This window comes from Salvia splendens, chromosome 5 (genome assembly GCF_004379255.2).
Source record: "Salvia splendens isolate huo1 chromosome 5, SspV2, whole genome shotgun sequence".
Taxonomy (NCBI): Eukaryota; Viridiplantae; Streptophyta; class Magnoliopsida; order Lamiales; family Lamiaceae; genus Salvia; species Salvia splendens.
In genome coordinates, this window is record NC_056036.1 from 37,158,458 (window position 1) to 37,230,546 (window position 72,089).

The window sequence follows — 72,089 nt, forward strand, 5'->3', positions numbered from 1 at the left end:
TTCAGAGGCCAAACAAATAAATATGGGATATTAGACTATCTCCATCTGTGACACTCACCCAACCCAACCTCAATCAACTTTTTAATAAAATATTCATTTCTCTATCCTCCACATACACAACTCTTCCTCAATTCAACCCCCATCAACTTTTTTACTTCCATCAGTACCGCAACCCAACCCAATTAAATATTTTCTTTTTCATGTATTTTATATTAATATTTTAATTTATAGTTAATTTAGATATATTAAATAATGTCTAACAATTATAATAAAAAAAATACATGATTCAAATTTAAAATAATAAAAAATAAAAAATTAAATTAAAATAATAAAAAATGAAGTAGTTCACGTCATTTTATGGAAGAGTGGCTCACATGATTTTTTTGGAAGAATAATTCACATATATTTGAAAAGATATATAGAGATAAATGTAATAATCATTGAAATTTTTTTTAATAATTAATAAAACAATCAAAATTTAATGTAGTGCAAAATTTTCGAGATTGAAAATGTGATGTAGAATTATATTGTTATTGTGCAAATTTATTACAACATACATGTACTCCAATAATCAAGTAATAAAAATAAATCAATAATAAAAAGTGAAAAAACAAAAAAAAATCAATATTCAGCCAATAATATGAAGACATGTGGCATGTGCCCCTCCCTTTTTCTAGTGGCGGCAGGCTGCTCTCGAGAGATGAGGGGCGATTGCCTGAAATTATTTTACAATTACTTTTATTTATACTTATTTTGTCTTTTATGTGTGACATTGTCTAGAATGGCACCGTTGGAGGTAGTCTTATGAAATTTTTGTATTTATTTTTTTTGAAAATTAATTTTAAAATATAAAAATTTATTTTTATAAATAATAAATATTTTTTAATTTTTATTTGAACTCCGGTTTCTGAAAATCGTGAACCTGAACCGAACCGTCCGGCGGTTCGAACCGCCGCCGCCGGTTCCGGGTTATGAACCGACGGTTAACAGCCGATTCGGTTCGGTTTGTGCATACCTATACTTATTGATCTCTTAAAAGTAACAGCCAACCTCCATACTGATTATCAGTTTATCACATTAGCCAATCAAAACTTAGGTGAGTTGAAACTGTATGTCTAACTAAAAAAATTTTAAAAACAAGAAACGTAACGTAACGCAAATTTTAAAAAAAATCATGATTAATTAATGGGACGAAAGTGGTCCATTATCAAATTTTCATTAAATAAAACAAGTTTTAAAAGAAAAAAGTTCTTGTTTTTTATTTGGCATAAGTCAAGAATGGTTCAAAAGAATTAATTGCTTGTTTACATTAGCTCAACAACGAGAATTTTAAATTTTAAAATAAATAAAAAGATTAGTTTTTTGGTTTCAGTATGTATGTTGTTAAAGTCATAAACTTTATGCTTCACAACAGAATTTAGTTGACTCACTTTTTCAATTTTATGGTCCACCACAGCTTTCAATGTTCAAACCAGATTTATTCTATGAATCGAAAATGCTTCCTTTTCCATAGCTCTCGTTTTCCTTGTGTTGCTTCGAAGCTGTAAACCCAGCTTCCATGGCGGAGGATACTGGCGTCGGAACACTGCATCAAACCGCTCAAGCAGATGATCAGGTCATTTTTCTTTTTCTATGCAAACATCAATCACATCAGTGGATTGTTTTTTTCATTAAATTTTTTGGGGGTTTTCTGAGGTGTTGGAGTTTCTGTAGTTGATAGATAGGAATTGTCCCCTTTTATTTTGCTTGATTTTGTGGATTTTTAGTTTGGTAACTCTTGCTCTGAAAAATTGGGAAGTGATTTGAAATTTGAGGTTGAGTTATTTGGAGTGAGCTTTGGATTTTGTAAGAGATGGCATGTTTTTAAATTGAGTGACTCTAGAGTTCTATTGAGTAGGTTTTGCTTGAAGTTAGGCGAGGTAGCTTTTGGTAACTTTTACTGTGTCACTTAGATAGAGAGCTGATTGGAATTTGGATGCCATTCCATTTTGAAATTATGAGATGTTTTTTGTACAACTGGTTTTCAATCTGACCAAGAAGAATAGATATAAGCAGAAGAGAGGATATGCCGGCTTGATTTGCATCCATATCGTGTTTTACTCATCTTGTGGTATGAAATCAGAAATGTGTGGGGAAGTAAGTATGGATAAACCATATCTTGGATTATTAATGAAATCTAAGCTGATTGATTTTGGGCTGTACGTGCATTCGGTCATTGTTAAAGTGTATGAGAGAGCTGCAAAGTTAGACTTAGATCTGATGGTAACTGAACCAATTCTGTTCTCTAATTGTCACAGTCTCTCTGTATGGAATGTTTTCGAAAATGCAATTTCTGTTTTTCAGGAGTCAAGTATGCTATTGGTTTTTGAAAAACTCTAGGACTTGTAGATTCTGTGCCACAATCATTCTTTTTATTTACTTGGAAGCATGAATGAGGTTTTCAGACTTTTACTGGCATCTCCACTCAATAGTGGTGGACAATGAATAGAACATGCCAACAGTTTTATTCGGGAGTTGTGAGATTATATTTTACGTGATAAAAAGAAATAATTTGGATATGAATGATATCAGAGATGTGAACGAGGAGAAGCCACCTTAATGCCACCCAGACGCCCAAATCTGTCATCTCTGGAAATACCTGAAAGGCCTTTGGAGGCTGCATTGTCTGAAATAACAAGGATAGACATCCCCAGTCCCAGTTCTACCAGAGCAGGATTGCCTCCGAGACCCAGTTCAGCAAAACTTAAATCATCTGTTAAGAACATGCTTTCTCAGAAGAGCTTCAGGGGTAAAATCCCATCCAGTGTTATCAATCTCGTATGGCGGCTTATGACGGTTCGCCTAAAAACCGCCACAGGGATATGGCGTATTAGTATGGCGGATATGGCGGTCAATAATTAAATAAATAAAATAATACTTATTATTTATGAATAATTAAAAAATTGGAAAATAACAAAAATATAACATCTAAAACTCTTAAAACAATTAATAAAGCATAAAATACAGTTCTAACATCCATGTTTCTTGCATAATGCCCCATTCCTAAATGCAGTACACACGCAATGTTGTCAAATGGCGGATATGGCGGTGCTATGGCAGCGCCATGTTGCTATGGCAGCGCCATGTTGCTATGGCATTTCCACCACAGAACGCCATGCCATAGCGCCATGGCGCCGCCATATCTGCTATTTGATAACATTGATCCCATCACACGAAACTGAAAAAACAGTTCTTATCATACCAGATGTTCCCCTTTTGGACAAGCCTTCAACTTCAAGATCATTTTCCTTAAACAAATTGTTTTCCCCATCAACAAAATCAGTACATTCTTTACCTGTGACACCAATGGCAGTGGCCGATCCTAAGCCCTCACTTGAAAATCATGCGGATCTTCTATCTAAAACGCTTGTAAGATTTTCGCCTAATGTATACCTACCATACCGAAGTATTATATTGTTTTCTGTTTCAATCCCTCTAATTGAGCTTTGTTTCCGACTTTCCGTACAGCAACCTGAAGCTAAGAAACTCATGACACGCTCCTTTTCAGTTCCAGTTAATATTAAAACCAGAAGCTTGAGGCGAACAGAATCCCATGGGGGTCTGATACGTGTGATATCAAAGCACCATCTCCCTACAACAGTGGAAAACGCCTCCCCAGATATATCTCCCGAAATAGAAGCTGGTATAAAAACTGCATCTCTGTTTTTTGTGCTTGCAAGATTTCAAATAGTTCTTGTGATTGCTGATACTAACTTCTACACGTTAGACATCCCAGTAGTGTGAAGAGCTTGTATAGATGAGCTAAGGTAATTCGAGCTCTTTAAGGGTCAACGTACATATCGTTTTTAAGCGCCCGTAAGAAAAGATCATTAATGAAAAGAACACAAGAAATCCTTCAGAATAGGGTGATGGCCAAGGCACAAATGTATAATGTAGTATTACTTATGTTGTATTCTAATTCACAATATTGATAAAATCTTATTAAGTATTTACAGCCATAGATGATGCCGGGGAAGACATTCCGGAAGAAGAGGCTGTTTGTAGAATTTGTTTAATAGAGCTTGGAGAAGGGGGTGAAACACTGAAGATGGAGTGCAGCTGCAAAGGAGAGCTTGCGCTTGCTCACCAAGAATGTGCTGTGAAATGGTTTAGCATCAAAGGTAATAAGACCTGTGATGTTTGTAAGCAGGATGTCCGTAACCTTCCAGTAACATTATTAAAGTTACAAAATCCTCCTAATGTTGTACGACGACCACCTGCTGCGCCACAACAAAGGGAAGCAACTCGTTACAGGCAAGCCAATCCTTAATGTTTTACCAAGGATTGATTATTTTTAGTAATGTGTTGCCTCCATTTGTTTTGCATTACTCTTAACATAAACTGATGTGACTCAGTTTGGACTTTGAGTCTATATGTTACTCTGGCCTAATTGATAATTCAGGGGTGACACTGATGCTATATTCATACTGTCTGTCCAGATAGTTTTATGTTCATAATATTTTATGTGTTTATGTAGCTTGTAGGTTGTTTCTTGCTAGCATTTTGGTGAATTTTGTATAATTTTGATCTGTTGTGGTGGAAGATCAAGATAATTTCCTACTAAAATCATAGGCTATAAAATTGGAAGTTATTTAATGTAGAGACAAAATTCTGCTGAACTATTCTATAAAATCCTTTGTTCTTTTTATGTGGAGCTTTTTGGTTTATGATCAAGCTGAAGTCTAGGAAATAAAGATATCCCATGTTGTTACTTCTGTAAATGGAGGAGAAGATTTTGGCACTAGCTCCTAACATAATAATTCCGCTCATTTTGCTACTTCATATACTTCATTGTAATCCCCTGCACAACCTCGGAAAATGTTAAAGACGGCAGAAAATTGAACAATAGTATGGCAAATTCCAAGAATTGGTGAAAGTAAAAGATAGTAATGGCTTCTTGATAGGAATAAGATTCATTCCTTTGACAGAAGATTTATCAAGATAGTTGATTAATTAATTTATTTACAGTTATGCCTTCTCAGTATTTTGCTATGACATGTTGATAGTATTAGTAACTGCAGTGACTTATTAAAACTGATGAGTACTTCTTTTAAGTAGGTAATTCTTCGGTTCAATAACTTGTGAAACTATTTGATTTTGATTTTGGATTTATAAATCTCTAAGCATTTCTTGATTTGTAATGACTTCAATTCTCAGCAGGGTCTGGCAGGATGTGCCTGTTCTCGTCATGGTCAGCATGCTAGCATATTTCTGCTTTCTGGAGCAGCTTCTGGTACTCCTCTTTGTATATCGTATTTATGTTACAGTGTAGACTTCCATCCCAGGCCTTCATTCACTGCCCTTTTAGCCTATGTATTGTAGTCAGACTCGTCGAAGGCTCTGAGATCTTCATATAGTTTTCTAATTTAGGAACTAAATATAGACATATTATAAATAAAGTAAAATCCTTCATAATTTCACAACTCTTGCTCTTGCTATTACAAAGTTTTTTATCTATAATATTGGATATGTTGTTTATTTGAACACTTCAATTTTTTATTAACATATATATGCTTCAATGCTTGTTAAAAGATTCAGAAGCTGAATAGTAGGCAATAGCAGAGTAGCTTTAATTAGGGTGAAGTAGCTAGTGATGTGGCTGGGACTTCTATTGAGATAGTTTTGCTATGTTGCGCGTAAATAGATTTAACTACCTTACATAGTTAATCTTCCATTTAGATTTTGTCACTTACTATATTTAATGACTCCTTTATATCAGGTAGCTGACATGGGACCTCGAGCACTCGCCATTTCTTTGCCTTTCTCTTGTGTTTTAGGTCTCCTTTCGTCAATGATAGCATCCACAATGGGTAAAGTCATAAGCTTCTTTCAGTTCACTTATATGGTCGATGAGTTTCTGCTACTTCACAAATTATGAAGCTTTGATTTATTTCTAATGCTACTAGGTCCACCTCTAAAAACGTGCTACTCCGTAGTTTGCTTAAGAAATGAGAAATATTGAAAGCAGGCAATTTAAACTGCACAGATAAAGAATCTGGGATCTTAACACTTTCTTTTCTTCCTGAAACGACTGTCTTTTAATTACAGCCGCTAAAGTGTAATTCAATAAAGTAGCAGATAATATTTCATAAGCCCTCTATTAATCTCCAGTCGAGCTAGTCTTCATTCTATGTGGCTTAATCAATAAAGTTTAACACATGATCAATCATTTCCTGCTCCGTTCAGTTTTTGCATGTTTTTATGACTGATTTTGACAAGAAAAAAATGTCAAGACAATGCGAGTTTATCGTGGCTTGCACTGTTTTTTCGTTTTATAGAATGCCCTTATGTTATGATTTGCAGTGAGCAAGAGTTACATATGGGCTTACGCTTCTTTCCAGTTTGCAATAGTGATCCTATTTGTTCATATTTTTTATGCCGTGGTAAGAGATGCTTCCTCTACCCTTTCTTCGAATCTGTCTTGTTTTTCTAATCTGTAGCTATAACTGCATCTTGCTTGCTTAAAATCACTTCCAGCTTAATATCAATCCTATTCTTTCTGTGTTGCTCTCCTCTGTCACCGGGTTTGGGATTGCGATCAGCACCTATTCACTTCTTGTGGAATACTTAAGATGGAGAGCGAGCCGTCATCCCCAGGCCTTACCACAACATATAAGCACTGGTGCACAGTTTCATCAACATGAACAAAGACACCACCAGAGCAGGCAGCATCATCGGCCCCAGCATACTGATCATGGTAATCGAGCACTGCAAACTCCGGTAACACTCTCAACACCCACGGGGTCATCACAGTAACTAAGGGTTGAGAGGCTCGGGTGGGCAGCTATTGTAATTTAGTAGTGTTGGCCGTTGATGTTAGTTAGAATAGCTATTTTATATAGCTTGCAATCAGGATATTGTAATTCCTGTAACAGCTAAATATAAATTTTAATGATGGACAAGGTTTATTATCTTTGGTGCATGATTTTGACGCACATGTCACATATCTTCAATTCCTCCCAGCAAGAGTTAAAAAAGCATCCCTGTAAGAGTAGATACAAATATTGGTCCTCTGCATATGCCGGTTTTTAGTTAAGATGTTAAAAGTAGTCAAAACTAAAAAGATCAATGATACGAGCCCAACTACAACCGTGGACCAGCCTGCACAAGAGTAGCAGCGTAGCAGCCCATAACCGCTGATAGCCCGAGAAGATGAATACATGACCCTGTCGCATTATACGCCCGCCAGAGCGTTATCAAGACTACGTCTGTCGTTAGTCTTTTATTCTAATTTAATTAAATGTAATAGCTAGGGATCGCCTAGCTTAATTGCCGCCGATCACCCACGTCCCACGATAAGGGACTTTACCCGATCAATTTATTCGCATGTTAAAAGGACAAAAAACAATCGCAACAATAATCTTGATCCCCTACGATCTCATACCAAAAGATAAAGAACGTCAATCTAATTTGAGTGGATTTACATTAAACTGAAAATTCCGTACACTTTCGATCAAATCTGGTTGGATTTAGATTAAATTGAAAATTTGTTTCGCAATCAAATTACATCTGTTTTTTGACAATTGATTATTTTTTTTATTTTTCTTCTAAAAGGAAATGTCAACAAACTACAATATACGTAGCTTCTTAAACACTAAATATTAGCAACATAAAAGCATAAATAAACTAGAAACATTTCCGAGAGGATGATATCAAAACTTTTAGACATTTGTCAAATTTGTAGAAACTTTTAGAAACTAATACCCCACTCCCACTTTGTGTGCATTAGAAGATTAGGAGCTCTCAATATATATGTAGATCAATGAGACACATACCTGTTACGTTTGATAAAACTTCAATTAGTCTATACATCAATGGATCTAACATTCCTGCAACGCAGAAAGCATAATCAGCTCTCTAAAGTTGCAAATTTCAATGGATAGTAAAAATTTCCTAATGTTGGAAAAAATGTTCAAAAGGTAGAAAAAAAATCTTTGATGGGCTGCATTTTTAAAATTTCAAGTTCAAGAGATCCGCACATAACGCAAAACAATTTAACAATTTCATACTAATAAAACAAGATGGTGGGTGTCCAACCCCTCAGTTCAAGAAATTTATATAATTTAATTATAGACTATTTAAATACTTTTTGTTGTTTTATTTTTAATTACCCTCTATTTTGCTTTTTTATTCCTTTATTTTGGAATTGAATGTTATGTATTGTTTCCTAGGTGTTGTTTTTTACTTTTTGTTGTGCTTTTCCGTTCTGCAATAATTGCTGCGGATTATTATTTTGTTCCTATTAATAAAATAGTGTATGATATAGTGTATGGCTATGGAGGAGGTTTGGGGTTTGGAAAAATGTTTGCCAAGAACAAGAACACTGGGAATGGGAAGCGAAAGAACCAGAAACCCTTGACAGAGAAGGGCCCCATTACCTGTGCAACCGTCCAGATTGCTCTGAGTCAACTAAATCTGCCAAAGTGATGAAAGAGCATTGGCGTTCCGAGCATGATTACAAGGGCAACAAGTTTTGCAAATCCTGCGGCAATGCACTTGGCAACGGCTTTGAATGCCGCACATATGGAGATGGGTGCCCAAGGTTGCATAACAAATGTAACCTGAGAAAAGGAAATTGCAAGGAAGAAGAAGTTGCCTTGGTAGAAGAACAAAGATGACTAAGAATGAAGTTATAGGAAGATGCCAGAGTGAAGTTGTAGGAAGGTGCCTATTTTTTTTTAAGTTTATACGTTTTGATGAATCTATTCCACTATCATGTCATAACACTACTGCTGTATGCATCTTTCTTATTAATTATAGTCTCATCAGAAGTTTTCCTGTTACTTTTTTTTTATTTGTTTTTCCTTAGTTGACATAGCAAACAAGATTAGGTCCATCACACCGAAAATGGTAGTGATTAATGAGTTTATTAATTACTGGAAAACTTGAATATGAATATTCTAGTATTACAACAAAATGCTATAAGAATAGTTGCTTAGTGATTGAATCAAACTAACCTATGGGTGCATCCGAACTCGCTCTCGAAACATCAAAAACCACATTGGCCTTGAGCCAGAAAGAAAAAAAACCTTGTAGACTACCAACATTCTTGAAAACAGTGATGCGTTGTGAGCAGACTCCAGATGGTGTCTCTTCTTTCACTTGAATGTTCCGCTTGCTCCACGCAAAATTCTGGACGTGCCATCAAGTAGGTTCTGTTCTCTATACCAGGATATTTGGCCCAAAGGACAAGTCATGAATTATATATGACTCGTCAATACATGAGAAGAACCTTCATAAATCTGCAGGAAAGAAAAAGATGCCATATATTTAATTGTATTGCATAAAGTTCAGAAATGAAGTTTCACCGTTATCAAACTAGACATATAAGCTTGAACAAAATGACAATGATTCCAAGACATTTAGCAGTTCGAAGGAAAGTCTTATAAATAAAATTAGAAGCAAAACCTTGTGATTGGTAAATGTCAATGATGCCATAATTGCTTCACTAAGCCTAGCATAGACCTTAATAGGCTGGTCAGCCAAATTTTTCCATCTAATAAATACAAGGGTAAAGGTCAATTTTGGTCCTAAATATATAGCTGAAATACGAATTTGGTCCAAAACATTCACTTTTTGAAAAACGGGTCCATAACAAATGAAATTCGTGTCGATCCGGTCCTTTTTTTTGGTGCCGTCAATTTCTGACAGTCAACCGTCAATTAGAGTTTTGTTGACTGGATTAGGCCTAATTATTTTCTAATTATTATGTTAAAAAAATCATTTTTTCTTATTTAAAAAAATTTCATTAAAAAATCTGTCGAATAAAAAGAACAAATCGCGCGACTTTTGGTCTCCAACAAATCAAACCAGCCGATTTCTTCTCTCTCGTCGTTCTCGTGACAAACCCTAACTCCAACATTCAATTCCGACCAAAATCGAGTAACTGTTGTTGGAGATGAGTTGGAACTCGCTGAATCCTTACTTCCGGTCCAGTGGCGGGCTTGTCGGAGCCTGATTCTGACGGTTTGATTTCTCCTCCTCCGAAGCAAATGGAAGAAGCCCCGTCGCCGAAGTCGCTGAACCCTAGTTTCGACGCCGCAGAAGTGGAAGCGACGATGACGGTTGCTGGCGGTGAAGTCCGCAGGAAGAAGATGAAACAAGGATGATGACAACGAACCCTAGTTTATATTACTCTAATTACTTGTTTTTTGTTGTTGAGTACTGGTTTTTGGATGGTGGGTACCTGTTTTTTTATGGTGGATACTTGTTTGCCATAGGGTTTTGTTGACATCAATCGGCACTGGCCATGCTTAGAATTGCAAATGTTCAGGACATATTTGATATTGATAATGAATATGTTGGACTAATTTGACAGTATTTTGTTCTATTTTTCTGCTTCATCTTCAACGAAATAGCAGTCCATAATGCTATGTGGATGTTTCAAATCCAGTTTCAGAATCTTAATATGCATTTCAACATTGTCGGAATTCAGGGACATAGATTCAAGGACTTACATTCAAGATTCAAAATTTGGACCAAGTTGCAGAGAAGGAAAATTAGGTTCTTTGTAGTGTGGGGAAGAAGAAATGAAAGAGAGGGAGAGTAAAAAATTTTGATTTTGATCCATGTCTTTCATGTTTTTATTTAAAGGTTTTCCATTTACAAATATTTCAAAAATTTTTAAAAAATAAAAAAAATTAGCTACAGTTAGGCATGCACAAGGGTCATGAACCGCCGGTTCCGGTTCATGAACCGGCGGTTCAAGAAATGCTTGAACCTGAACCGGCCCGCCTAGCTCCCGGCGGTTCCGGTTCAGGTTCAAAAAACCGCCGGTTCATGAGGCGGTTCAAAACCGCCGGTTTTTTTGCCTGAACCGCCGGTTCCGGTTCATGAACCGGCGGTTCAACCGAAATTTAAAAAAAAAATTATTTATAAAAATTGATTTTTATATTTAAAAACAATTTTTACAAATAAATGAATACTAGAAATTCATAATTGCCCAAATATTTTTGATGGGCTTACGAATTTATGAAACCATTCTTGGTTGTTTCTCTTTTATAGAGACATCCTAGAATGTTTTATGTTTCACTTTCGATGTGGGACAAAATCATTCTTGGTTGTTTCTCTTTTATAGAGACATCCTTGAATGTTTTATGTTTCACTTTCGATGTGGGACAAAATCATTCTTGGTTGTTTCTCTTTTATAGAGACAACCTTGAATGTTTTATGTTTCACTTTCGATGTGGGACAAAATATGTTGAAGTATTTTCTTTTATAACTACATGTTTAGAGCATTCATTCATCTTTTTCCAATGTGGGATACACAACTTTCTTTTGTCTTCTACTTTCTTCATGTTTTGTGTGATGTATATAAACAAAATTATAATTCAAATATATTCTTGATTGATAAAAATAAAGAATTATTGAGAAATATGATTTGTACATAGAAAATATTTATTTGTATAATAATTATTGTTAGGTTTATACAATTTGTATAAGAATTATTCTTTCAATGTATAATATTATTTATTAGTTAACATATACATAAATTTATAAACATAAGCAAATCATTAATGATAAAGAACTAATGAATAATAGTTTATGAAATAATATTTGTTGTTAAGTTATAATAATAGAAGATAGAGTATTAATATAGACGAAAAATGATGGACGATCTATTATAAACTTACAAATAATGACTTTTATTCCACATTGAAAGAAAGAGTAACACATCCAAGAATGTGTAACTATAAAAGAGAATAATACAATATACTATCTTCCAAATTAAATCAAATCCAATATACTCTCATCCAAGTATTGACATTTAAAAATCAAATCCAACTTTAAGTATGGAGTATTTTTTTTTGTCTTTTTAGTCTTTATTATGTATAAAATGTGCTTAAACAAATTTCAAACAATAAGGTGAAAAATTACAATTTTATTGATAATAAATTTGAATAAGACTAAAAATTACAACTTATAATGAATATATTTTATTTATAAAAATTAATACACACTACTTAAAGTTAAACCTTTTGATTTTAAAATATCAATACTTAATATTGGACTTGAGCATTTAAATTGGAGGAGAGTGTATTGGATTATTCTTTTTTATAGTTACACATTCTTGGATGTGTTACTCTTTCTTTCAATGTGGAATAAAAGTCATTATTTATAAGTATATGATAGATCGTCCATCATTTTTCGTCTATATTAATACTCTATCATCTATTATTATAAATTAATAACAAATATTATTACATAAACTATTATTCATTAGTTATTTATCATTAATGATTTGCTTATGTTTATAAATTTATGTATATGTTAACTAATAAATATTATACACATTAAAAGAATAATTCTTATACAAATTGTATAAACCTAACAATAATTATTATACAAATAAATATTTTATATGTACAAATCATATTTCTCAATAATTCTTTATTTTTATCAATCAAGAATATATTTGAATTATAATTTTGTTTATATACATCACACAAAACATGAAGAAAGTAGAAGACAAAAGAAAGTTGTGTATCCCACATTGGAAAAAGATGAATGAATGCTCTAAACATGTAGTTATAAAAGAAAATACTTCAACATATTTTGTCCCACATTGAAAGTGAAACATAAAACATTCAAGGTTGTCTCTATAAAAGAGAAACAACCAAGAATGATTTTGTCCCACATCGAAAGTGAAACATAAAACATTCAAGGATGTCTCTATAAAAGAGAAACAACCAAGAATGATTTTGTCCCACATCGAAAGTGAAACATAAAACATTCTAGGATGTCTCTATAAAAGAGAAACAACCAAGAATGGTTTCATAAATTCGTAAGCCCATCAAATATATATGGGCAATTATGAATTTCTAGTATTCATTTATTTGTTAAAATTGTTTTTAAATATAAAAACAATTTTTATAAATAATATTTTTTTTAAATTCGGTTGAACCGGCGGTTCAAACCGGCGAACCGCCGGTTTTGAACCGCCGGTTCACGGTTCAAGAAGGCCCTGACCCTGAACCGGCCCGTTGGAACCGTCAACCCGCCGGACGGTTCAAACCGCCGGTTCCGGTTCATGAACCGGCGGGCCCGAACCGGCGGTTAACCGCCGGGCCGGTTCGGTTTGTGCACACCTAGCTACAGTTATAAAAAATGGTTGACCCAGTCAACAAAACACTAATTAACGGTTGACCGACGGAAATTGACAGCACCTTCAAAAAAGGACCGGATCGACACAAATTTCATTTGTTATGGACCCGTTTTTCAGAAAGTGAATGTTTTGAACCAAGTTCGTATTTCAGCCATATGTTTAGGACCAAAATTGACCTTTATTCTAAAAACAATCAAACAAAATAGTACTCCCTCCGTCCCCAAAGAAAATGCAATTTGGGTTCGGCACGGGTTTTAATGTAAAATTGGTAAAGTAAGAGAGAGGTAGAGGGAAAAAGTAATTAAAGTATTGTTAGTGGAGAATGGATCCCACCTCATTAGAGAGAAAAGACTCTCCAAAATTAAAAAGTGCATATTCTTGTGAGACGGACTAAATAGAAAGAGTACATATTCTTGTGGGACGGAGGGAGTATGAAAAGTAACACTTAGGTGAGGTATGTGACTGTGTATCTATTATAAAACTAAAATTTGATCATATGGAGGAGATGAGCATACACAGTACATAAGAAAATACCGGAGCTTGCGACAAAAATGTTCAATCCATGGACTGAGGTCTGAGATATGGAAGTTCCCAGGAACTGTTTGCACATCTAGAATACCATATACCTGCAACGAACAAGGAGCTAAGGATAAAAGTGGAAAACAAGAAGCAGGAGCCATAAATGTGAAATCTTACTAACAACTTAGTTTCTTCCCCATGAAAGGCACATCACACATGTGGATTTTGCTGAAGAAGACCACATAATTTTACCCAGCAACCTTCTGCATGCTTCAACTTCTTAATCATATCTTCGGCTTCTTCATCAAAACTGTGGAGTTTGACTTATGGCCGGACTCCTCATGGTGACCCTTGTGGTCACCTGTTCACAATGATCATAATAAAGATCATCAGTCACACAAAGTTGTATATATTAACGAGATTCAAGATCTACATTATAATATTCATACTATCCTATCTATCTACAAAAATTGGAATAACATTTAAAAAGCACACTCACTCATATCACAACAGTAAGGTCAGTCGAACCTATCTCTGTAGCTTTTTAAGATGATGATTCCATTCCGGTGACATCATAATAAGTCAAGCACAAACTTGGGAGAAACAAAAGAGTTGGGTAAAAGTGACCATACACAGTTGAGGGAAACAGAGATCCAAATGACTAACCGTCACATGGCAAAGATGGGAATGTCATATTTAAATGGATTGGAAGTGTTTCTCCACATTTTAAGTCTACACACATCTGCCAGGGGTCCAAAACGTCACGTATAACCATTAAAATCGACTATGTTAGTTCGAGCTATACTCAGTTCAGAAAAATGTAGGAACAGAACCAGAGAACACAAAACAATATATGGAGATGTAAACTGATCTGATGTACGGTACATGTTGAGAGATAATAAGTCAATTCATGCACGAACAAAGTTACCATGATTACCAGTCCAACAATAGAGACTAATGAGAAACATGAAAAGGTCTAAAGTTTGTGGCAAACCTATAATCCACAATCATTATAGCATACATTGATAGTAGTATTATTTTTCAACTGCGTAGGGACTAGTTAAATGTGACTTAACCACAGAACAAAAACATTTATGTAAGTTATGAAAGACTACAATAAGAAAATAATATGTGAAACCTTTTCAGAGCCAGCTATACAATCCATGGCTTCTAAAATACCAGCCTCACAAGAATCAGGCATAAATATAGTTCACACCCTAAGTTGAGCACAAGCACCACTAACTATCATCTGAAATTTATTGCATTGCCTATTTTACCATGCCCCATTTCTCCAACCAATTATGTTCTCTCCCCACCCACACTCACACTAGTCAAACTTGAATAATTTCTAACAAACCCTGATTCCAAAGCCTTAATTGACATGTTAACATGAACTCTTTCACGGTTCATCCTACTCCACTACAAGAAACTCTTATTGTTCAATGTTCAGTATTTACAGTCACAGTGGGAAAAACATCAAGCAACCTCAGGGGTAAAAAGCTGATCAAATGAATAGAAACTTAAAACAGGAAAGCGAAAGTTTAACTTTTGGGGAGAGAAGAGATGCAAAATCATACCAAAGGCCACGGATTTGGTCTTTTGCAGCAGATTGTCTTCTGCTCTCGGGCGCTGCTTCTTAGCGCCTGCTTGAAATTACCCATCTTTCCTTTTTTTTTTGCCCTTCCCTCAATATCTTATCAACTGTAATTTCCGTCCACAATCAAGCAATCATTGAATCCCTTATCTACAAATGATGAATTCAACATAATACGATTCCGATAAACAATGAATTCTGAAGGGTATCGCTATGATTTGCTATGTCACTATATTATTGTTCTTGGGAGAGAGGGAGGGAGAATGCGAGATCACCTTCACAAATTCGAACCGAGAAATTTGTGCCTGCAAATGAATTGAATTCAAAAAAAAAATCCGTTGTGGGTCAATAGGTTAAATCGGTGTCGAATCATAATAATTTTATTATTATTATTATTATTATTATTAGTGAATATAACATCAATTTTGAAGTTTTATTGATTTTTGAACTTTAATCCATTTTCGAAATGTCATAAATTTTACTAATACATGTAATTTTTTCCACATTTTTAGTGCAACTATTACATATGTTTTTCATAAGTTGAGACAGTGACATTGACATGAGTATTTTGTTTTGCAACTGAGCCTAATTAAATGTTCAATCGAAAATTTTAACTAAACAAACTAAATACAAATATGCAAGGAGTTTCGACATGAGTATCGTATTCAATACCTTAAATTTGAGTATACAAACTTAAAAAAATATGCAAGGAGTTTGGAATAGTATTTTAATCTTGGACTTGCTTCACTTATTTGCTTGATTGATATTGCCTTGATTTTCTGTTTAATTGATTTCATTATTTCAACATAGACGAACAATACTCAAACTAGAGAAAACTAGCAAGGCAAATGATGGCATCAACTGCTATCCAATAAAAAGCAAAAATAAACTCCAAAAAAAATTCAAGAGCTAGTCCGCGAAACAGCTAATTAATCCATCAAAAACATTAGTAATTCATAAATGTAAAATACATGAAATCAATTAACAAATGCTACCATACTCTTCTACCTTTGTGTGCCATTACCAACACCACCATATCAATTCCACCACCATATCAATTCCTTTCGACCACATTTGCATATTGATTCGCCTTTGGATCAAGAACCGGTGTATCGACACCGGTTCCTTTAGCAGCAGGACCTGAAGCACTAACCATAGATGTTCCGGGCGTAGGAGGCCTATTCATGAGAATATTCATCGTCTCTCTAATCCTCTCCTTGAGGAAATTCATTTTCTCAATCGAACCATAAGCCAAAGCCAAAGCCAAAGCCAAACAATGTTGATAGCCTCGCACCATTTCTTGATACTCTTTAGACTCCTTATATGGTAATCGCTTCCTCGCGCGCAAAGACGACCTTTTATGACCCGCCATAAAAGCAGACATCCATGGATCCAAGTCATGGTTGTGGGTCGAGTGTACAGATGACACCATCCACTCACCGGAAACTTGCCTAATAGCATTAATTAATATGGGCCTTACAATTTATTTTTTCGTATATTTCTTACAATCCGACTTCCCACCATGATCATACGATTGGTAGGCGTCGCGGAGTCTTTCAACAGTGTCAAACACCATGCCCGATTTAGGCCCTTCCTCGCACCATCTTCTCGAACACATCTTTGAAAACCTCAACAGTTGAGGTTTCTTCCTCGGAATCGGATCCAAAAAACTCATACAAAAGTTCATTGCTAGCCATAGATGGTAATGGAGTGGGATTATGTTACGGACGTCCTCCGTAACGTGACCGGATGGCGATCTTCTCGGACGGATAGGATGATCAATCCTTCGACAAGCTCGAAGGAAGGCTCACGATTTGCCGGTTCTCGGACGTTCTCCGATGAGCAGCAAATAAGGAACGAAAATTATACTTGATACTCAAGCCAAGTTGGACGAAATACTAATTTCATTAATTGATTGAATGAATAAAGTGATAACAATAACTCATATTTATAATGCTACTAACTTAATGAACAAGAAACAAATATCTAAACAAATATGGAAAAGATATGGTAAATCAAATATGCAACTAAATAATTGGGATATGGATATGATCGTATCAACTCCCCCACGGTTGAAATCCACCTTGTCCTCAAGGTGGGAACCACGAAGCAATAGAGAGAGTTGAAAGCCGACTTTGGCGAGACATCTCCTCCTGGATCAAACACATATCGAACAACTAAATATCTCCCTTTATCACCTTTGGCAAAAATCAACAAAGGAGACCCAATGTGGTCAGAAAAATTCCATGCCCACACAAAAAGCTTGCCAACGCTTCCAAGAATGCTCAAACACGACGTGTCATTGCGCGGAGGGATCAACCTTGCATCGGTGTCGAGTGATGTTGATCGAGAATTCCGACGTGTAGCACCCCTCAGATGCAAATCCCCACAGATAAAGGCAATCTCCTTCAATTGTATTGGAAAGGACGGTGCAACTTTATTTCCAACTAATGCACATAGATAAGCACCACCATTTTCACTAAAACAATTCTCAACAACATCGTGAGATGTCACTCGAGCAGCATCGAGAGATGCGACGACCTTCTTCACTTCCTCAATGGAATCAACCTCCTCGTCGCCATCTAACAATGTTTCTTCCTCTCCACTGATATAGGGGCTGCACGGCGGAGAGATCATAGCTGGTGGAGGCAGTTCATCTAACAATCCGCCTTCCCCTCCGCTGTCGTCGTCGGGGCTGCAAGACGGAACTGTTGGGGGCAGATTCGAAGATGGGACAGCAGCTATAGCGGGCAGTGACGCTGCTGCACGGCAGTGGCTTGTCATGCTCAAGCAAGATGACGAGCGTTGTGGTGGTGGTGGCGGGACAACAATGACAGTTAGTTGTGAGTTGCTAGATCGGTCGTGGTGGACATCAGCGTCCTCACCATATCCAACAGAGTCACAATCATAATCAGGGTAATATATGGATGCGATCTCTTCATAATCCAGGTTACCCATCGACACCCCAGCGCCCGGCGGGTCCCAACAGGATGGTTGGCGAGAAGGCTCGTTCTGCAGCTGCAGAAATTGACGAAGCGGGAACCCCCTGTACGTTGGTGGCGGTCCATAGTCGAAGGGATGATAGTGCTCGGGCAGTTGATAACGAGTTTGGTGGAGGTGGTACGGGCGGCGTCTATCCGGCTGATATGGAGGCGACGGTGTGTACCTGTCCGACTGGTGGTGTTGTGGCCGCCGGTACGTAGGCTGGGTGTAACGCCGATGCCGCTTGTCCCAATCAGCGCGTCGTTCCAAGTTTGCGACCCGGCGATCCATCTTATCGAAGCGCGCATTCAATTGCTCAAACCCTAAAGTGATTGGGTCGACAGAAGACTTCCCGGATTGATCTCTTTGGTCCGGTCGATAGTCGCCGGTGTTGGGGTGTCGCGGCGGGCAGATCTGCAGCGCCGGCGTCGCCTCCCTCGTCGGCAGTTCCGACGTATATTGGCCATGGTGTGTTGACGTCATGAGTACGGTGGAGTGGATTAGATGCGGTTGTGATGGTAGTGTTATGGCTGATTTTTTTTTTTTTTTTTTTTTTTTTTTTTTTTGGGAAATATAGATGAACGAAGATGGAGGATGAGTACGGGATGAAAGCACCAGTTGTTACGGACGTCCTCCGTAACGTGACCGGATGGCGATCTTCTCGGACGGATAGGATGATCAATCCTTCGACAAGCTCGAAGGAAGGCTCACGATTTGCCGGTTCTCGGACGTTCTCCGATGAGCAGCAAATAAGGAACGAAAATTATACTTGATACTCAAGCCAAGTTGGACGAAATACTAATTTCATTAATTGATTGAATGAATAAAGTGATAACAATAACTCATATTTATAATGCTACTAACTTAATGAACAAGAAAACAAAGATATAGAAAAAGATACGCAAATCCCTAATATATCTAAACTAAATATTCATAGTATAAGACTCGTATCAACTCCCCCACGGTTAAAATTCACCTTGTCCTCAAGATGGAAATCACGAAGCAATGAAGATGGTCGATAACAGAAGCTTCTCCTCCTGGATCAAACGCATACCGAATAGTTGGACATGTCACTTCACCTTCTCCATAAAAAATCATCAAGGTAGGATCAAAACAGTCGTCAAAATTCAGCGCTAAAACATGAAGCTTGTTAACACGTCCACGAACTCCCAAACACGTCGTGTAATTTCGCGGCGGGACCATCCGTACATCGATGGCAAGCAATGTCGGTCAATGAAAGCACCAGTTGTTACGGACGTCCTCCGTAACGTGACCGGATGGCGATCTTCTCGGACGGATAGGATGATCAATCCTTCGACAAGCTCGAAGGAAGGCTCACGATTTGCCGGTTCTCGGACGTTCTCCGATGAGCAGCAAATAAGGAACGAAAATTATACTTGATACTCAAGCCAAGTTGGACGAAATACTAATTTCATTAATTGATTGAATGAATAAAGTGATAACAATAACTCATATTTATAATGCTACTAACTTAATGAATAAGAAACAAATATCTAAACAAATATGGAAAAGATATGGTAAATCAAATATGCAACTAAATAATTGGGATATGGATATGATCGTATCAGATTACGTTTATGAACGAGAAGAAGCACATCATTAATTAAGTTATAGTATTACTCCTACAATCATGCGTCCATTTGTATATACTGTGTAGAGCAATATTTTTTGAGATATTATACGATCCCCTTGTAATCTTGTTAATATATAATTGGGATTCGTTAGTTGTTACTATAGGTAAATCTAGCTAGAACTTTATGAATTTGGTTACTTTTACAAATTTTAGAAAAATGTTGGCATGGAAAAATTAATATGTTATGATTATCAGGCTCACTAACTTCAATCAACAATCAATCTACTAGTAACAAACAGGGGTAAAGAGCCACGACCAAGCCAAAAAAAAGAAGAAGCTCCATTCCTTCGTTTTTATAATGGATTAAATTAATATGATTAATTTCGTGTTACATAAAGGAAAATAAATCATAAAATCAATCTATATCAATTCTAGACCCAAAATGTAGCATTAAATAACTATTACTCCGTAAAATCGGTCCAAAAACTGGGACCAATGTGAAGCTATTTTTCTGCATATCACATTAGTTAAAGTCGAATCCATTAAATCCTACTCTAAACTTTTCTTTAATATATCATGTTATGGTGCAATATAGTAATAGTATTTTTTTTAAGTTACTATAAAAGAATAAAAGGAATAGTATTAATGAAGTGATTTGCAGTGCTCAGATTATGGATGTTTAATTTTAATGTTTTAAAATAGGCGAATATTGTGAGTGGAGGCGTTTTTAGTACTTCGTTGGTGTTATTTATGTGTTGATTTGATGTTCATTAAAAATTTGATTTTTTACAAACAAATATGCATTTAGACACTTCATATCTTATTTCTCTTTCGGGTTATTGTAACTTGTAAGGCCAAATAATGCCGGAGCGGATCACCTACTCCAACAATGGTGCATCATTCCTACTCCACACTTACAACAAAATAAAATAATCTTATAAACATGAGCAATTTTAATAAGTAATGGTGGATCCATTTTATTTTGAAGTGAGTGTGGAGTATGAATGATGCACTATTGTTGGAGTAGAAATAATGCTTTGTACTTGTTTGTAAAAACACAAACTGTGGCCATATTTCGATTATTAACCAAATGGAGTATATAAATTATGGATGAAAAAATTACTCAAACTTTATAAGTTTTTATAATTTGGCTTGAGCTCAAATCTTGTTTAAAATTAACTCGATTGACCAGAGTTTAATGGCAATTTGGAATCTGTTCCCCCTTTACTTCTGAACATGATTATGCTGAAAATCAGGAAGGTGTGCTGAAAATCATTACCTTCTCCACATATTTATAGAGAACTCAGTTGGTTCCTGGGTGGTAGATTGTCCCTAAGAGAATCCATTTATTTTAGATAATAACGAAGGTGTGATTTCATCACTACCAATAGAATCCAGAAAAAGGAAACAGATTCCCCAAAAAGAGAGAATATATATCCAGAAATGAGAAATCAAAACAAATCCAACCAATAATATGCTACACACACTTCCCGCCATATCCTGCGTTTCTGAGAAGCGAATGCTTTATCTCTTCTGGATCCAAATTCGCCATCTTCTTCTTCAAATCCTGCAATTATTAATTCCCCAAATTATCAAAATTTATAAATAAAAAAAAAGTAAAAAAGAAAATTAAAATGTGAGACCTCTGAGCAAGAGGCTTGCAGAGCAAAGTCATTATAACAGCTGATAGCACAGTGATGAATCTCCAGCCCTAATGCTTCCAATGTGGTCACCATTGACAGCAACAATCCTGGCTTCGTCTCGCACCTAATCCCGATTCTCGTATCCAGATTTCCTCTCTCCACTTCAAACTGCAATATTCTCGAATAAGGAGTAATTGTTATTTGTTGATCAGCTTTGGAAGAAGAATCGATTTTACCTTGGGCGAACAATCATTAGGTTTGGCATCCTTGAATATGCTCATGACGCTCAATTGATTTTCCCCCAAATGCGTTTCCTCTCGCAATTTGTTGATTCTCTCCAGCAGCTCTCTCATGTAGTCTATGGCGTCTCCCAAAATCGATGTTCTGTCCATCTGCAATTTTCGTTTTCCCCCTTTTTCAGATCACAGTAGCATATATACTAGAAATTGAAACGAATACAGGAAATGAAAAGGTTACATAACCTTGCTAATTTTGGGAACAATTGATCTGAGCATGGAGAGGCGGTCGTTGAGGCGCTTCCGGCGCCGCCTCTCCGCCATGAGGTTCTTCGACGGCTGGCCATTGAGCTTCTTCTTCTTCTTCTTCTCAGGGCAAAATAGTCCGATGTTGAAAATGGGGGTTTCGGATACGGGTTGGGGTTCACATGGGGCCCCGGTATCCGTATTTTGGAGGCCGTATGTGAAGTGGTAAGGGAGCGTTTGGGGATGGAGGCTGAAAGTGGAGGAATCGACAGTGAAGTCGGGCGGTGATAGCTCGTCGGCGTAGGACGAGAGGTTTTGGAAGCAATCATTTGTTGAAGGGATGTTAATATAAGTATTTGGGTAAGATTCTTGATTTGTGCAATGATCCAGACATAGTAACTCTTTCAATAAACCATGGTGATCATTTGTATAGTACTCCATCTCTCTCTAACACAAAGATGAAGCAGAGATTCAAGTAGTCTCTCTCAAAACCAAACACAACAGAGATAGAGATGCTGATGCATTGTTGTGCACTCCTATCTATATAGGTAAACAGAATGAATGACGTGTGGAATCGAAAATAATGAACCAATTCCTCTGTCATACTAGTAGTACTATTTCATTACAAATGTTAAAAATTAATACATACGTTTTGTGTTTATTACATATTCAATTTCTATTTATTGAAATGACACAACTAATTTATTGATTGAAATGGGGAAACACATTCTCTGTTACAACTTCACAAAAAGGAATAAAATAAAATTTTGATTTTTATGAATTTTATAAAATTAAAAATGTCAATAATATTTTAAATATATTAGAATCAAGTTAAATATATAAACGAAAACAAATAACGCTAAAAATGTATTGAACGAGGGTGGTGTTCGCAGTAGAATTAAACATCGTCCTTGAGTAATTACTAGCATGCATTCACATTGATAGTGCTATACTGCCTATACAGAATTTACTATACTAGTATAGTTTATGGTGTGAATTTTAGCTTTTGATTTATGATTTAGTTTGAATTTAATTTTTAAAAAGTCTGAACTTTGTTACAGATATGAACTATGGTCGGATTCAATTTTTTTGGTTCGCTCACTAGTAAAATATGCTTTTTTAGCCGAGATGCTGGAAGAATGAAGTAATGACTAATGACACGAGAAATAATAAAATAATTACAAGCTATAAGGCCATAATTTTTTACGAAGACATAATTCGATAATTTTGAGAAGTTCAGATTGCTTTAAAGTTAAATTGTAATAGAGTAATAAATCTATAAGTTTAAGCTTATATTATACTTATATTTTTACATATTAGTGTCACAATAATACATGGAGCATTTTATTATAATATATCGTAGATCTAATGAAAAATCTATAGTCTAGATTAAAAAGTTGAGAAATATGTGAGGAAAAGTTTACAATGATAGTTGATATAGGACTGACAAATCGTGCGGATTGAGTCGTTATCGGTTATCGGGTCAACCTGATAACGACCCAACCTAATAAGGTCTAACCCGAACTCGACCTGTTAAGGAAACTGTAAATCCGAACACGAACCCGACCTGCTACCTTCAAATCCGAACTCGACCCACACTCGACACGAACCCGTTATCGACACGATATAATATGGGTTGACACGACACGATAACGACCCGAACCTGATATTAAACGATTAAAACATGATATTACACGATTAAACCTTATTTTTCAACCTAATTTACACGATTAAAATTCGTTTTATACTATTTAAACCTAATTTACAACAAATTAAAATTAAATTAATATACATATTTTTAAAATAATATTATTATTTCTTAATGGGTTATATGTATCTGACCCACATCCAACCCGCACCCAACCCGAAATTATCGGGTTCTTAATGGGTCAACCCGATAAGGACACGGAGCCAATAAGACTTGACCCCAACCCAATAATTTCGTGCGGATTCGTGTTGGATTATCGTGTCGTGTCAAAAATTGTCTGCCCTATGATATATATACTTGATACTCAACATGTATTGCGTGCAAAAACAAAGTATTCTTTTCGGTCTTTATTATTTCCTAAGTTCCCTGTTATTGAGGCATTTATTATTAGCACGAAGTTTTAAAATAAAGTGTTAAATGGATTATGAATAAAATAAGAAAGAATAGAATAAAAGAGATGAAGAATAAATTAAAAGAGAGTTATTTTTCACCAAAAATAGAAATGACACAATTATCATAAAACTTTCCACAATAGAAAAAAGGACTCAATAAATATGGAACAAGGAGAGTACTTCAGTACTTGTCACTAGTTTCCTTCTCGATCCATTTACAAATACTTGTCGCATTACTTTTTACTATTTTTAATAATTGATCATACATTCTACTTATATTTTACTATAAAATTAACATAAAAATAATTTATATTTTACTAATCATTTCCACCAATTTTCCTTTATGAATTTTTTAATATCTAGAGTCAGAAAACCAGTGACAACTACTACTAGGATATGAAATGTTTAACATTTAGAATCATTCCACGTCAATTCATACCTGTTATACTGTTTCATGATATGTATTTTTACGTACCCCTCAATTCAAAAATCATAGGTATCTCATGATTTCATCGCAGAGTGAAATTCCAATAATAAAAATTGATATAAATTGAAAAGATAGAATAGAATTGAAAAATATTACTCCCTCTCCATCCGTGAAATGTTGTCCAGTTTTTGCCATTTTGATCCGTCTGCAAAATATTGTCACTTTTTTTTTTCTATTTTTGATAAATGGACTCCATTTTCCACTAACTCATTACACTCATATTTTATTATAAAACTAATATATAAATGTGGAACCTACATTTCACTAACTTTTTCTACTCACTTTTCTTCACATTTCCTAAAATTCGTGCCGAATCAAACTTGGACAGTATTTTGCTGACGGAGGGAGTAGAAATTAAGATAAGTCGAATCGTTAACATAATAGTACAAGATAACTAAAGGTTAAACAATAATGTCCAAAACTGTATTACTGTAGTAAAAATTGTGGTAGCTGCAAATTGGAAAGTTCAATTTTGTTATACTTTCCTTTGTCCCATAAAATAAGGACACTTTTTCTTTTTCATATGTTCCATAAAATATCTCAATATCTCATTTTCATTTATGAAAAGTTTTTCAAATACAGTACTCATATATATCAATTTATTTATAACTTATACCACTAGACTCACCATTAAACACTACTCCCTCTGTCCCACAAAGATTGTCTCACCTTGATCGGGCATTGATTTTAAGAAATGTAATGAAAAGTGGATTGAAAAAGTTAGTGGAATGTGAGTCCTCCTACTTTTATATATTAGTTTTATAATAAAATATGAGTATGGATGGGTTAGTGGAATATGAGGTCCACTACTAAAAATGGTAAAAAGTGAAATGGGATAAAATTTATGGGACGAACGGAAATGAAAAAATGGGACAATACGGGTTAGTGGAATATGAGGTCCACTACTAAAAATGGTAAAAAGTGAAATGGGATAAAATTTATGGGACGAACGGAAATGAAAAAATGGGACAATCTTTGTGGGACGGGGGGAGTAATAATATTGTGGTCAATTACCCACTAACACTATTTTACCTACTTTTCTCTTCATCTATCTTACTTAGAGCATCTCCAACAAGGAAAGGGGTATATCATCTATTTACCTTCTCAAAAAGTGAAATATACACTTCCAAAAAATAATACAATCCAAAGGAAAAAGGTATATAGAAAGGTAATTCATATTTAAAAATAAAATAATAGTATAAAATGCATTAAAATACATAAAGTGTAATACCTTCTCAAATACAATCATCCTTGGAGAATGATTTTTCATGAAAAGAAGGCAAATATGGTAGTTATAAGATTTTACCTCTTCATTGATGGAGAGGTAAAGATACCTCTTCAAAATGTGAAAAAGTATAATGTCTTTCCCAATACCTCTCCCCTTAGAGAATAAATTTTCATGAAAAAAAGTACATATGGTAGTTTATATGACTTTACATCTCCACTTACATTTTCCCTTGGAGATGCTCTTACCAATCATGCATTCATTCTTGTGTCGTCTCAAATGTCCTTATTTTTCGAGACGGGGGAGTAGCATATTGTCATAAAATCTTGAAATTTGGTCAAATTATGATCTATTTTAGAATTTTAAAAATCAGCCATAAAAATTACTCTAGTAGAATTTGATTTTCTCAATTTTCACACGAGACTTATTTGGGCAAAATTATACTCAATGAGACATCCGAAAAATTATATGAGATCACATGTGAATTTACACACTCAACTATATTATCAATTTAAAATGCATAATGTTAAATTTTGTACTTCATGATTTTAAAATGACGGAAGGACCAAAATTTAACCAAAATTATCATATCTAAACCCCTCTCTCATATTGTGACATAGTTACTAATTTATTGTTCAATTATATATGGCTTATGAAATACGGAGTACTATATTCATCATCACGCGCTTATATACCACAATCGCAAAATTCCATGTTCGAGTGGTCTCATTTCTTTTGAACAGAATTATTTAGGAGAGTGGAATTTTATTATTTTAGTGTAAAGGCGTGTGAACATTTTTATTATAAAGTGATTGTTAACAGATAACATGGCCATTGGCCAAGATTCAGGTGAAATAGGACAAATGGAGCAAAAGTTAAAATAGTCCTCTCCTTTCTTTATGTAAACTCAGAGAAGGCTAGAAGGGTGTTGAACTCTACCCTTCAATGCCCTTTAATATTGGATTAATGTTTTAATATAGTTATGTAACTAATTATAATCAATTATTCTTTAATTTAAATAAAGTATTTAATTATATTTCAATGTTGCATAACATCTAGTTTAACATTATTGTATTTTATGCTTTTGTAATTTAATGTTGTTCCAAAATTTCATATAATGTAATTATGTTGCTCCTATTTTGTATTGATGCTATTATCAAACACAAATTATGATTGAACTTTCGTGCAAAAAAAATAAACAAATAAGATAATTAATAATAAAATACTCCCTCCGTCCCTGAAAATTTGTCACCTAATTCATTTTCCGTACGTCCCACAAAATTTGTCACCTTTGAAATTTACCTAAAATAGACTATCAAAATACCCTTCATTTTCCCCCCAAATTACCCCATCTGCCAGTAAATGAGAATTGAATTCTCATTTATCATCTTCAACAACCTGTCACCCACATTTATCTCTCTCTCCCACATTTAATCAGTCAAAATCCCTAATTTTTGGTTCCAAATCACCGCCTCTTCACTGTTCTCATCCCTGAGTTGTTCGATCGGCCGATTTTCCCTGGTTAAATGAGTAACCCCACCGCACCTCCTTGGTTCTTGGTGGCCGATCTCGTCGTCCCCGACACCCCCATTGATCTCGTCGTCCCTGAAACCCCCATCGATCTCGTCGTCCATGACTCCTCCATCGTCGTCCCTGACTCCCCAATCAAAATCGTCGTCCCTGACTCCCCCGTCGACTCCTTCGTCCCTGACACTCCCGATGACTCCTTCGTCCCTGAAACACACTTCGACTCATTCGTCCCTGAAACACTCTTCGACTCATTCATCCCTGAAACCCCTATCGACGTGCCTCCAGCCACCCCCTTCGATTCTTGATCCATGGGTTTGGAGGTTGTTGTTGTCGATGGGTTTGGAGACCGATCTTGTGGTTGTCGTTGGGTTTGGAGGTTGTGGCTGTTCATGGGTTGAATGCTCTGTGATGTTGTCAATGGGTTTGGAGGTTAAGCATGTTGTTTTCAATGGGTTTGGAGACTGGTTGTTGATGGGTTGAATGCTAACAACAAGAACACAAATTTCAAAATGGACACATACTCCACTACACATCTCCATTTAATACAAAGTCAAACACATTTTCTTAAAATTTGTGTCCGGTCAAAAGGTGACAAAATATGAGGGACGGAGGGAGTAATAAATAAAAAATAAATTGGAAAATAGAAAGAGAGAAAGAATAAGAAAAGAAGAAAACAAAATTGTAGAGTAAATTAGTGATAAAATAAAAATGATGATTTGCCCCATCCAAATACCTGTAATTTTTTGGCTTAGTTCACAAATTCAACTAAGTTGGTAGCTCGCTTGTTGTTATTCATTAATTTTTCTCAATATTCGACGACGTAGGGGCTAGGTAGGAATTGATGAACCCTCTACTATAACCTTGGATAATTTAAAATAAATTAAAAACTGAAATTGATAGAAAAACATTAGAGAAATAATTAGGTATTACAACTATATTCTTACTAAATCAATATTTTTTTGGCGTATGTTAAATGTCGTATCAGAAAGGAATAAACGAAAATGTATTGATTATCATAAATTTTGGCATAAAACGGTCTTAAAGTTGGCCATCTTCAACTAATAGGGGACTTGATTTTAGTAATGGTCCTAGTAAGCCTACAATCTTTTTAATAAAAAAGAAATACTTCCATTCATTAGAGAAAAATGGTCGAGCAACCAAGCGAATTAAGATGAATATATCGTATTGTTAGGTTTTACTTCTAGGGCTATTTAATATATTCTCGATTTTTGGTTAATACCGAACCAAACCCGATACCACATTGGTCTATCAACCGAAGATTGACGATTGATCACGGTCCAAGTATTTAGTTAATTTTTAGTTTATTAACTACGAAGCAGTATACACGCACCCAAAAAATCAGAGAATTGAAGATCTAACTGTTGCTATTTACTAGTATTATTATTTTTGTTAAAAAGTCACAAAATTTTAATTTCTTGCGTTTGGGTTAAAGCAGTCAAGCTTAAGATTTTATTTTATTTGAATTTTTAGGGGGTTTCTATGATTACATTAGTGGGCAGAAATTGAAAGTGGACTTAGGAGATGTCCTGGACCGGTATATATCGAAATAAAAGATGGCCCAGTAAGCTGACACACAAAAATGGGCTTTACTTAGACATTATTGCATGAGGTGCCGAGTTCGAGCCCTCTTGACATCAATTGTAATTTCCTTCTATCTATAGTATATGAGTTTATTTGTAATTTCCAATTTTCTCCTATCTATAGTATGGAGTTTATATGTAATTTCCTCCCTTATATATGAGTTAACTTAAAAAAAAACCAACCCCATCTCCTTTGGTGATTGGATTATTTTTCTTATTTCTTTTTTAGTAATTGCAACGACATATTTTAGATACCGGGTCACGATAAATTCAAATTTGAACGGAACTCACCAATATGACAAAGGAGCTGCTCTGCCCATCCATGTCTGCAACAATTGCAGGTCGTTAGCGCTTTCAACTTTTCGTCTTAGATGTCGCCTTACTACCTAGAGTAACAAAACTTTGAGATATTCACGTAAGAATTGTCTCGTATTGTAAATAGAGTATTGAAGTTAAAAAGAGATCAACTTATATGCACAATGAACTACTTCTATCATCAATTAACTTTGAATGAAATATCTCTAGTATTTGGTTAGTCTCCTCATCATGTATTAATTACTATTTAATGATTGGAGCATACCTAGTAGTAGAAAAATCTAACGTGGCATTAGAGCAGGCTCTATGTTTGAGATGATTGTGTGATGGAACATGGATAATGGATAATCTTGGTAAGACAAATGGACAAATAAGGACTCGTATGTTAATGGACGTGTCTAGATATTCGCAAGTGAACTATTCTACAGTGAAAAAGTAAAATTTAAAAAATAATAATAAATTTATACACAGTCACTCGTTCTATCACCTATCACTAGAATTTTGTTACTATTTCTTTCACACATCAAGTGCGAGTTAAAGACCACTCACAATGGGAGGGCATTCTCAGAGGGCCCTTTCTTTTTTTTCACATCAGCATTTTATCACATTTATTCTTGGCATCCACAATGGGACGGATGTCCCGACGGACATCCCGACGGACTTCTAAAAAACAACTCTGCCACGTCATAAGGACATCTCACTGCACTGCCACGTCATAAGGACATCCCACTACACAATGGCGGACATCCCCAAGGACATCCCGACGGACATCCACAAAAAACAATATAAAAATCGGGACGTCCGTCGTGTCAACGCAATGGCAGACGTCCCGGAAAGCCGCAGAACTCCGATGTCCGCAGCGGATGTCCGTATCCGTATGCATGCTGCCTAATGGCGGACGTCCGGCACGCCAGTCCGACGTCCGCCGAGACATCCGCCATTGTGGATGCTCTTAAGGGTCTATCTCCGTGCAATGAACAGGCCTATCAAGGGCTTATCCCACTTTTCATTTCATTTTCACATCATCAATATTTTATTTTAGTTTTTTGAGTTTCTATATTTATTATGTTATCTCCAATCTATAGTCCATTTATTTAATAAAGTTATTGGCCCCACTAATAAGCCCAATAAAATTAATAAAATTAGTTTAAATACAAATTAAGGTTCCATTTTCTCTTCTTTCTCAATTAACCGCCTCTTCTTCTTCCTCAAGTATTTTTCTTCTTCATCTCTCTTTCTTTTTTAGCAAAAAAAAGAAAGAAGAATCATAGGGCCGATCGTCAGCCCTATCACCACAATGGAGGGCCGATCGACGGCCCTATGGGATCGGCCAAGGCAGATACAACGGCTAAAATAGGGGAGGTGGAATGGGGCGATGATCGGCCTCTCTTCCACAATGAGGGGCCGATGGGGGAGCCGATCATAGGCTCGATTGATCGCCCCCCCCGCGAATGCTCTAATAAATTAGACCATAACTTGTTCGTGTAAACTCTAATAAAAACAAGAACTGGAAAAATAGAGAAAAGACACATGATCATATGGAGTTATTAGCAGTTATTAGTTCGTAACACATGTGCTCAAACATTGACAAGAATCTCAACTACCAGTAATAAACTAATTAAGTTTCTTTGTATCAACACATACTAAGCTGATTCTCTTTAACAATTCGAGCACATGACTTTCATCCATGTGACTAGGGATGTCAATGTAACCCGAACCCGCGGGCCGGCCCGTATAACCCGATAAAAATACAGGGTTAGGGTTGTAATTTCGCAGCCCGAATTTAAAATCGGGCCATTCGGGCTGACCCGTTCGGGTTGTCGGGTTAGGCGGGCTGACCCGTTCGGGTTACGGGTCGACCCGTCGGGTTGAAGGCTTCTACACAGCGAGCAGTTTTTGTAACGGTCATAACTTTCTCTACAAAGCTCCGATTGAGACGTGTAATATATCCACGCGAAGCTCTTTCGAAGACGAAGAGAATGATATGTATTAGAGGTTTATCAGACTTCAAAATCGCGAGAAACATTGACTCAGACAAGGCTGCTGCACATCCACATATTTTGTGTACATTTTCTAATCAATTTTCTATCATTTCTCAACAAACATATAAACATACCAAAATATAGAAATATAATCAAAATCATCCAAGACAACCCTCTAAAACCATGCAAAATCCAAATACGTCAACCGACTATATAAGATCACGAAAAAAATCACCATGTGGTTCATGGATTCATAAATACTCGTATATAAAAGCTTTCTTTTAGTATATTTCCAATATAATAGTGCAAAGTGTTTTGACGCCGCTTCGTCATTGAATTATGCGTACTTTGATGATTCTTAAAACAAAGATAAATTATTATTTGACTTATTTACAGCTGGAATAAATTAAATTTGACCAATCATAATTCAAGAAAACTTAGAGTTACTCCAATTAGCTAGCATCTTGATAATTCACTCTTTAACAATTCAAAATATTTTTGTTACATCTACGATGCACCTCTCACGTTATGAAAATTTTATTTAATTTTCTACGAATTGATTTATGTTTGAATTTTGAAACAAAGTGTTGATTTATGTTTTAAATACATAAACATAAACATACTATTGATAGATATTTTGTAAATAATTATATAATGAATAAGTTATTTAAATTTAAATAACTTAATCTTTTTTAAAAATGTTAAAGAAAATTAAAAATATGTATTTCATTGTTGAATGATTAATTAAAAATATGTATATAATTAAAGAAAATTTAAAATACGTATTATTTTTTGAAAATATAAAAAGAATTAAAAATACGCATTGGCCCGAATAACCCGGTGGGTTAGCCCGAAACCCGAAGGGTTAGGGTTAGGGTCGAACTTTTATAACCCGAAAAAATCATAACCCGAATAGCCCGTACCCGAATGGCCCGACAACCCGAACGGGTTGGCCCGAACCCGAACGGGTTGGCCCGATTGACATCCCTACATGTGACTCTACCTACTGTTTAATTTCAACTCTAATTAATGATTAATCATTCTACAAAAAATGGCTAAAGCAATGCATACCCCTTAAATTATTGAATGCAGCAAAGATTAATATTATCATTGACACTTGGTGCCTGGAATTTGTCCCTAATACACAGTGGTAAATTTAAGTAGTTACAAATACCAAGTATATTTTTGGCGTATTAACGGTGCACTACAAGGGTTTACCGTTTACTAACAGATTTTTCCATCGGTAAAGCCCAAATACCAGCCAGATAATTAACTGTTAAATTCGTTTGTTGGTAATCCATTCATAATTAACAATGCATTTTTATTACTCAAGAATCAGTCGGTAATCTCTATTTTTGGTATTAATTAGTGCTTCTAATACTAAAATGAAATTTATCTAATAATGAAAATCATATAAAATGTATAAAAAACGTGGGTGAATTTTGTGAGAACGTGCACTAAAATATACTATAAAGTTACTGATAGAAGTAAAATTAATTGAAATAAAAAATTGCTCCGTCCCAAGGAAGATGACCCATTCCTTGAGCGGCACGAGATTTTATGCGACTTTATTTTATGTATTAAGTGGAGAAAATAAAGTAAGAGAAAAGAATGAAGTAGACATAGTTGTTTCTATTTTTAGTAATGAATCATCTTAGTTGAGACAAACCAAAAAAGAAAATGTATCATCTTCGGTGGGACAGAGTGAGTGTAGAAATCATGGTATTAAATATGCCCGGTCAATGGATTTTGACCAAATAATAAATGTGACGAGACATTTAATTTTGTGAAATTAAATGACATAGCGTCGATCTACATTTTACGTAGATAGATGTAGTATATTCACTTTCTCAAATCCGATTTCCGGTGAGTGAGAAATAGTGGATTAAAGTTGGGCATAATTAGCTTTTAATTAAAGCTTGGAGTTGGAGCTTAGGGAATAATTAACTAGTGTTAATTATCCCACATTGGAGGATTAACACATCTTTTAATGTGTATAAATTAAGTGACTTTACGTTACTTAATAATTATAGTGGACCAAGATGGGTGAAAGAGCCCACACGCGCGCACACGCGCGCGCCGCCGCCGCCGCCCGCCCGCACGTGCTCGCGCTCGCGGTCGCGGGCCGCGGGCCCGATCCCGATCCCGATCCCGATCCCGATCTTGGACTTGGATCTTGGATCTTGGATCTTGGCAATTGGTCTTTGGGTGGTCTTTGGGCTTTGGGCTTGGCCCAAACTATTCTTTTTGGACCACCGCCGAGTCAGCAATCCAAGTGGCTTGACACGTCGTCAAGCGAGGCACAGTCACGGCTGCCACGTGAGAAATCCACACGCTCCACATGCGAAAGGCACACGCCTGCCACACGCTCGTAACCGACGTCGGTTACGAATCTGCCATGATGAGCCTTCATGGCTCGGTTGACCCTGCATGGTGGCTTGGCCTATAAATAGGCTAGCCATACCACTGCATTAGGACACACAATTCCAAGCATTCTCTGCATCATAAGCTTTCTCCCTCTCTGCATTGTCTTTCTGTCGAAGCTCTGCCCTCTCCTCCATCCAGTTCGCCGGAGCTCTACTGATTGCGGTGCTGCATCAAAAGAGACGTAGTCGTTTTACCTTTGGGGACGAAACGCCAAACCGAAGAGCACTACCGGGGCGTATCTCGTCTTGCAGGAAGAGGCCTCCTCGACTCGGCTAAACATTCACGGTTTATTTGTTTCATTGTAATTCAGTTCAGTTTCGTTTCTTGTATTCCTTCTTTTGGGTTGTATTACGTCCGGCTTTTATCTCTTGTAATCCAGAAACCAACAATCGCAAGACGAGATAACTTGCCTTTGAAGGGATTTGGACCTCCTAAACTGAACTAAAACTTTCGAAACAATTAAAACCTTTGCTGGAGATGTCGACTGAATCTAACACCACTACTGCCGCCACCACCGCCGCCATTCCCTCCACCATGGCGACCACTGGACCGGTCAATACGTCGTCAATTCCGACGATGACGCCCACTCCCGGGCGCTATCCCTCTTCATCAACAACCCCTTGGGAGTTCGTTAACCCCCTTGGGCTCACTGGTGGATCCACCTCGAGTGGATCGGTTGGTTCCACTTTTAGTGGTTCCTTCGGATCCTTTAATGGATCGAGTGTTGGGGCTTTCGGGCCTCACACGAATGCTGGGGCCTTCGGGTCTCATGCGAGTGCTAGTCCCTTCGGGGATAGTACGTTCATGGCGGGCTCTATGCCTAACGTGAATGGTGGGGGCTCTATGCCCAACCACGTTGTTGGCTCCTTCGGGGGCAACGGAATTGGTTCCTTCCAAGGACCAACTGCGGCACCTTTGGCACCAAGAATGATGCCACCTGCCGAGAAGCCACCAAAGTTTGGAGGATCTGACTTCAAGCGGTGGTATCAAAAGATGTTGTTCTACTTGACAACATTGGGCGTCGCCAACTTCCTCACGGAGAACGAGCCGCCCGCGCCAAGCGACCAAGAGACTAGGCTCGAAGTCATGGCAGATTATGAAGCTTGGAGGAAAGGAGATTACCTTTGTAAAAATTTCATTCTAAGTGCTTTAGATGATAGTTTGTACAATGTATACTCCAATGTAACCACATCTAAACAAATGTGGGAAAACCTAGAAAAGAAGTATAGCATAGATAATGTTGCAGGGACGGAGCAAGTTGTACCTTCCAAATTTATGGACTACAAAATGGTCGACTCTCGACCCGTCATGGAGCAAGTCCAAGAGCTCCAAATGATCATCCACTCACTAGTGGCTGAAGGGATGACCTTGCCCGACAAATTCCTAAGGTGCACGATCATTGACAAGCTCCCTCCAAGTTGGAAGGACTTCAAGAGTTATCTCAAGCACAAGCGAAAGCAGATGACCCTTGAAGACTTGATCGTGAAGTTGCGCATCGAGGCCGATGTGCGCAAAAGTGATCAAAAGGCTAAGGGATTCACCCCAAATGAAGCCAAGGCCAATCTGTTGGAGCGGGGAGGACCCTCCAACAAACGCCCTCGCCCAAACCGTCCAAATGACAAGGGGAAGGGAAAGCAGTCTTCAAAGAAGTTTGAAGGCGACTGCTACAAGTGTGGCAAACAAGGCCACTTTGCAAAGGACTGCCGCAGCAAGAAGAAGAAGCCGGCAGCCCACGTCGTTGAGAAGGAGTTCAAGGACTGGGATGAGAATGACCTCATTGCAGTGGTCACTGAAGAGGTTAACCTTGTTGATAACAAGGGAGGCTGGTACATCGACACCGGCGCTACTGCTCATGTTTGCTCCGACAGGAGCAAGTTTGCCTCCTACACGGCTGTTGAAGGAAGGAAAATCAACATGGGGAATCAAGCATCGTCTGAAATCCTCGGCGTTGGCAACGTGATTCTCATGATGACGTCTGGCGTCACAATCACTTTGAAGGATGTGCTGCATGTCCCGGACATCCGCAAGAACCTAGTGTCAGGATCAATACTAGTTAATAAGGGGTTTAAACTTGTATTTGAGTCTGATAGGTTTGTCTTGTATAAGTTTGAAAAATCCCTCGGAAAAGGTTATGTAACCGACGGGCTTTTCAAGCTTAGTGTAGCAACTCGCAGTGTTGCAAAGCCATTGGCCAATAATAATAAAGCATCTACTTCCTCTTATTTGACCGAGTATTCAAATTTGTGGCATTGTAGATTGGGACATGTAAATTCAAAAGCCATTAAAAGATTAGTGAATTTAGATTTACTAAAGGCTAATGAAGTGGATAATCAAGATAAATGTGAAATTTGTCTTGAAGCAAAAATGACTAAGTTGCCGTTTCACTCGGTTGAACGAAGCACAAAACCCCTTGAATTAATTCACACGGATGTATGTGATTTAAAGATGATGCAAACTAGAGGTGGTAAAAAGTACTTTATCACTTTCATAGATGATTGCACAAGATATTGCTACATTTATCTTTTAAGAAGTAAAGATGAAGCAATAGAGGCGTTCAAAAATTATAAGAACGAAGTTGAGAATCAACTTGGTTGTAAAATCAAAATGATTCGAAGCGATAGAGGAGGCGAATATGTAGCCCCGTTTGAGGAGTTATGCAACGCAAGTGGTATAATTCATCAAACAACTACTCCATATTCACCACAATCTAATGGTGTTGCAGAACGCAAAAATCGAACTCTGAAAGAGATGATGAATGCACTGCTTCTAACTTCAGGATTACCACATAACATGTGGGGGGAAGCTGTTTTGACAGCCAACTATATCTTGAATAAGATCCCTCTCAAAGGAAAAGATGTCACTCCTTATGAGTTGTGGAAGGGAAGGAAGTCATCCTACAAATACCTCAAAGTGTGGGGGTGTTTGGCAAAGGTGATGGTTCCTCCGCCCAAAGAAGTTACAATCGGACCTAAGACGGTTGATTGCATCTTCATTGGATATGCACTTAACAGTAGTGCATATCGATTTGTTGTCCACAAGTCTGAAATATCGACTATCACAGTAGGAACAACAATTGAGTCGAGGAATGCTGTATTTCTCGAAAATACATTTACTTGCAAAGACAAGGAAAAAGTCTCAACCAATTCTGAGACAAGAATTGAAGAAGCCACTAGTTCTAAACAAGAAGAAGCCACTAGTTCTAAATCAGCAGATGCGGAACCTGAATCGCGCAAGCGTGCAAGGCCCGATCCAAAAGATACAGTACTAAGACGTGGTAATAGAGTCAGAACACCAAAAACTTTTGGTCCTGACTACATTGCTTTCATGTTGGATGAAGAACCAACATCGATAAAAGTAGCCTTTGCTGGCCCAGACGGGCTGCATTGGAGAGAAACTGTTCAAAGCGAAATTGATTCAATTTTGCTAAACCACACATGGGTGTTGGTTGATTTGCCCGAAGGTGCTAAACCTTTAGGATGCAAATGGGTTCTTAAAAGAAAGTTTAAGGCCGATGGAACAGTTGATAAGTATAAAGCCCGATTAGTAGTAAAGGGTTTTAAACAAAAGGAAGGACATGACTTCTTCGATACCTATTCACCTGTAACAAGGATTACATCTATACGAGTGCTTCTCGCTATTGCTGCATTGCACAATCTTGAGATTCATCAAATGGATGTAAAGACCGCGTTTCTAAATGGTGAACTAGAAGATGAAATCTATATGGAACAACCCGAAGGGTTTGTAGTACCTGGACAAGAGAAAAAGGTATGCAAGCTCGTAAAGTCCCTATATGGATTGAAACAAGCGCCATTGCAATGGCACTTGAAGTTTGATAATGTGATGTTATCAAATGGGTTTAAAATCAACGAGTGCGACAAATGTGTCTACATCAAGAGCACTAATAACGGTCATGTTATAGTGTGTCTCTACGTTGATGATATGTTAATCTTGGGTAGCAACACTCAAGTAATTAACGATACAAAGGCCATGTTAAAGAGAAACTTTGACATGAAAGACATGGGTCTAGCCGATGTAATTCTTGGAATGAAGATTCTAAGAACGAATGATGGAATCATCTTAACACAATCACATTATGTTGAGAAGATATTGAATAAATTCAAAGCCTATGATGGCACGCCGGTTAAGACTCCAATTGAACTCGACGTTCACTTGAGCAAAAACAAAGGCGAGCCCGTTGCACAAGAAGAGTATGCACGGGTCATCGGGTGCATTATGTACTTGACTAATTGCACTCGACCTGACATTGCTTGTGTCGTGAACAAGTTAAGTCGTTACACGAGCAATCCAAGCAAAGAGCATTGGAGAGCTCTTGTAAGGGTTTTGAGATATTTAAAACATACTCAAAATTATGGGCTACGCTTCTCGAGATACCCCCCGATACTTGAAGGGTACTGTGATGCCAATTGGATATCCGATAATAGAGACTCACTTTCAACAAGTGGATATGTCTTTACTATTGGGGGTGGTGCTGTATCGTGGAAATCCACAAAACAGACCTGTATAGCCCGATCAACAATGGAATCGGAGTTCATTGCCTTGGATAAGGCGGGTGAGGAAGCCGAGTGGCTTAAGAACTTCCTTGAAGACATTCCATGTTGGTCTAAGCCAGTGCCACCAGTGCTGATCCACTGCGATAGCCAAGCAGCTATTGAAAGGGCAAACAATGGCTTCTATAACGGCAAGTCTCGACATATACGTCGACGACATAACACCGTGAGACATTTGATCACAACAGGGGTGATTACAATTGACTATGTGAAGTCAATAGATAATCTAGCGGATCCGCTAACCAAAGGGTTAAACCGTGATCAAATGAATAAGTTGCTAGAGGGAAATCCACAAACTAAAGAACTATCATAGTGGTAACCCAACCATGATGACTGGAGATCCCAAGAACTTGGTTCAAATGGACAACTAAGCTATGAGAGTTCATGAGAAACACTCAACTATATCTATTCCCTAAAGAGCAATAGAGTGTTGGAGAGCTTGCCTAGTGGTAAAGGCTAAGTCTATGACTTTTAATAGTTCTTAAGGATCTCAAAGAGATGGAATTCTCAAAGAGACCAAGTATGGCAAGGTATTTGACTAAGAATCACCTATGTAAGTGCGAAGTGTGGTCGCTTCATAAAAAATGCACTTATGAATCCAAAGTGGTGTCCAAGACCGCAATGGACACAAAACGTGAGAACGGATGAGGTTGAGGTGTTTAAGCGTTAACACCATTGTCTCGGTGCACGCCGTGGGGGATTAGTTCAAAGCATCGCGCTACTAAGCCGCCTGTGTATCCGATGGTGTCGACTATGGAGGGTTCAAAGTCAACAACTACCTATCCTTATGCTTATATACCTCGCGAGGGTTGAGCTTGTGTCTGCATGCATATGCATTCGGCTATTTCCACTCATGTGGGGGATTGTAGAAATCATGGTATTAAATATGCCCGGTCAATGGATTTTGACCAAATAATAAATGTGACGAGACATTTAATTTTGTGAAATTAAATGACATAGCGTCGATCTACATTTTACGTAGATAAATGTAGTATATTCACTTTCTCAAATCCGATTTCCGGTGAGTGAGAAATAGTGGATTAAAGTTGGGCATAATTAACTTTTAATTAAAGCTTGGAGTTGGAGCTTAGGGAATAATTAACTAGTGTTAATTATCCCACATTGGAGGATTAACACATCTTTTAATGTGTATAAATTAAGTGACTTTATGTTACTTAATAATTATAGTGGACCAAGATGGGTGAAAGAGCCCACACGCGCGCGCCGCGGCGGCGCCCGCCCGAGCCCGAGCCCGTGCTCGTGCACGTGCTCGTGCTTGTGCTCGCGCTCGCGGTCGCGGGCCGCGGGCCCGGGCCCGGGCCCGATCCCGATCTCGATCTTGGACTTGGATCTTGGCAATTGGTCTTTGGGTGGTCTTTGGGCTTGGGGCTTGGGCCAAACTATTCTTTTTGGACCACCGCCGAGTCAGCAATCCAAGTGGCTTGACACGTCGTCAAGCGAGGCACAGTCACGGTTGCCACGTGAGAAATCCACATGCTCCACATGCGAAAGGCACACGCCTGCCACACGCTCGTAACCGACGTCGGTTACGAATCTGCCATGATGAGCCTTCATGGCTCGGTTGACCCTGCATGGTGGCTTGGCCTATAAATAGGCTAGCCATACCACTGCATTAGGACACATAATTCCAAGCATTCTTTGCATCATAAGCTCTCTCCCTCTCTGCATTGTCTTTCTGTCGAAGCTCTGCCCTCTCCTCCATCCAGTTCGCCGGAGCTCTACTGATTGCGGTGCTGCATCAAAAGAGACGTAGTCGTTTTACCTTTGGGGACGAAACGCCAAACCGAAGAGCACTACCGGGGCGTATCTCGTCTTGCGGGAAGAGGCCTCCTCGACTCGGCTAAACATTCACGGTTTATTTGTTTCATTGTAATTCAATTCAGTTTCGTTTCTTGTATTCCTTCTTTTGGGTTGTATTACGCCCTGCTTTTATCTCTTGTAATCCAGAAACCAAAGTGAGTACTACAATATCAAACATATATACTAATGATAGATCTAAAACTTCACTGTCGAAGCGCTGAAAATAGTTATTTCATTCTCACAATAATAATTAAGTATTCTTATTTGACCTATTGGAACTTGAGTAATCATGATTAATATACTTGCTGGTTAGGTATATATATTAGTGTTATGGTTAAATAACAATATGATCCAGATATACTTTTAGGTATATGGCATGTGTTGAAGATTCAAATTCAAGACGAATGTCTTTATTTTTCATGTTATTTTAAGTTATAGTATAAAACACACACATACATATGTGAGAGTAGTTATAGATGCATGGAAGATCTTCATAATCAGTACTTGAATGATTTGATCAAGCTGTAAATCACATTGCTAATCACTTTCCGTAGCAAGCCAATAAGAAGTAATAAATAATTAGGCAACTTTTTAAGTCTCTAATTTTGATCTCCTTTCACAAGAGGAAGTTGGTGATTTTTCATGAAGATATTATATTCTAATACTACTATATAGCATACGAGTTCATTAAAATACGGAATAATTATTTCAAAATAGGTACTTATAGACAGTTTTATAATAAATTTTGTTTTCTTTTAGAATTGCATCATTTATATGCATTGGTGATATGAGAAGTTTGGAACTTAATAAGCAATCAGCATCATCAACTTGGAGTTGTGGTATGCAAAAACTATAGATCTGATTTAAATGGGTGACATGTGACATGTGAGTTGTGAAATTTCTTGAATAATAGACTATAGAGATTCCTCCTTGCAATTTGAAGCCATTTCCTTATAATTGAAAAATAAATATGGATCTCACTGTTTTACGTCCAAAGTTAGAATTTTGAAAATGGAATTAAAGAAAAAAATTTTGAATAGAAATTTTCACTTTTGTGTACTCCATAAAAGTGGAGAAAAATACCACCAATGAGTATAATGAAAAACAAAGGAATTGCTTGATGAATGCAAAAGCGTACCAAGGTCTTAGTTCCAACCCCACCTATGGATGATATATTACATTTTGTGGGTTCTCAAATTTTGTCTTGTTCAAAAGCGATCTCTAAAGGTTAAGCTCCAGCTTTTTGAAACAAAATGCACTCAACTGAGGTTAATACTGAAAAATCTAACTCATGAAATCGAAAATATAATGTAAAAGGTTATATCGACGTCAGGAGATAGAGGGAATGTGATGGTTGTCGCTCAAACGAATAAACAAAAAATGAAAGTGAACCCCAACGCCAAAGGGTTGAGGCAGAGTTGTACCATATGGTTAGCAATAACTTCAAAGGCCAAATTTAATGATGATTTTGGGACCTCATGGACTTGTGTTGAGGTTGGTTGGTGGGCCACGACTCTATTTGAATTTGCCATGGATTGAGATATATTTCTTATTTTATTTTATTTATTTATTAAGCACTGTATTAAAGAAAATGCTTCAAATGACAATGCATGCACACTAGTTTAGATACATAGTAAATTTTTCCTAAGGTTGACCTAAGTAGGAGGTGAGGGTTTATCAACATATTTTAGGTGCTAAGGCTATAGACGACTATACAATTTGCATTTAATAACCTTCTACAAAATAGGGTGATACAATTTTATTGGTCAAATGTTTCTTAATGTATATCTACTTTATTTATTACTCCGCATCTTACAATTTCATGTGCCCTTCAAATTCTGCATTTAATTTTATACATCATGAATTAAAGAATATAATAAAGAGAGGTCCAGTTATGGATTTCTGTCTTAGTGATTGTATTACTACGATAGTTAGGGCTTAATCAGAAGCACATGGACTTTAAGTCAAAAAGGTTACCTAAGAACACTCGTTCCATTAATTATTTATGACACATTCATTTTTGAATCATAACACTTTTCATTTCAAAGACATTTTAATTACTCAAATATCTTTAAATAATATTAGTAGTATCTTCCTTACATTATTTTACACCATTTTCTATTTTAAATATATTATTAACAAAATTCATAAAGACATAAATAATTAATTGAGAGACATAGTCATCACCATTCAACACCTTGAAGAATACTACCAAAAACTAATGTCAGTGCAACTTAGTTACTAGGACGTCTAACAAATAAACAAATACTGTAAAAAGATTAACTAATAAATCAAAGGTTAGATCATTACAATGTAAATTAAAACCATTATTGACATCATAAAACATATAAGTTTCCAATATTTAGTAAGAAAATGATATGTTTAGTTGGCGAATTGATATCATTCTGTATTCTGACTTAAAGAAAAGTTTTGAAATGAACTATTATTGATCACATAAGCATATACACACATGAGAATATTAGGTTTAGTTGTATCTTGTTTTTAATTTTTTTTATAAATTATTATATTTTATTATCTATTTATTAGTATAAATCAAGTTATGTATCCCTAATTTTAAATGAAAAAATAATACAGTAATCAACAAACGAAATCTAGTATGCATATTCCAATATCCATTTATCCATGACCCATTCTCCAATATATATGCATATTTCACAATTCATTTATCAAATATCTATCCTAATCTAAAGTGCAAGTTTGATGAAAAGTCCTTAATGCCCTTTTCGGAGGGAAAAATGGAAAGATGAGGTGTCTTCTATTCAAAAATAAATTTTTAAGGCAAAAATAATTAGACAAATAATAGCCCAATAAAATGCTAACTTCTTGAAGAAGTTTTAAAACACATTTAAATAGTGCACTACCATTAAATTTTTGTTATAATTAAGTATTAAATTTATATATTAATTAGCCTTATATTTGAGTTAAATTGGAATTGTGCTAGAGAGTTTAGTTTACCTTCCATTTATTTAGGTTAAAATTGAGATTTAATCATTTATTGTAATACTTTTTCTCCGAATTAATTCACAAGCTAAACGACAACACATATATATAATGCTTACAATTTCCATTCTATATTTACTCAATTAAAGTTTTTAGTTCTTATATTTTAATTCACCTCTAATTAAACAATACTACTAAGTTTATAGATTAAACAAAGGAATAAGATGACATTATACATATTTAAAATTAAATCTAACTTATAAAGTTTGTATAACTTCTTAATATAAAGAGTAGTGTAAATTCTACATTATTCAAAACAAATAAGATGCATAAAATGTTATCGTTATTTTAAGTGATAGTAGTAATTTACTTTTTATACGTATATGTGGCGGGAAGTAAGAAATTTATTCTTTCCAATATAAAAAATTCATTTAGTCTTTGGCAATGTATATCAAGTTATGCTATGGTCTGAAATTAAAAGAAAAAAATAAACAGTCAACTAAAATGTGATTATTGGATAATACAAATTTTCTAACTTGACTTCTCAAAGAAGTTTTAAATTTATATGATTTAAATTATTCATAATTTAATGTGGATATGTTTAATATTCCATATATTTTTTTCAAATTAATTTTTTATAAATTAAGCTATTCAATTTATATATTAATTTACCTTTTATTTGGATTAATGACTTGGATAGCACTTTCAATAAACATCTTTACTCACACATATTTTCTTTATTTGTATATCTTATTCTAATTAATTCATACTCTTTGATCATTAGTCACACATCTTATTTTTGTCATTAATTTTATTATTTTTACTTCACTTAGATTATAAATTAAAATTGCATAAATGTTTCATTCACTGGGGAGTAGTAAATTCTTCATTTTGAGTGAGACAAGATAAGTACATTTCTGTTTTTTTAAATCTTCATATTGCTTTCAATTCTTATTTTCTATATATTTATTATATTTTATATTCATTATTTGAAACTCTTATGTCACGTGCATAGCTCAGGTGTTAATACTAGTCTATAATAAAGGTCGAGGAAAAGAGGGGTAGACAGAAAGTGAAATGTAGTACATGACAAATGAAAAAGGAAGTCGTTGTTACGTTGGCCACCGTCGAGTAGCCACTCGATGGTGATACGATACCGCATCTCCAACGGCACCCCAGCTAGCCCTATATAATTATTTTTATGAGCAATGCGGTATCACAATTTTATTCCCAGTTGGAATTTGTATATATTGACAAAGAAAACATGGCATGCATAAGCCTATTCTCAAGAAGATGAATCCAATTTATCCAAACATATTGCAGATTTAGTGGTATGATGAACTTCCCAATTGGATAATTGCATGAGAACAAGGAACGAAATCATAGTATCATGTCTCCTTTCTATGTGACTTAAACGTTGTATTATGGAAATAGGGCCCTTTGCTCATGATGGGATTAGTTGAACCAAATTGACTTAAAACAATGCACATGCAATGCCCATTGCCATGTATATAATTCAAGTCACCAATTTTTATATCACAATTTAAATAAATTAATGCTACAGCAAGCCTAAACTCTCTAATCTATTTATGTGATTGACCAGCCTGATTAATGTTAAGGACATATGGTTTCCCAAATTGCCCCATTTTAGTGGGAACTTTTTTGGATTGAACAGCTTTTGGGATCAATCTTGCTCTTGCTCCCAACTCCTTCAAAAATAGTAGTAATTGCATTGTACATTAATTTGTTTTCCTTTTAGAAGTGATGTATAGTTGCAATTTGAAAAGCAATTAATTTTTTTGTAATACACCTTTATGCTTGTAAATTTTAAATTTGATACGATCTATTTATAAAATGTTTATCAAACGTTAATAATTTAAAGCGGTCTATATACTCTATAGCAGTATAATATATATATATATATATATATATATATATATATATATATATATATATATATATATATATATAGGGTTTTGATCCATGCAAAACCATTCTTAATACAAAAATGCAGAACCAAGCATACAAAAGTCATTTTTAGGTCATTGTAAGCTTATTTTTACGTCATTATAGTAAGGATGACATAAAATGAACTTAACATGACCTCAAACCCAAAGTTTATAATATGACCTAAAACTGCTTTACAATGACCCTCCGTGTTTTTATTTAATTATTGACCATTGGATTGTCAAATCTCATGGTCAGGATTTAGTCTGGATTTTGTATTGAGATCAAGTTTTGTATTGATCATTTTCCTATATATATATATATATATATATATATATATATATAGGGAAGCGTTATTCTCCTTTTCACATCTTAGATCCTTTTTCCTTCTTAATATTACGCGTTAGATCTAAGGCATCAACGGATCAGATTGATTATATAAAACTGGTTCTGTGTTGCATTATAGAAGGTGGTTGTATGCATTACAGGGTTATTATTGACATTTGACGGAAAAGTAACTGCCACATTTTGGTATCTGCGAATAATGCACCACATGGTCACGAGTAATGCATATAATTGACTATATAATGCACAATATGTGAACTGCAATGCATACGAATAAGATGTACCATGTTATGATGTTTGGACACACGTTTCTTGTTTCCCCTAAGGGTTTAATAAGCTTAGGGGCTAGGGTATAGTACGTAGACACGTATGTAATCTTCACATGGTAACGAGTAATGGATATAATTGACTATATAATGCACAATTTGTGAACTGCAATGCATACGAACAAGATGTGCTGTGTTATGATGTTTGACACACGTTTCTTGTTTCCCCTAAGGGTTTAATAAGCTTAGGGGCTAGGGTATAGTACGTACGCATTAATAACAAATTATAAAACGATACGAATAATTCACCAAATTGTCACGAGTAATGGATGTTATTAACTATATAATGCACAATATGTGAACTGCAATGCATACGAATAAGATATACCATGTTATGATGTTTGACACACGTTTCTTGTTTCCCCTAAGGGTTTAATAAGCTTAGGGGCTAGGGTATAGTACGTAGACATTACTAACAAATTGTTGTTATTGGAATATACGTATGTGCATTATTTGGTTTAGGTAGTGCATTATGTAGCTGTTAGTTGTCATTATCTTAGTATATTATGCACTATTAGAGGTATTGTGTATATGGGTTAATCAACGGATTGAAGATTACATACGTGCATTTAGTAATGTCTACGTACTATACCCTAGCCCCTAAGCTTATTAAACCCTTAGGGGAAACAAGAAACGTGTGTCAAACATCATAACATGGTACATCTTTTCGTATGCATTGCAGTTCACATATTGTGCATTATATAGTTAATAACATTCATTACGCGTGACAATTTGGTGAATTATTCGTATCGTTTTATAATTTGTTATTAATGCGTACGTACTATACCCTAGCCCATAAGCTTATTAAACCCTTAGGGGAAACAAGAAACGTGTGTCAAACATCATAACACAGCACATCTTGTTCGTATGCATTGCAGTTCACAAATTGTGCATTATATAGTCAATTATATCCATTACTCGTTACCATGTGAATATTACATACATGTCTACGTACTATACCCTAGCCCCTAAGCTTATTAAACCCTTAGGGAAACAAGAAACGTGTGTCAAACATCATAACACAGCACATCTTGTTCGTATGCATTGCAGTTCACATATTGTGCATTATATAGGCAATTATATGCATTACTCGTGACCATGTGGTGCATTATTCGTAGCGGTTTCCAGCCATTATTAGATTACTATTGTACCCTCATAATGCACAAAATAGGACAAATAATGCAACACGGGATTAATTACCCAATGTTGATCTTGACCGTCCATTTCTCTAATCTAATGGCTGATATTAAGAAGGAAAAATGAGGAAATATAGGAAAAGGAAATGAATACATCTCTCTCTCTCTCTCTCTCTCTATATATATATATATATATATATATATATATATATATATATATATATATATATATATATATATATATATATATATATATCAGTATCAACAGTACCACAAAAAAATCATTAGGGATATTTTTTAATTTAATTAATTAAGAACGCTAGTATATTTTTCTAAATGTATCACCAACGCTTCAAAAAGTGTCCTTATTGTTTGTATTCCAACTAAAATTAGAGAATGCAAATGGAAGCATCATGAAAAACCGAAATGTTAAGTTAATTTGTCCTTATTTTAGAAATGCTTTCTTTTGCGTCCTGAATTGTTACTACTTTTACAAAAATTTCAACACAAGTAATTGCGTCTCAATTTTTGTATCCTAAATTTTTTTTTTATAGTGTAATTTGTTTATAATTCAATCAGCAGCCTCCAATTATACCTTTCACAAGGTACCTCTTTTTGTAAAAATCGTTTGGATAGATTGTTAATCCTTTGTTTATTACTCCCTCTGTTTCACAATAGTGGATGCATTTCTTTGACACGAAGATTAAGAAAAATTGTGTTAAGTAAGTTAAGTAAATGAATAATAAAGTAGGACATGAAAAAGGTGGAGAGATGAAGAGAGAATAAAGTAAGAGGAAGTAAAGTAAGTGAAAAGAAATGTGTTAACTTTTACTAAAAAGGGAAATGACTTCACTACTATGGAACGTACTAAAATATCAAAATGACTCCGCTACTATGGAACAGATCGTGGAGTAAAAAGTTAGATTTTTGGGATATTTTCAAGGCAGTTTTATAAAATTTATATTTTCAGTTAATTTTGCGTTAATCATATCTTAGTAGGATTGACGAAATTATTGTAATAGTAATATACTCGAAATCATAGTAATATTTTAAAATAATTACACTTAATAGTTAATACGTATAATATAGTCTACGGTTGTCAACTTGTCATAGAAGACTCAAGATATAAATGCTAACATTTACAAATTACTCCGTACGGTACCTACTTTTATAAGAGCATCCACAATAGACCGGACTAGCCGGTGGACTAGCACTCGGATTAGCCAAAAACACCTTCTGCCACGTCATTAGAACTAGTCACTGCACTGGCACATCACTAAGACATCCTACTACACAATAGTGGATTAGCCCTAAGACTAGTGCTAGGATATCCCAACAAACAAAATCACAAATTCACACATACGAAATTAAAATTTTGACACAAATACGGGAAAAATGCAACCATTTTATATAAATTAAAAAAATATATACATAATAAAAAAATAAAATTAACTAATAAAAAAATTGAAAAATCGCTAGTACGTGCGCTAGTCCGTCGGGAGCCCACAATAGCGGACTAGCGCACGGACTAGAGCCATATGCGACGTACGAGAGGTCGTTCGTCGCGCTAGTACGTCAACCGCTAGTCGGTCGCAACAGTGGACTAGCGGCTAATCCGCGCGCTAGTCCACTATTGTGGATGCTCTAAGAGCATGTATCATGTTTATGCCCAATGATCTAAACAATTCATAATGTTTCAAACTTTCAGTATTGTATTTTGATGACAAAATTTTAATCCCTAACAATTCTGTATTTCTTATTTTTAGTTGGTGATTGAGTTAATATACTAAAATATATAGAGCACAGCCTAGGTAGGCAGGGACGGAGATACCCTTGACCAAGCCACCGCTCCAGCGGGGGCTTGGCCGGTACGGAACCCTGTACCTCCGACGCCCAGTACCCATGGCCGTCTGAGTCCTTCTCTGTTTCTCTGGCGTGGCGTTTTTTGAACAACTGTTGAAGAAGATGACCTACTAGGGCTTATTAGCTATTAATTGTTGGGCCATTAATATTTTTATTGTTGGGCTTTCTTGGTTTTTATTTTATTCAGTTTAGATGAGTAATTAAATCTTACATGCGACAGCGATATATTTTGACTGAATAATTAGAAAAGAAAATAATTATGTATCTCATTTTCTTAGTTTATTTGATTTTCTGTTGATATATGTGTTATTTTGATTAAGTTGCCTCTTGAAACAAATATGATGACTCGTAAAATAGTAATTTTGTACATACAGTAGCAATAGTAATAATATTTTATTTTGATAAAATTGCCTCTAATAAATCTTGTTGTTTTTCAATACAATTATTGATATTTAAAAAAAAATAGAGAATGATGTTGAATTGTTAATTTTAAGTGCTTCAAATAATAATAGTAATATAATTTCGAGTTAAATTGTGAATTATTAAAGAATCACTTTGAGTGGAAAATCTGTAAACAAAATTGAAATAAAAATAACGAGACTATTCTTTTTTATGGTTTCATGACACGAAGATGCATTGAAAATAATTATCTTTTGGCATTTCGATTCACAAAAATTATAAAGATGCACTCCATTTTGTATATTTGAAATATTAATATATTTTTATATTTTTAAATTTTAGCACCGGCTTATATAATTTTCTGGTTCCGTCCCTGTAGGTATCGATAGTTTGGTTGCATGGTCAGTCCTATTATCCTAAACTTTGGTATTATTGTTCCCCGAGGTGACAATTTCTAGAAATTTGAGTTTAGTGACAGATTATTAAAGTACTCCCTCCGTCCCGTGCTACTCGCTCATTTCCTTTTCGGCTCGGAGATTAAGGAATGAGTGTATAGGAAAGTCAAAAATGACGGCTGTAGGTGAAATTTTTTTACTAAAAATGGAAAGAGTGCAAGTAACTTGGGACGCCCAAAAAGGAAATAAGTGCGAGTAGTGTGGGACGGATGGAGTACTAGTAATTAATTACAGTTCACAGTTACAGAAATGACGCAGTTATTTGGACTTACTCAATTTTACAAATAAAGAACTATATTTTCTTCCGAGGAAGAGTTTGTTTGTAAAGTTTTTGTAGGTTTTAAAATTTAAAACTACCAAAACTCTATTTGCACGTCTAATAATTACTACTCGATACTACTTGTTGGTATGCCTTGAATCTGTATAGGATTATGTTTCTTAATTGGGATAGGATTATGTTTCCTAGGTCCAGTCTATCTCATATGTGCTTATTTATATGGGAGTAGAGTACTGACAAACACAGATTTTGCATGTTTTTAAGGACTAGATTTGACTTGTTTTTAAGGACTAGATTTGACTTGTTTTAAACTATACAAAATATTACACTCTAAATTAGTATTATCAACCATTTTACAATATCAGCTTAAAATAATAATATTCCCCGGCAACGGCGCCAAAAACTTGATGCACTATTTATTAGCACTCAAAATACCTGCAAGTTTACAGGGTAGATCTAGTATAGCTAAAGGTCAGTACCGGGATATCGAACACAGGGAATAGGATTGCAACTGTCTATCATATACTAAGCGCCATATACTATTTAAAGACACGGATGTTTTTTTGGTTTGATTTTATTAAACTAGACTGAAAAATAAATAAACAAATAAAACGAAAGCATATAAACAATTATACAAAGCAGGCATAGGAATGTAGAATATTAGGATCCAAAACACAATCGACTTTCTTGAATTACGGTCTCTAGAGTTATTAAGTCGGTCACTTAACTGGATTAAACCCTCTCCCGAGGTGAGAAATGCGTAGATTAGGTGTTGAAATCAAAGTCCCATTTAAATCTCTAACATCTAACTCCTAAAAGAACGTTAAGACCAATGACCTCACGTGAAACCTCAACTCTCCTGAGTTCTATTGAATTAAAGTGTGAATTATCCATTTTCCAAGTCAACTATTTCGTCTCCCGAGTACTCTAATCAACTCTAACATGTATTCAAGAGATAGCTAATCAATTGAATATAGAAAGCACAAAGATAAATCAAATAACTACAAGAGCTAATAAGGAAAATCAATCGAATATCTTCACCAAAAATTCAACAATTGATGTTTAACTCATAGACAAGTAAAAACTACAAATAAAGTACGAGACATGAAAGAAATTGATAAAACCCGAGGTTGAATCTTTAATTTTCAGTCTTTTCTTGCCTGGATCTGCAGAACTCCGCTCTAATGGAAGATGGATGAATTTAAGGGTGGAATATGGAATGGAAGAAGTGTAGAGAGGGGGAAGGATTGGAGGCTCGGAGATAAAGATTATGAATTAGGTTCAGAGGTATTTATAGGATGGAAAAAGGTTTATTTTTGATAAATTTCGTGCCCTACAAGAAATAGGAGAGATTTGGCTTCACAATATAATAATTTCGTTTCTTCCGTGAATTTCCGCATAAATTCCCGCCAGCTTTGACTGCACTGCGCAACGTTCGTAGAATTGTCATAACTTTCTCCACAGAACTTCGATTGAGACATGCAAGATATCCACGCGAAGCTCTTTCGAAGACGAAGAGAATGGCATATAGTAAGCACAGACTGGACTTCAAAATCACTGGCAGAATGGGCTCGAACAGAGGCTGCTGCACTTTGGCCTTTTTTTAACATTTTTCTATCATTTATCAACAAACACGTCAAAAATACCAAATGTATAACATATGCAATTTAAGAACATAATTTTCACGATTGACATTTAAAACAAGTCAAATCTAGTCCTTAAAAACATGCAAAATCTGTGTTTGTCAAGCACATAATTCTGTAATCTGAAATCTGAAATCTGTAGCCATAATCCGAAAACACTCTGAATAAAATTTGTTCTTCGTTTCCTACCGTGGACGTAGCCAATAACGTTGGTGAACCACGTAAATCTGTGTCTTCTTTACGTTTCTGTTTATCTCGATTACACAATTGCTTTATTCTGTCACAACAAACTGGTATCTAGAGCGTGGTTTTCAAACTAGAGTTTTGAATTCTGCACCTGTTAGGGTTTCTGTATTAATCAATCAAGATGTCCGCTCTGAATGTGAAGGTCGACAAATTTACTGGGAGGAATAGTTTTTGTCTATGGCAGATCAAGATGCGATCTTTGCTGAAGCAACAAGGGTTGTGGGCGCCGCTAAATGCAAAAGGAAAGGCGAAAAAGGTAGACGAGAAGGATGACGAGTGGGTAACCCTAGATGAAAAGGCTCACTCGACAATCATGTTGTGCCTGTCTGACGATGTTATCATCGAAGTCGCTGATCAAGAAACTGTGGCTACCCTCTGGACGAAGTTGGAGAGTCTATACATGATGAAGTCTCTAACCAATAAGTTGCTCCCGAAGCAACATCTGTTCCGATTACGCATGCAGGAAGGTACGCCCCTTCAGGACCATCTGTAAAATTTGAATAAAATTTTGCTGGATTTGCGTAATGTTGAAGCTAAAGTAGAAGATGAGGATGTTGCTTTAATTCTGTTAGTTTCTTTGCTTGAATCATATGAGAATTTCGTTGAGTCTTTTATGACTGGGAAAGAAACTCTGTCTATGGAAGATGTTCAATCTGTTCTCCACATCAGAGAAGATCGGCAACAGGCAGCTAGTTCAGCCACAGAAAATCAGGCGTCGGGATTATCTGCTACGGGTACGGGTCAAAAGAAATCTGGAAAGAAGAAGTCGAAATCAAAAGGGGAATCGAAAGGTTTCCAACCCGGCGATATCTGCAGATATTGTAAAGAACCAGGGCACTGGAAGTATGATTGTCCCAAGAAGAAAAAGAAAGAGGGCAAGAAATGGGATGCCAATGGTTTAGCAACTGTGGCAGAAGCTGATGACTTAGACTCTGAAGTAAGCCTGGCGCTGGTTGCAGATGACCAGCCACACAACAATGATGTGTGGCTTTTTTACTCAGGAACATCGTACTATCTGTGTCGCACATGGAGTATTTCACCACTTACGAGCAGATAGATGGCGACAATATTACCATGGCCAACAATGCTATCTGCAAGGTGGTTGGTATTGGCTATATCAGAATAAGGACGTATGATGGGGTGTTCTGCACCTTGAACGATGTCAGGCATGTTCCACAGATGACGAAAAATCTGATATCTCTGAGTACCTTTGACAGTAAGGGATTCAGCTTCAAAGGTGAAGGTGGAGTAATGCATATTATGAAAGGTTCGAAGGTGGTTCTGACAGCCTTGAAACGGGGTACCTTGTATATTCTGAAAGGTTCCATCGTGACAGGCTCTGCTGATACTGCATTATCTGAGATTCCGGCCGAGAGTGTGACAAAGCTATGGCATATGAGGCTTGGTCACATGGGGGAACGAGGGATGCAAATTCAGTCAAAGCGTGATTTTCTCTCTGGGCATAAAGTGAAGAATCTGGATTTCTGTAAACACTATGTTTTTGGGAAGCTTCATCGCAACAAGTTCCCAAATAAGGCTGTTCATCAGACCAAGGGGATGCTCGACTACATTCACATGGATTGTTGGGGTCCATCACGTGTTGAATCTATTGGAGGTCACAAGTATTTTGTGTCGATGATTGATGACTACTCGAGGATGACTTGGGTGTTCATGTTGAAGCATAAAGGGGACGCTTTCAAGAAGTTCAAACAGCGGAAAACCTTGGTGGAAAATCAGACAGGGAAGAAGATCAAGCGACTGAGAACTGATAATGGTTTGGAATTCTGTTCGTCTGAGTTCAATGAGTTTTGTAAGAACGAGGGGATTGTTCTCCACCACACTATTAGACATATACACCGCACCAGAATGGTGTGGCAGAACGGATGAATCAGACACTGCTGAAAAGAGCGCGATGTATTCTTTTCCAGACTTGGTTGACTAGGAAGTTTTGGGCAGAAGCAGTAAACACGGTGTGTTACCTGATCAACCGTGGACCTCACACTGGCAATGACTGCAAGACATCTTATGAGGTATGGTCCGATACACTTGCAGATTACTCGTTGTTGAGAGTTTTTGGAAGTACTGTTTACTATTATGTGAGTGAGGGTAAATTGGAACCAAGAGCTAAGAAGGGTGTATTTGTTGGTTATGGAGAGGGAGTTAAGGGGTATAGAATCTGGTCACCTTCGGAAAATAAAGTTATTCACAGTCGGAATGTGGTGTTTGATGAGAATTCTATGCTTAACTCAGTTGTGAAGTCTGTCGGTGCAGAGGAGTCTGGTAGTGTTGATAAGCAAGTAGAACTGCAAGTCACTCACAATGAGAGTGAATCACAACTCCAATGTGGAGACGATCAACACACTACTGCTGAAACTACTGGTTCTGATATCCATCCGGAGGCTCGTCGAAGAAGCATTGCTATTGACGGAGCTAGGAGGACAAGTGTGAAGCCTCCACAGAAGTACGGTTTTGAAGACATGTTGGCATATGGAGTACAGGTTGCCAGTGAGGTGGAAGATGAACCATCCACTGCAGAACCATCCACCTACAAGGAAGTTGTTTAGGGTAGTGAGCGTGCTAGATGGCTCGCTGCAATGGGAGAGGAGATGGAATCATTGTGGAAGAATCTGACTTGGGAGCTGGTCAAATGGCTGAATGGGAGAAAGGTCGTTACTTGCAAGTGGATATTCAAGAAGAAAGAATGGACCACAACAGATGAGGGTGTTAGATACAAATCTGGGCTAGATGCAAGAAGGTTCACGCAGAATGAGGGGATTGACTATAATGAGATATTCTCACCAGTGGTCAGACACACTTCCATCAGAGTGTTACTTGCGATAGTTGCACATTATGATTTGGAGCTTGAGCAACTAGATGTGAAGACGGCTTTCCTACATGGACTGCTCGAGGAGGATATCTACATGACTCAGCCGGAGGGATTTGTGGTTCTGGGCAAGGAGGATTATGTTTGCAAGCTGAAGAAGTCCTTATATGGACTAAAGCAGTCCCCGAGGCAATGGTATAAGAGATTTGACAGCAACATGATCCAACTGGGATACAGCAGAAGTCCGTATGACTGTTGTGTATATCACAACAAAGCTGATGATGGTTCTATGGTCTATCTTGTTCTGTATATGGATGATATGCTTATAGCTGCAAAGTCGAAGTCTGAAATTCAGAAGTTGAAAGCTCACCTCAGTGCTGAGTTTGATATAAAGGATTTGGGTGTTGCAAAGAAAATTCTGGGCATTGAGATATCTAGGGATAGAACAAAGGAGAAGCTTTCTCTGTCACTGAAGAGCTACATTGAGAAGATCTTGTCAAGATTTGGCATGTCTACATCAAGGGCGCTATTGATACTCCAAGTCCCATAAACATTCATTTGTCATCTGATCAGGCACCAAAATCTGAAGTTGAGGAGGAGTACATGTCTCGAGTTCCGTACTCGAATGCTGTTGGGAGTCTGATGTATGCTATGGTCTGCACTAGGCCAGACATAGCACATGTTGTTAGTGTTGTCATCAGGTTCATGGGGCAGCCTGGAAATGAGCACTGGCAGGCTGTAAAGAGGATCTTTCGTTACTTGAGAGGTATGTCTGATGTTGGTCTCGTTTATGGAGTTGATACTCGTTGTTCTGTGATTGGTTATTCTGATTCTGATTATGCTGGAGATGTTGACGGTAGAAGATCTATGACTGGCTATGTTTTCACTCTTGGTGGTTCCGTTGTTAGTTGGAAGGTAACTTTGCAGGCTACAGTTACTTTGTCTGCAACTGAAGCAGAGTATATAGCATTGACTGAAGCTTCTAAAGAGGGAATATGGCTGAAAGGGCTAGTTGGTGATCTTGGTCTACATCAAGAGCAAGCTGTTGTTTTTCTATGATAGTCAGAGCGCTATTTGTTTAGCCAAGGATCAGGTCCATCATGAGAGGACCAAACATATTGATGTGAGGTATCATTTTCTAGAGAATGAGAAGAGAATTGAGGTGTAGAAAGTAGGTACTACAGATAATCCTGCTGATATGTTCACCAAGCCGATCCCGCAGAGCAAGTTTCAACATTGTTTGGACTTGCTTAACGTCATGAGCTGTTAATTGCCTGAGGAGGGAAAATCTGAGGCAAGGAAGGAGAAGTCTGTTCGTCTGGCATTGTAATGATGCATCTGCAAGGGAGAATTCAAGTCAAGGTAGAGATTTGTTAGTATGCCTTGAATCTGTATAGGATTATGTTTCCTAATTGGGATAGGATTATGTTTCCTATGCCCAGTCTGTCTCATGTGTGCCTCTTTATATGGGAGTAGAGCACATAATTCTGTAATCTGAAATCTGTAGCCATAATCCGAAAACATTCTAAATAAAATCTGTTCTCCATTTCCTGCCCGTGCAAGGGAGAATTCAAGTCAAGGTAGAGATTTGTTAGTATGTCTTGAATCTGTATAGGATTATGTTTCCTAATTGGGATAGGATTATGTTTCCTAGGCCCAGTCTGTCTCATGTGTGCCTCTTTATATGGGAGTAGAGCACATAATTCTGTAATTTGAAATCTGTAGCCATAATCCGAAAACACTCTAAATAAAATTTGTTCTCCGTTTCCTGCCCGTGGACGTAGCCAACGACGTTGGTGAACCACGTAATTCTGTGTCTTCTTTATGTTTCTGTTTATCTCGATTACACAATTGTTCTATTCTGTCACAACAAACTAGTTCGGATTGTCGAGTGCAACAGACGTTTGATGTTGTCCGCTTTAGATCAAGTCCGCACGGATTTGTTTTTGGGTCACTCCCAAAATGCTTCAAACTGATTAGGGGTCGTACAAGATTATATATCCTTCCAACTTCCCTCAGGCTCCCAATGTGGGATGGGTTTGTCCATAACACTGCTAATTAGTGCGTATCAAGAAATATACACAGCATTGAAAATTTCTGGTTTGAGTGAAATCAAACTAACACTTGTTACGAGCCTGCTACAATAAAATGCAACTTAATAGTAGTAAAAAAATATCTAAATATTGGCACACGCATTTTTAACATAGGTGGAGACTCCATTACAACTTGGTTGCTTACTTACATTGCTACTTAATTTATGTAGGTTTGTGTGAGGAATTGTTCCGACTAAGACCGTAAACTTTTGTAAAAAATTTATCTGACAATAGATTCACCAGTCTCAACTAGCTAGCTCGAATATTTCAAAATTGTCCATTCCATACTACCTAAGTCTCATAAAAATAAAAACTATTTTCATTTTGGACCGTCCCTTAAAAATATTAATTTTTTGAATCTTTCTATTTTAGGGCATGGACTTCACAATCGACTAACAATACTTTCACTATTTTTTCTCTTCATCTTTCTTAAGTTATCGATTTTTCTTTTTTTCTCTCCTGTTTTATTAATTTTTCACTCATATTTTACCAATTGTGCATTAAAACTCGTGTCGTTTCATAAGTTTCAAAATTTTTGAGGCCGGGGGTAGTATTATTTTAGGTGAAATAGTTAATAAATGTTGTCTAATTGGCTCCTATTTCAAAGGTTGAGAATTTTTCTTGTTTTTTAGTAAATGCCAACAATTCTTCGTTACGTCCACGTAATCTTCTATTTAGCGGGGAATTTGTTTGATTAGTGTCTAACAACATCCACTCATTATTATAGATTTTAAAATTTGTGCCTAATTTACAAATTGAATTTAAACTTGTTATTTTAGTGCAATCAACCCAGAAAATAATTATTCAATAGTAGGAGTACTAGTTAGGAAATTAAGTCCTCGTTCATTCTCGAGAAAAAAGACGAACAACAAACAATCATTACAAGAAAAAAAAACAATTATCACCAAAATTTTTCGAGGAGAATTCCGAGCAATGGGTGCACGTAGATGCTTTTTTTCCAAGCACCATATGTGTGCTCGCAATGAAACGGCATTTTCAAGCACATGCCGTTAGGATAATTTTCTTCCTTTTTCGAGAACTATTGTGTGCTCCTAAATAAATTTCAAGTAAAAAATTAAGTCTTTATTTTTCCACCGGCAGTTAATGGTTGCTACGAAATTTTCGAGAAGATTTACGAGGTAGTATAATTTTTTTTGTTAACTATTCTTCTAAATTTGTGCTTCAAGTTTCTAACTGTATATTTCATCCATCTCATACTCTTTCCTTTTTAGTTCGTTTTACGAGAGTATGCATATTCTAATTTTAGATTTTATTTTCTCGCTAATGAGGTGAGACTCATTCTCCACTAACAATACTTCAATTACTTTTTCTTTGTATTTCTCTCTTATTTTACCAATTTTACATTAAAACTCGTACTTAACCAAAGGTGCATACTCTTGTGGGACAAATGGAGTATCACATTTGGTTTTATTTGCATTCGAGCTTATGTGATGCTCGACTGAAACTCCGACCACAATGTTGAGAATTCCGAGCAAAATATGGTATTCGTACACTAATATCCTGAGCACAGTTAAGGTGATCGGAACTTACGAGTTGGACAACCGCCGAAATGTGCTCCATATATTACATCCGAGCAAATTTTCCCTTTTCTGAGCATAAGAGTGCTCGGAAAATATTTTTTTTAGTTAGTAGTGATTATTACAATTATTAAAAAAGATTAATAAATAGCTTAACAAAATCGCCCCTTTTAATGACAAATACACTTGTGTATTAGCACAAGAAAATTTCTTAAAGCTAATAGCCTAACTTTCCACTTTGTTCCATAGTCCAATTTGACATTTTAGCTCCTCTAAAAAGTTGTGGATAAGTGAAGCGTATTAGAAGACTTAGTAGTAATTACTTTAAACTTATTAGTGCGATGGTATGACACGCAAATAGAATTAAATTTATTTTCGTTGTTTATGAGATTTTAGTTTAGATTATTTACATATTCAACAAATCGTCTTTGTAATTGAACGATTAAAACCTAATTTTATATTTTCATGATAAAAATGGGTTTTTATTTGATTATTTTCACTAGTGAACAAAGTATTGAATTCTCTAAACTTATTATGAACATGGTTGCATCATGTATGTATTTAATATGGGCACACAGTTGATAATTTAAATGTTTATTTGAAGAAAAGATTTAGACACATATTTGAGTGGTCGAAACTATACTCAGGCATACCGCCCATGATATTACTATTCACCACAAAGTGAGGTAATGGACAAAATACGGGTATTTCGTGCTAATCAGAAAAAAAAAAGAGTGAACTGCAAAAAATGGTCCATGGACTATGAGTTTATCTCATTCATAGTCCATGGACTTTAAAAATATCATTAAATAATCCTGGACTAAGTGTTTATCTCAAATTTGGTCATTTTGCCATTTTTTTATACGAAAATACCCTTTTAAGCATTTGAGCAATTTGGTATTTTTACATTTTTAACATTTTAAATCTGATATTATTTCAGTGGTGTACTAAATCTGATATTATTTCAAAATTATCATTCTTCTTACCTTTTGTCATCCTTCACTTTGTTTCTTTATTTCAATCTTAGATTTAATTTTATAAAATTAAGTTTTAAATTTAAATTTTTAAATATCAATAAATTTTTATTAATTATTAAAATTATTAAATAACAAAACATAATAGTTTTAATCAATATTTGATAGTGTCTAATATTTAATCAACAAGGTATGCTGACGTCAACTTAGTTTTAATCAATATTTAATAGTTTTAATCATAAATAGATCATATAACACGATTTATTCTAAAATAAATATGCATCTAATGTAAGACTAATATAATTTTCATTTATTTATTTAAAAACAATCAAAATTAACTAGAAGATTTCAACAAAAATACTCCTATATCAAATTTTTAGTAGTATCAAATTTTTAGTCAACTTCATAATATTTAATCACAAGCTTATAACAACCCAACGAAGGCTAATAGAATAGCTCTTATTTTTCCATCATGATTAATATTATTTTTCTGTACTTCTTCAATTCAGCTGAATATTATATTAAATAACAAAAATAATAGTTTTAATCAATATTTATAGTGTCCATAAATTAATACTCATTTTTATTAAAAAATTATTAATATTTAAAAATTAATTTTATAAAATTAAAAATCTAATATTGAAATAAAGAAACAAAGTGAAGGATGACAAAAGGGAAGAAGAATGATAATTTTGAAATAATATCATATTTAGTACATCACTTAAATAATATCAGCTTTAAAATGTTAAAAGTGTAAAAGACCAAATTGCCCAAACGCTCAAAAGGGTATTTTCGTATCAAAAATGGCAAAAGGACTGAATTGGAGATAAACCCTTAGTCCAGAGTTGTCTGACAATATTTTTAAAGTCTAGGGACTATGAGCGAGATAAATCCATAATCCAGGGACCATTTTTGTAGTTCAATCTAAAAAAAATTATCTTTCCATAGTTTTGGTGATACATTTCATTTTGGTATAAAATGGACAAAAATACGTGTGTATCGTGCTAATGAGTGAAAATATGTTTTTTTTTCTAGTTTTAGTGATATACATTTAAATTTTGGAACGTAAATCAAGAAAATTACTCCTTTATGAGTTAAATGAAAAAAAAAGATAAGAAGAAGTAATAAAAAGTTAGGAAATGCTATAAGAGAGAATAAACTTGAAAAATAAGTTATTTTATTAAAAATAAATAAATATCTCACTTATCTTGTGGTATAAATAGAGTAATAAAATAAGTACTCCTTTTATTCCATGGTAGTAGAGTCATTTTGTCATTTTGGTACGTTTCATAATAGTGAAGTCATTTTCCTTTTTAGTAAAAGTCAACACATTTGTTCTCACTTACTTTACTCTCTCGTACTTTATTCTCTCTTCATTTCTCTACCTTTTCAATACATATTTTACCTCTTTCTTTACTTAACTCACTTAACACAATTTTTCTTAAATTGCGTGCTGAAAAGAAACGTCACCACTACTATGGAACGGAGGGATTATTTATCTAGGCTTGAGGTAGTATCGTTTAGGGAGTAGGTTAATATGGAGAGAGAATATATATATATACTTTCAATATGTAATGTATATAGTGTATAAAAATTGGCCATATAAGTGAATCTGTGAATGTATCAGATTAGTTCAAATAGTTTTATTAGTCTGAAGAATTTTCAAAAGCTCAAATAAATAACAAATTACAAATTACAAATTCTAAGTATTATAAGTATTCAATAATAATGTATTTCACTTTTGTTTTCGACGTGAAGGTTAATGTAACTTAAATTGTTAAAGGCATTGTAGATATCAGTACTATAGGAATTTAAAAATTTTGGTTCAATTAATCAACTGATCTTAACAGTATGGTTTTCCGTTGTACTGGTTGAATTGGCCCCGTCGATATTTAAAACAATGGTATTGTCTCTTAATTTTAATGAATGAACAAGAGATTATATTTCCTCAATTCATCACTAATAAACTTCTCATTTATTTTTTGTAATAGATCCTCCTATTCTATTAATTTTATCTCATTCACATTTTATTATAAAATTAATATATAAAAATAAAATTCTTTCAATTACCTTCGCAATTCACTTTTGTGTGAGATCAATATTGTAGCATTATTGGACAGATGGAGTAGCATATGTAAATTGAATCATTAGTAGTAGTTGTTGTCATAAAATTGCAAACAATATTGCATCTTATCTTGAAAGACGTAGAAAAAGGGAACAAAGGCAGCAGTGAAAGTAGAGTGAGACCTAACTCTAAGACTAAGACTAAGACTAGTATAGGGAGGCGTAGCTGGGTGGTAATTAATGATATTAAAAGTGTCTTTTTATTGCCTAACTCTGATTAATATAATGATTAGGTTAAGATTGGTGGGTGGAATTATATTACGATCCCCAATATCTTAAAAGTCATCACTTATATTGATAATTTGGGTTTCCAGAAAATCACACATTTCAATGAATGAGTAAATATAGGGGCAAAAACGTCAGCAGAGAGAGAAATATTTAGAGAGAGAATATGCATTAGAAGAAAAGAATAAAGATACGTGTTCGCAATTTTCCATCACGACAGAATAGAATGAAAGCGTACCCTCATTTGCTGAAAATTATGATTTTTAGAGCATCCACAGTGAATAGTCTGCCCAGCATCGGCGGACGCCATGCGGCGGACGATGGCACATCTATCGTCCGCGGATGATAGGCCTTCGACCAGGTATCGTCCGCGGTATCATCCGCCCAGGGACGGAACCAGAAAATTATATAAGCCGGTGCTAAAATTTAAAAATATATTAATATTTCAAATATACAAAATGGAGTGCTTCTTTATAATTTTTATGAATCGAAATGCCAAAAGATAATTATTTCAATGCATCTCCGTGTCATGAAACTATCAAAAAAGAATAGTCTCATTATTTTTATTTCAATTTTGTTTACAGATTTTCCACTCAAAGTGATTCTTTAATAATTCACAATTTAACTCGAAATTATATTACTATTATTATTTGAAGCACTTAAAATTAACAATTCAACATCATTCTCTATTTTTTTTAAAATATCAATAATTGTATTGAAAAACAACAAGATTTATTAGAGGCAATTTTATCAAAATAAAATATTATTACTATTGCTACTGTATATACAAAATTACTATTTTAGGAGTAATTATATTTGTTTCAAGAGGCAACTTAATCAAAATAACACATATATCTACAGAAAATCAGATAAACTAAGAAAATGAGATACATAATTATTTTCTTTTCTAATTATTCAGTGAAAATATATCGTTGTCGCATGTAGGATTTAATTACTCTTCTAAATTGAATAAAATAAAAACCAAGAAAGTCCAACAATAAAAATATTAATGGCCCAACAATTAATAGCTAATAAGCCATAGTAGATCATCTTCTTCAACAATTGTTCAAAAAACGCCTCGCCAGAGAAACAGAGAAGGACTTAGACGGCCATGGGTACAGGGTTCCGTAACGGCCAAGCCCCCGCTGAAGCGGTGGCTTGGCCAAGGGTATCTCTGTCCCTACGTCCGCCCCACTCCGGGCGAGGCGGACGATACCGCGGACGATGCAACGCATTTTCCTTTTTTTTTAATTCTTAAAAATTTATATATATAAACCACAACTTCCTTTCACTCTTCCATTCTCTATTTACGCTATAAAATGAATCCCGGTGATTACCCAAGTCCGAATAGTCTGATGTTCGGTGGTGGTGCACGGTGGCCGGGTACAACCCCTGATGAATACCGGTCATTTGACTCCAACACCCAGTACGATCCCGATTTCAGTACGGATTCGTACGGGCTGTCAGACATGGAGCCGTCTCCCACCCGCGCCCCTGCCCCACCCCGCTGCCGCCGCCTCTGCCTCGGGCTGCGCCACCAAGAAGAAGCGGAACAGGCAAAGGGCCCAGAAGTTGCCACTTCCGGAGAAGAATGAAGAGTTCGCCTCAGGGAGGACGAACTACAACCCCGGATGAAATCATCGTCTTGACGAGGTGTTGGATTGATATTTGAGAGGACCCGGTGTTTGCTAACAACCAAAAGCAAATCGCGTACTGGGAGCGCATCGCTAATCGCTACAACGAGGCTAAGCCGGCGGCCGCCTACAAGCGTCATAGGGAGCAGCTCCGCAAGCACTGGGATCAGGTGAAGAAGCAGGTCAATTTGTTCTCGTCGGAGTACGAGAAGTGCTTGAGGGAGCAGGGCAGCGGCCAGAGTTTGACTGATGTGCGCGATAGAGCGCTTGCGTCGTACATTTCATTGTACGGCGATTTGAAGCATTACAACTCCTGGCTCCTCTTGAAGGACAAGCAGAAATTCCATGGAGGGATTATGCCCCTATCGGCTGCGACGAAGAGGACGAAGAACACCGCCACCGGTGATTATACGAGCAGCGACAGCGACGCACCCCCGATGGACCTCAACCAGCCGATGTACGAGGATGAGAGTTCCGACACACCGATGTCCTACCGGCGTCCTATTGGCATCAAGGCTGCCAAGAACAAGGGCAAGGCGAAGGCGACATCCTCACAGGCCTCGGCCCCGACCCGGATCGCGACCCCAGCCCCGACTTCGGCTGCGGGACATGCCTACGCGGAGTTGGTGGCGGCCGCCAACCGGAGGACGTTGTTGGACATGCACCACGCCCTCATGCAGTGCGAGGACCTGGGCAAAGCCGAATACCTCAAGTGGATGATCGATGATCTGTGCCGCAAGCTGAGAATGATGTAGAGTATGCTCTTCCTATTATGTGTAGTGAACTTGTTTTTATTTCTAACTCTTGTAACTTTTTTTTATTAGTAATGTAGGATTTGCCTTTTATCGTGGTGCTTTTATAATTTTGCATGACATATTTGAAAACATAAAAAAATTAATTAACAAAATAGTGGTTAAAACTATAGGGCGGACTTTAGGGTGTCTCACTACAGGTGGAATGATAGGAGAATAGAATGATGATGTGGCAGAGCATAGGGCGCCCTATAGGACGGACTATAGGACGCCCCATTGTGGATGCTATTACTCCTCCATTAATCACAAGTTTATAAAAATTTCAGCATCAAAATTTCAAAAAGTTGTAAATTATTTGACTTTTACTCCCTTCTTGCCCCAAAATTGTCACATTTTGATTTTGTAAAAGTATACTTACTCATTTCCTGAAAATTTATCACTTGTTTCAATTTTGATCGTCCACAGTGGACCCCATATTCTATTAACTCATTGTCACTCACATTTTATTATAAAATTAATATATAAAAATAGGACTCATATGTCATTAACTTTTTCAACTCACTTTTTATTACATTATATTTTTTCAAACTCGTCCGGGTCAAATGGTGACGAATTATTAGGAATGGAAGAGTAATCGAAAGTGGTCTAGGTAGCACAACGGGGCAAATTTAGTTGAGCCACATCGCACTTCCTTTTTCGTCCGTCCCCAAAGAGTATGAACATTTCAATTTTGGAAACTCTCTTCTCTCTAATGAGGTGGGACTCACTCTCGACTAACAATACTTAAAAAAAATTCTCTATCTATCTCTCTCTTACTTTACAAATAATGCTTTAAAACCCGTGCCGAAACTAAAGTTCATACTCTTTGAGGACGGAGGGAGTATTAAATTGAATTTTTCTTTTTTCTTTTCTTTTTTCTTTCTAAATTTCATCTTTAAATTTAATAAACAATATATTCATTTTAAAATAAATCAAATCCCAGCTATAAATTCTAACTCTTTGCATTTATCTCTTTTCAGTTCTCTTAAATCTCATCTGTGTTACTGTGTAATGTTTTATTTTAATTATTTAATTGTTTAATTACTCCGTTAAAATCATGGTTGGGGACCATCGTTAATTCATAGCTCGATTGTATAGGTTTGTTTGACTTATTTAAGTCCATGGATTAGGAAATTAGGATTTAAAGCTTAAAGCTCTATCAATAGTCGCTTCGTCATTCTTTCTTGTTTTTAATTCACATTAGTAGTGAATCGGATATTTTGTTTTGAATATGATTTGTTAATTTTCAAGAACTTCCTCAGTCGCGCGCAAACGATTAACTTCTTTTCTTCACTAGATTTAAGAAAATAATATTTATTGATTACGAGAATAATATTTATTGATTACGAGAGAGAATAAAGAAGTTTGAGAGAAAGAATGTGTTTTGTTTTTGTTAAAAAAGAAGATCAATCACTTGTAATGGAACAATCCAAAATGAAAAATTGGTCACTTTGGATAAGACATAATGAATTATCACTTTGTAATTTATACTCCCTCCGTCCCGCAAAATTTATCTCATTTTATCATTTTAGTCTGTCCCACAAAGTTTGTCCTAGTTGAAATCTTTACAGAAATAGACATTAATTACACCCTCAATCTCCTGAATGTGCACTCTTATTCCACTACACACCTCCATTTAATACAAAATTAAACAATTTTTAAAATCTGCATCGTGCTAAACTGGAACAAATTTTGTGGGAAGGAGAGAGTATCAAACAGACATGTCTTACATTCTCCGACAACTAGAAACTTGACATTGAAACGTTAACTAAATTTTTTTTCCTAGGCTAAAAAATCTAAGAAAGTTTGAGAAAATATAAAATCATGTCTGTATTTTCCTTCTTGTTCTGAAATCTTGGGTGTGTAAATTTTGTTTACAAACTAGGGAGTGGAGTACTATACATTATGTGTCACTGATAGGCATAAGAGATTTTGATCCACAGTCCCTTTCTCTAGATTATTTACCTTCATGTTACATGATTCTGGGTATAATACATTTTAAATTGTCGTATTTGCCTGATTTACAATTACAACAGGATTCTAAAAGCATGAAAAAATATCGTCCCCAAACTCTCAAGCCATCAAATTTTGTCAATATATAGAGTGTAACGTATTTAATAATTGAGTGAACTGCATAAAAGGGCTCTAACTTTTCGCTATGTAACATCAGAGACCCCTAACATTTAAAAATCCCACCACAGGGATCTAACAAAATATACAATCACAAACCTTGCATATTTTGCCATTTTCCGGACGAAAATGCCCAAATGGGCCGAAGGGCAGTTTAGTCTCTTTACCTACCATTTCAGACACTCTATGTTGTCTGCTGTGTGCGCTGTCATTCTATTCTGTCAATGGGGCATCTTTTCTTCCAATGCACATTCTCTCTCTGACTTTTATTAGATTGGTGACTTTTCTTCAAATAAAAGTTTGTTTGATAGTAGTATAATATATTCTCTCTCCCAAATTGTCAATATAAGTGATAACTTTTAAGAAATTGGGGATTGTAATATAATTCCACCCACCAATCTTAACCTAATCATTATATTAATCAGAGTTAGGCAATAAAAAGTCACTTTTAACATCATTAATCAGAGACGGCGTCGTTCAGGAATTCCTCGTCGGAAGGGGATTCTATCTCCACCATTGACCAGTTGTTGGGGTTCTCCATCTTCACCACCACCGGTGTGCCTATGTGGGATTTCTTCCCCCACCACGGCACCATTGCTACCGAATTGGATTTCTGCTGTGGAGCAGTGTGGAACAAAATTGAATCTTGGGAGTGGGTTTTGAGCTACAATGCGACTCAGGTATAAAGAGAGATTGAGATGTAAAAATTAGTGTTAATCCATAGGGGAATTTGAATGGAGGTTATAAGGAAATAGAAATGCTGCTGCTCAACATCAATAATTAATTATTTAAAAAATTAAATTTTGAGATTGAAGAAATAGGAGAAGGTTGTTGCAGTGAGGAACAGTACAAAATAAAGGGGCTCTACATTCATTTACAGCTTGCAACACATATTCAAAATGTAGAGAGAGAGAATGTGACAGTAAGAAAAAAAGGTATGAAAAGAATGTGACAGTAAGGAAAAAGGTATTAGCCGTTGCTACCAAATAAACTAATTGATGTTCCTGTCGCATCATCCACAGTACATGCAGCAGCTACTGCAGTGGCGGCCATACAAAAGGGTGATTTTTCCCTTCCATGCCCTGAGGGTGTTAGGTCCGAAAAAACACGATTTGTGATTGTATATTTTGTTAGATTCCTATGGTGGGATTTTTAAATGTTAGGGGTCTCTGCTATTACAACACGAAAAGTTAGGGCCCTTTTGTGCCGTTCACTCCTAATAATTAGTGAAAACTTAGTGATATCAGACAACCAAAACATATGGGATGGGATGAATTAGCCTCAAATTAATGCGATTTAATTGATAAAAAGAGAATATACTACAGAGGGAAAGAAGGGGATGAATCGAAATACAGTTATGAATGGAACAGGGTATCTGGATTTTTGCAGTGATTCAGTAATTATTTATTAAGGAATCCAGATTTTGCCACGCTGTACGCTGACAACATCTATTTTACACCACTCTACTCCTACATTTTTCATCCATTGCTTTGTGCCTTGCACCTTTTCACAATTATACATCTTAATCCCTCGTTCCATAGTAGTAGAGACATTTCTTTCCATCACGAAAATTTAAAAAATATATTTAATTTATTAAATAAAAAGATAATAAAGTATGAGAGAGGAAAAAGTAGAGAAAAGAAAATAAGAGATAGAGAGAGAACATTAAAGGAAAAGAAATGTGTTAACTTTTACTAAAAAATGAAATGACTTCACTATTATGGAACGTACCAAAATGACAAAATGACTTTACTACTATGGAACGAATGGAGTATTATGAAGTCTTCCCTTCACCAAAACGTTGAAGGTTGAGTGTTGAATCTGTCTAATATAAGTGTTGAATCTCTTATGGCAACAAGATTTAAAAAAAATATAATTATTGGCTAAATAGAAAGGTAATAAAATCAGAAAAAGAATAAATGAGTTGTTTTTTTTTCATGAAATTGAAACTGGTCACTTACAGTGGAATAATCAAAAAATGAATATTAATCACTTATAAATTTATAATGAAACGAATAGAATAGAATTCTCTTTAAAAAAACATTCTAATAGAAAATTTCTGAATATGTTTTGATCCCATTTAAGTAGTAAGATCTGTTTTTAATTATATAATTTTAATTAAATAATATTTTTGTTTATTTATAAATAAATTTAATTAAAATATATAACTAATAAAATAAAATAAAAAAGAGAAAATACTAAATGAAACTCATTAATAGTGTAAGTGCTCAATTTCTTATTGCAAAAAATTGTGGGTAATCGTAATTGATTAACTTCATATACGAGTAATTTTTAGGAATTTTAATTCTAAATACTTTTATTGAAGTAATTTCACTATATATAATGTTCTTTGTATTTCCACTATACAATTATTTGTATTGAAAATAATGTATAGTGCAAATTAATTAGAGAAAGATGACCAGATGAATGACTCAGTGAAGGAGTTGGCTACGAGGAAAATAATAGAATAATGACGTAACGATGGAGATGGATAGCAAAGGAGTGGGGAGAGATGTCCATTGTGGAAGCCCTTAGGGTGTCCATAGTAGGAGAGCCCGTGGCCCTGTCCAGGCCACAAAACTTGGTCAGGCCACTAAAATATTTGTCCATCCTAATAGTGGATAAGTCCAAGCCACAAACTAATTATTTTTTTCATTTTTTATAATTTAAATTAACTAGAATAAAAAATTATCGAACTATAATAATTATAAAAAAAATACATAATTAATAAAAAAAATTAAAACCAAATCTTCGTTGTATTATAGAAAGGGGTAAAATTATACAACGAAAATTATCGACATCACACAAACAACACTGCGAACGCATATCACGCTCTGTCCCCTCCCCTACTATTCCAGACAACTTCAACCAAATCAGCCTGTAGTGTCGTATGTGATGTTTCCCTCTGCATATCGGTGAACCATAAGATCAAGTATGCATTAGTACGCGGTACACCCATCTGCAGTGGGGCTGTGGCAATATCGTGACTTGTACTAGCACCTCTTCCGGTACCCAGCGCTTTGTAGCAAATCCTTCATCATCTATTATCATATTGGGCAATATGATACATGCATACATGATGGAGGCGACATCATTTTCGTGTCAAACTCGTACCGGGCACCGTAGAATGGCTCATCGCGATTGGAGGACACCAAAAGCTCGCTCAACATCCTTCCTAGCACCCTCTTGTTTTGCCGCGAAATAGGATTGCTTCGGCCCAATCGGTTGCCGGATCGTCTTGACAAACACGGGCCAACGAGGGTATATCCCATCGGCCAAATAGTATGCCTTGTTGTATTGCATGTCGTTGGCCACGAATTTGACCGTCGGACCCTCACCCCGGCACTCGTCATTGAAGAGATGAGACGATTGTAGAACGTTGATGTCGTTGTTCGACCCTGCGACACCGAAATACGCATGACAGATTCTCAAACGGTAGTCAGCAACGGCTTCCAAGACCATCGTGGGGTATCTCTCTTTAAATCCAGAAGTGAACTGCCCTTCCAAGCCACCGGGCAGTTCCTCCACTCCCAGTGCATGCAATCGATGCTGCCCAACATCCCTGGAAAATGGTGCACCGTCCCGTGCATATCTATCAATCTCTGGCATTCATCGACATTTGGCTTCCGTAGATACTCCAGACCGAAGATATCCTGGATGCCATTACAAAACTATCTCAGCGCCTTTAGAGAAGTTGTTTCACCCATCTGTAGGTATTCGTCGAACATGTCAGCGGGACCGGCATATGCAAGCTGCCTAATTGTAGCGATACACTTCTGATATGTCGACAATCCGATTCGGCCGCTAGCATCACGTCACAGTATGAAGCACCTGAACCGTTGCGCCAATGTCGTCGCTATATGGATGAAGAGCCGTTGTGACATTCTGAATCGGCGACGGAAAATCTCTGGCGGATAACGGGGGTTATCGCCAAAGTAGTCTTCCATCAGCCGCTGGTCGCCCGACATGGTCACGACGGATTGTCCGTCGATGATGGATAGGCCGAGGGACCGCCGCCGCCTCCTCGTCAGCTTCACGTTGCACCTCTTCAACCAGTTCATCGAACTCCCTATCGATCAATTGTTGAAACTCATCGTCGGAACTATTTTTTGAAAGTAGAATGGAAATAAATTGAAACAGTGGAGATTGGAATGGGGTAAAGAAATGGAGAAAAATGAGTATATTTATAGAATTAAGAAAATAAAAAAAAAATAGAAAGTTGGGCTGAGCCGCGGCTCTCGGCCGCCACAATAGGGAGCCGCGGCTCGCCCAAGTGGCGCGGCCGAGCCGCCGTCGTGGCTCTCCCATGGGCGCCCCCCTTCGTGGCTCTAGCAATAGGGAGTCGCGGCCGAGCCACCCCCTGCCCGGGAGCCGCGGCTCCCCTATTGTGGACACTCTTAGGGGCTGAGATCCCCTGTTGTGCAAAATGCCACGCAGTGGATGTTGTGGTGATCCAAACCATTCAAAATTAAAATGAAAAAAAATACAAGTAAATGAAATTAATGTGAGGTGTAGATCATCATAGCATCCCTGCTGTGACATTTTGCACAGCAGGGGATGTCAGCCCAACTCTTAGAGAGCAAAGGAGTATTCATTTTTTAGGCGTTTCTTTTACGAATTAACTTAGAAAAATAAAATTAATATAGAATAGTTCTGATTTTATTATAAATAATTGAAGTTGTTAGGTATCTTTAAGGCCCGTATAAATTCCTATCAGTTGAGCTATTTTTAATGTATATATACATATATTCCTTTAAAATATAAAATTGGAGAAACGTTAATAATAAAAATACTCAAATATTTATTTTGTTAATCATAAAAAGTCACAAGACAAAAATGAGGTGCTATAAATAAGAATGGTGAAATCTCCATACTAATCTATTCTGTTAAGATCATATTCAAGGCAGAAAGGGAATAAAATATTGCAAATTGACTTCTTTAATTTGTCTCAATCTTGATTGGGTCAATTAGGCTGGAGGTGGTGGTGGCAGTTGGAATAGAATATTAAAATTTAAAAACAAGTATTTATCAGATATTTCAAATAATCGCTTTCAATTATGTTCTTAAGATGATTAACATACAATTATATGATTGCATTTAATTTATATCCCATTAAATTTGAAGGAAATTGAGTTGCTGAAAATGAAAATGTGAAGATATGTAGTAACTATATGTATCTACAAATTATTTAATTTACATATATAAAACAACCAAAATAAAATCACGAATTTGTCAGTACAATGTCACGGTGCGAAATTTGAAACCATGCAAAATGACAACATCAATAACCTTATCTACTCTTCAGTAAAACCTGCAGTGTATGTGTGTGACAGTGTGAGCACATCTATCACTCTACATACATACATCTGTATTTATTTGTTGTAGTAGTACAATACTCCATATACTTTTATTTAATTATTTATGCATCAAGTTTGTAAACCACCGCCAATTTTAGAGCATCCAGTATAAAGTGGACACTTCCAATAGTCCCACCACTTTTTTTGTTCACAGCCACTTCTTATTTGTCCGCGCCCACAAAAAAAAGTGTCCGCAGCAATAGTGGACACTTTTTTTAGCTACTTTTCATTTTATTTTATTTTTTGTATATTTTAATTCAATTCTAATTAAAATTATCAGAATGTAAATATTTAAAAAAAAATTTGGGACCAAATATTCATTGTATTATGGAAACAGTAAAATTATACAACGAACATTTAAAAAAAATACAAATAAAAACTCCGCCTGGATGGAGTTTGACTCGATCCCCACGGCTGGGAAGGAGGATAGTCGCCATATCCCGATCTGTCAGAGCCGGGTGATTCGTCGTTTCCAAAGTGTATTTTTAGAGAGTGAAAATTTTGAGAGTGGATGAATGGATGGAGTGTGAAGTGTGTGTAAAGATGTGTGTGGAGGAGTGGTATTTATAATAAAATTTTTGAAAATAATTAAAAAAAAGTGTTCGTCCTCTGCTGGCGCGCCGATGACCTGCGCACTACAGGCCGGCACGCCTATCGGCGCGGCGAAGCACGCCCAGCGCGTCCTCGGCACCTTCTCACCGATGGGCCTTCCGCCCCAAAAAATGCGTCCACCTCGGGGCGGACGCTTCCCACGCTATAGGTAGGCGCGGCGACGGCGGTTCGGGGG

The 72,089-nt window shown here is 36.1% G+C and overlaps 2 protein-coding genes and 1 long non-coding RNA gene across 7 annotated transcripts; 1 reads left to right on the forward strand and 2 right to left on the reverse strand.

Annotated features, from left to right (window-relative positions):
• Positions 1–1,401: 1,401 nt before the first annotated feature.
• LOC121805740 lies at positions 1,402–6,950 on the forward strand. Of its 5 annotated transcripts, none has more exons than XM_042205718.1 (9): positions 1,406–1,615; positions 2,572–2,788; positions 3,245–3,408; positions 3,508–3,682; positions 3,987–4,293; positions 5,200–5,272; positions 5,759–5,849; positions 6,343–6,422; positions 6,517–6,950. In XM_042205718.1, the coding sequence occupies exons 1-9, from the start codon at positions 1,559–1,561 to the stop codon at positions 6,793–6,795; spliced, it is 1,443 nt and encodes a 480-aa protein (XP_042061652.1). In that variant the 5' UTR covers positions 1,406–1,558; the 3' UTR covers positions 6,796–6,950. The 5 variants fall into 5 exon arrangements, with proteins under 5 accessions (XP_042061656.1, XP_042061652.1, XP_042061654.1 ...); XM_042205720.1 differs by having other exon boundaries at positions 6,564–6,950; XM_042205721.1 differs by having other exon boundaries at positions 1,407–1,615; positions 6,582–6,950.
• Positions 6,951–8,908: 1,958 nt separating this feature from the next.
• LOC121803387 lies at positions 8,909–15,517 on the reverse strand. Its single transcript, XR_006050981.1, has 4 exons — positions 15,241–15,517; positions 13,845–14,024; positions 13,679–13,770; positions 8,909–9,281 (listed from the first exon to the last, which is right to left on the reverse strand). It is a non-coding gene; the product is annotated as an uncharacterized LOC121803387 (long non-coding RNA).
• Positions 15,518–21,159: 5,642 nt separating this feature from the next.
• Positions 21,160–22,481, reverse strand: LOC121802972 (transcription factor bHLH93-like). The gene is made up of 4 exons (XM_042202668.1): positions 21,959–22,481; positions 21,713–21,868; positions 21,477–21,644; positions 21,160–21,400 (listed from the first exon to the last, which is right to left on the reverse strand). The coding sequence occupies exons 1-4, from the start codon at positions 22,397–22,399 to the stop codon at positions 21,311–21,313; spliced, it is 855 nt and encodes a 284-aa protein (XP_042058602.1). The 5' UTR covers positions 22,400–22,481; the 3' UTR covers positions 21,160–21,310.
• Between the last annotated feature and the right edge of the window lie 49,608 nt (positions 22,482–72,089).

Coding starts and splice junctions, on each gene's coding strand:
- LOC121805740 (XM_042205718.1), top strand. CDS start 1,559: ATGGCGGAGGATACTGGCGTCGGAACACTGCATCAAACCGCTCAAGCA. Junction 4,294..5,199: donor AGGGAAGCAACTCGTTACAG/GCAAGCCAATCC, acceptor AATTCTCAGCAG/GGTCTGGCAGGATGTGCCTG. Junction 5,273..5,758: donor GCTTTCTGGAGCAGCTTCTG/GTACTCCTCTTT, acceptor CCTTTATATCAG/GTAGCTGACATGGGACCTCG.
- LOC121802972 (XM_042202668.1), bottom strand. CDS start 22,399: ATGGAGTACTATACAAATGATCACCATGGTTTATTGAAAGAGTTACTA. Junction 21,869..21,958: donor TTGTTCCCAAAATTAGCAAG/GTTATGTAACCT, acceptor CGAAAATTGCAG/ATGGACAGAACATCGATTTT. Junction 21,645..21,712: donor CTAATGATTGTTCGCCCAAG/GTAAAATCGATT, acceptor AGAATATTGCAG/TTTGAAGTGGAGAGAGGAAA.